This window comes from Thermobia domestica, chromosome 10, assembly GCF_964235325.1.
Source record: "Thermobia domestica chromosome 10, izTheDome1.hap1.1, whole genome shotgun sequence".
NCBI lineage: Eukaryota > Metazoa > Arthropoda > Insecta > Zygentoma > Lepismatidae > Thermobia > Thermobia domestica.
In genome coordinates, this window is record NC_137463.1 from 249,624,354 (window position 1) to 249,696,442 (window position 72,089).

A 72,089-nucleotide genomic window follows, 5' to 3' on the forward strand; every position below is an offset into this window, starting at 1 on the left:
TTGTAGTTTTTTAAAATACAAATAACAAAGAAATTGATATTGAACATGTTCTAAGTCGTCAATGTGAGTTTGAAAATAAAGGCTACAAATTTGACAAAAATATCCAAATTTACTCCGAAAAAATGTGTAGTACAAAGTTGTAATTGTAGAAATGTCAGTCATAGACTTTATCGTTCTTATGATAAATATTAGACGTTTATATGATTCAGAAACTAAACATTTCAAATGTAAATAAAATGACAGTTTAGTGTCAAATGTAATGCCCAAATCAACATCATCATTCTTATTCAACAGAGTTCCATTGATATTATAATTATATTTTCTGAACATCTTTCTCTTAGTAAAAGTAATGGCAGAGCACTCATTAATTAAGTGGTAAATTGTTAGTTACACTCCACTGATAACAGGAAATAATATCTTGTTGCAGATTGTCAGAATCTCTAATTGAGTTAATCTGCTTGTAAATTTTTAGATCATCAGCGTAAAGTAACGACCCTTTATAACATATGATAAGTCATTAATGAAAAGTAAAAATAATAAAGGACTTAGATTAGATCCTTGAGGAACGCCGGATGAAGCTGTATAAGGGGAAGATTGTGTACGATTGAAAATAAATGTATATTTACAATTGAGTAAAAATGAAGATAATTTTAATAAGTTGTTAGATAACCCAAAGGAATCCAACTTAGCCAATAAAAGAGAGTGATCTAATTTACCAAACGCCTTGAAAAAATCAGTATATACTACATCAACCAGGTGATTGAAATTTAATTATTCTGATAGGAATTGAGTAAATGAAAGAAGATTGGTGTTTTCGTCTTCTATGGAATTCTTTAGACTTCAAAATTTGAATAATCTCAGAGGAAAACAGGGGGATAAATGTGTTTTACAACTTTTTTAATGGTACATATTTCGGAACTAAACTAGTTATAAAATTCATTGACAACAACATTAAGGTCAGTAGAAATGTTTAATATATCCCACCTTATAGTTTTGAGATCCCTATAAAAATTATAAAATCAGGTTTAGAAAAATATTGTATTATGTTTACATTATTTGTAATTTTATAACCAAGAGGTAACTCAAATGTTACTGGTGGATGATGCTCATCCACAGATAGAAGTGGGAAAACACATTCTTCAATGTCAAAACAAAGGGGAACATTAGTAAGCACAAGGTCAAGGGTTTTATCATTTGAATTAGGTATATTATTAAGACTACGTAACCCTAAGACAGACATAAAGTTATGTAAAGTTAAACATAGAGAGTTGACATTTAAGAGATCTGTGTAAGAATTACGAATCGAAGGTACAGTATATTATAATCAGCAACCATTAAAATATCACAATTATATATGTTCTGCAACTCCCCGACAAGTGCATACAAAGATTCATAAGCATATAAATCAGTGGCAGGGGGAATATATGTTGCTACAAGAATAAAAGGGTTTGGGTACAAAACCTCGCGGCCAGAACCTCGCGGCGACAACCTCGCGGACCAAAACCTCGCCTGGCCAAAACCTCGCCTCCCAAAACCTCGCGGCTCAAAATCTCGCCGGGCCGAAACCTCGCCTGGCCAAAACCTCGCCGCCCAAAACCTCGCGGGACAAAATCTCGCCGGGCCAAAACCCCGCCTTGCCAAAACCTCGCCGCCCAAAACCTCGCGGGCCAAAATCTCGCCGGGCCAAAACCTCGCCTTGCCAAAACCTCGCGCCCCAAAATATCGCCATACCCAAAATCTCGCCTGACCAAAATGAAAATGTTCCAACAGATGATAAGGATGACGGTATAAAAGACGCTGTTTCAGAAAATGTATCAAGGGTATTTGACCAAGTCTCACGATACCATAAGAAAATTCTATTTCTGTATTAGAGGATTTCAATGTGAAGATAGTGCGACAGGATGTTTTTAAACTGGTTATAGGGAAAGAAAGTCTGCATAAGGAAAGCAATGACAACTAACGGGGTTAGTTTCGTGAACTTTGGAGCATCCAAAAACTTAAAATTTCAACAAAAATCTAATAATATTTATGAAAGTATGAAATAATATATGAGTTTTTACGACGTCCCTTGATTATGTCCTGTAGTTTAAAGGAGACGTAGATGACCAGGATGAAGGAAATGATCGAATAAAGATAGTGGGAGGAAACGGGAATAACCCGAGAAGGCCCATGCACACGATGTTTTTTGTATCTTCTTCTTCTTCTTCTTCTTCTTCTTCTTCTTATTATTATTATTATTATTATTATTATTATTATTTGTAATGTGGAATTGCATATTAAGAAACTCATTGGGTAAATTTTAAAGAAAAGTTTCATTCGCGGCGAGGTTTTGGCCACGCGATGTTTTGGGTGGCGAGGTTTTGGCCCGGCGAGATTTTGGGCGGCGAGGTTTTGGCAACGCGAGGTTTTGGCCCGGCGAGATTTTGTCCCGCGAGGTTTTGGGCGGCGAGGTTTTGGCCACGCGAGGTTTTGGCCCGGCGAGATTTTGTCCCGCGAGGTTTTGGGCGGCGAGGTTTTGGCCACGCGAGGTTTTGGCCCGGCGAGATTTTGTCCCGCGAGGTTTTGGCCGGCGAGATTTTGGGCGGCGATGTTTCGGCCGCGAGATTTTGTCCGTATCCCGAATAAAAGAGCAGGAATTTGTAACAATACCCAGACGAACTTTTTCAATATGGTTAATGCTAATATAACATCAAATACTCTAATGGATCTCTTAACTGCAACCAAAACGCCGCCACCCCTGATATTAGGTCTATCCTGCCTATAAATAAAATGCCTATCATCAAGTAATTCAGGGTTACATATGTTACTTTCTAACCAGGATTCAGTAATAATAACAACATCAAAACTTGAAGAAAGTACACTCAGATAAAAACCTTCAAGTTTTGAGTTGAGACCTCTGACATTCTGATAATAGAATGCCAATACCGTTCTCAGATCATATACTTGGGTATCATTTGAGGTCTTTCTTAACTTTATAGCCCCTGACCAGTGAATCCACAAAAACGCACATTTATTTTCCCTTTGAACCTTCCTAGCTTCATTGAACACTTTTCTGCGATAAGGAGTTAAATTGTGGTTGACTTATATAATAGAACCTGAATATATTGCCTATGTCAGCACAACAGAGATTTCGTTTAACTTTTCGTCTCTGCAGAAAAGCGTTCTTGTCTGTACGCCTAACAAATCCTACAATCAGTGGCGTATTTACGATTTTGTTTCGGGGGGCTTTGCCTGAATATGTGAAAATTCTGCAAGATATTTCATATACTTTACTATAGTAAGTAAGATTTCGGGGGGCTTCAGCCCGGAAGCCCCCCTAAATACGCCACTGCTTACAATTATTCCGGGAGCACTCCCTGACACAGGCGGATTTAATCGATGACAACAATAATTCATATCTCTGTTGATCCTAAGATCGAGAGCAGAACCGATATCATTAACTACTTAGAAAACATCTTCATTGGGTTTCTGAGGGACTCCGTGAATTTCAAGTGTGTTGCAACAGACATATTGATCCAGATCATCGAGCTGAGACTCTAATGTTTTTGTAAATTTCTGTAATACATCATTTTCAGATATCAAATTGTCAATCATATTCATATACTTACAAGTATTAATGGATTCACTCTATGTTTTAAAGAGTTTAGAATTTTAATCTAATTTTTCGTGAATTACATCTAAAGATTTTCCCAGATCACTTTCAGTTTTCTTCACTTCATTTATTTCATCTTTAATAGATAGCAACAGTTGGTAAACTTGGAGCAACGTTGGGCTATCACCAGTTGAGATCGATGGAGAATTAGCCTGAGAACTAAGTCTTCTTGTTTTCAAGCATTGCTCACAGAGCCACTGTTGATCACAAGATTGCAAATATTTTAGTTCTTCTTCTTTTAAATTAACACACGGGCCGTGGTAAATGCCCTTGCAGGTAGTACATTGAATCTTTAAGTTTTCGTCGCGTCGTGTAACAATTTTCGAACACTTTACACAAACACTCATTGTAATTCACTGGGCGATGAAAATATAAAACAACAAAAATAGATTGAATGATAAGTGAAATGGTATTCGATTATGTGGCTATGAATCGGTCGTGCTCAGAGAGTAAATAGAAATTAGTAACTGGCAACAGTGAGGGATGGCTGGTAGACTGGTTACATTCCGTTCAGTGCAAAAAAATCACAATTAACCAGCAATCATGACGAAATAAGAGTTACCAACTAATAGGTACGAGAGAATAAGTACTTACGTTAAATAAAAATGCACTTAATTTTACTCGAACTTTATTACATACACTCAAAAAACACATATTACACGACCCGCTCGGGAGAGTAATACTCCTGGAAGTACGTTTTTTCGCGCGCTACTCTAGCCAGCTGTTTTACGCCCTATCCTAGTCAGTTGTTTTAAGTTGGTCACAAAATCTATATCATTTAGTACAAGGGGAACAAAACAAGCCTTATATCATGGAGTACAAGGGCAACAGAACGATCCCTGCGGGGCTTCTAACCCGTTCCTACTACTACTACTTATCTGCACAAAAGTAAGTAAATCACATTTTTGAGTATTATTTTCGTATTATTTTAATTTAAAAAGTGTTATAAAAATGTAAAAAAATGTTAAAAGAAACTTTCCTCGGGCCGGGGTTGAACTCACGCCGAAAGAGATTTTCGTTACTAGCATATAGCGCTAGCCCACTCGGGCACGAGGGCCGACAACAACAATCCTCTGAATTCTGCTATTTGAAGGCATCGTGGCAAGACATAGATAACGCCAACCAATCAGAACTGTGTTTTTCTTTTTTACTTCCGGGACATTACTCTCCTGAGCTAGTCCTCATATTACGGAGCACCACCGAGACACTGACTGATCAATCCATGGTTGCCAACTCGTATACTTCCCTTGTGATAAACGCTCATCCTCCTTTGTGATAAGGCTTACTGAATCATTAGGAAAGTTTCCACCGCAGTCTTGCCGAGTTTCGCACCATACTTGATCTGGTATCTTTGTTCCGGTGAGCGCTGCATCGCGACTTATACGAAAGACGAAACACAGGTTTTCGAAATGGCCCGTCCTTCACGTCCGAGAGCTCGCAGACAACTTAGCAAGCACTCTCTTGACAGTGAACGTACACCACCATCGATTTTGTCTGATAGAAGGTGCAGCAATGTACAGTCGCTTAAGAATAAAATACAATGACATTACCTTCCGGACAGACTTTGTATAATTGTCCCAAGTAGTTAACTCTAATTAACTTAAACTTTTTTCTGATGTTAGACTCATAGTAATTCTCTCTCTCTCTCTCTCTCTCTCTCTCTCTCTCTATATATATATATATATATATATATATATATATATATATATTGACAAATACACTTCGTTAACTGGTGGATCATTCTTTGTCCTTTTTGAAACGTAATACATTTGTACACATACGGTATTACTTATATATTCTACTATTTACTTGAAGAATTGTAAATAACATGCAAGTTGTGCTTATTTTTCTAAAACTAGAGGGAAGGATTTTACACGTTTAACTATTCAGCCTGTCCAAAATTATCAACATTTATCAGAAGGTAAATAATTTAGTCTGTGCATTAACAATGAATTTTACATTATGCTTACTGCTATTATAGTTTTTCAATTACCAGAGGTAAAAATATCGAAATTTATACACTAATTATCCCGGTAACAAGCCACAAATGGCCAACATTTATTACCCTCGATTACACTCAGAAATACCATAGAGAAGGCATAACCTTCTGCGGCCCGCCCATCCCCGGATGGGAATGAAAGACACTCAGAAATAACGCATTTTGAAAATTGAGAGTGGGGCAATAACTGCACCTTGCCCTCCGCTGCGGGTACTCCATGCGTGGCACCTAAAAGCTCCTTTTTCTGGGTGTGGAATGAAGTAATTTATCATAAAGTAAGAAAGATATCGCAACTGGTATTGTGATGTAATCTTGAGATAAAGACTTTCGTTTATGCAAAATGAATATACAGAGTGATTAAAAATAAGTGTATATTACAAATATTTAACAATTCCAATATATTGCACAGTAGATTGATAGATCCACACCACAATGGTAAAAGTAGGCATTGTCAAGTATTTTTGCAGTCGTGTGGGAACATTCTCCACTAACCTCAACAGGAACTAAGTAATATGTAGGCTGTGGATTATGTGGCTTCTAAGATACTTGTTTAACTGTTTTAAACAATTCATATTATAAGTGACTACTTTCAAGTATGACCTGGCGTATTTTGACTTTTGTGAACTTTGAACATTTCATGCACGAAGTATAGTCTCCTTCATGTTTAAATGTTGAAGACGAATGTTTTCGCGAGTATCTCTATTACATCCAGTAGTCATGAATTTAGATTAACAGTTGATGGCATAATTGTGTCATCAAAAGTAAAGTGCGAGGCCCCTGAACAGTGTGTCATTGGGTTTGTACCTATAGAACACACTATCACCGCTTGCGATCTTCACACCATTATACAGTGTCATGAGTTGCGTTACTCTGAGCTGCTGTTACCACTCTGAAATCAAAACATAACTTAACAATAAAATCTTGCCACAACCTTTAGTTTTCAAGGATGGCCAGATCCCCGTCAACTTTGGTCACGGTGTAAAAAGTCAAAAAGTATTAGAAATCAACCACTGTCAGTTTTAACGTTCATCACTAGAGAGCAAAAAGGGTAATTCATAACGAGAAACAATCGGTTAAGCGCCCCAACCAAAACACTTTATTTCCATTCTCAACTTACTACTAAAACCGGAAATGATATAAAATTCATTGCAACTTCCTGTTTCAATATTGATCTAAGAGCAAAATCGTAACAGATAGCAAATATTTCTTTTAAAATAAAAATGACATAGAACAACTTCAATCTTAAGTCTCTATTCAAACCGGAAGTTGCATATATCAGTCACTTCCGCATTTAACTTTAATCACCATAGAGTAAAAGCATGAAGCGGTAGAGTAGAGTAAAATATAGCATGAAGCGGTTTTCTGGAAGCAATTAAGCATCCAAAGAATATATTCCATCTCCAATCTCATCAGGGGCATTGCGGCTCAATGGTAGAGCGCTTACATCTGATGCGTGCGATCCCTGTTTCGAACCTCGTTCAAATAAGTTTGTGGTGTACAACATTATGTCCATGAGTTTTCTCGGGATACTCCCGTTTCTTCCTGCCTAATCGTTACACCAATTCTTCCATCATTATTCACTTGCCTTAATCACCCGTCTCCCTTAACCTAAAGAGCATAATCATGGGACGTTAAGCTGAGAGATTACATTTCAATTCATTAATATTGTAGAAAATTTCCAGAGCTATAATGAACAGTGGCGGATCTAGGCCGCGGTCGGGTGGCCTAGCCCCCCCTCAGTTTTTTTGGTGACAAGGAATATTGACCGTATTATTTTTACATTTTTGACAGTTTATAGTAAACTCATGATATACCTATCATAGTCTGGCTTCTGGCAGCCCCCCAGTTTTTATCTTCTACATCCGCCACTGATAATAAGAAAATATAAGAATAAGATATTGTAATTTATCGAGTTGTTTGAATTAGATTACCAAAGATAATCCATTTAACAATACTGTGCATGCTGTAATCTATATATAGAAGTCTTGTGTAAGTAAGGTAGATATATTTAACAAAAATTGTTGCAGAAAAAAATCGTTGAAAAGATGTGATGGCTCGTTAGCGAAAGCGAGTTTAAGATTTTCCGCTACGAACAAATGGAAATAAGAAGAACCAATAATGCATGAAAGTAATTAAAATAGCAAGCATATTTTATATGTTATAAGCGCTTTAATCCACTGTTTTGTTTCATACAATATATTTTTAGTGCACCTCTTGCTCACATCACTGACATAAACAAGCAACTACAATTTTTGTGCTTTATGTATTTGTGTGTTCATATGGAAATCTGCAGTGGTTCCTGAGTGACAAAACCTGGAGTCATTTGCATCACCGGAACAAGGAGAATTTAAAATAGAATTGAGAAGCGAAAGCGACGGATGCGTAGGAGATTTTTTAAGTAGTTGACGAGGAATTCAATAGATGAACCAAAGATTAAGGAAAGCAGAAAAAAAAAAACACTTGGCATCAGACGCTATTTCATATTAGAAATTTACAGAATTTGTCCCAGCTACGGACATTTTTATGTCTTACTTGCCTTCATAACATCAAAAAATAACTTACACGCAGACTCTGTGTACGGTATGTAATAGTTCAGTAGTAAAGATCTTATGTCTAGTATGTACAGTCTTGTGAAAAAAGTCGTCCACCCAGTGTCTTTAAAATTATATATATATATATATAGAGAGAGAGAGAGATCGATATATAGATAGATAAATAGATACGAGTATAGATATATTTATCTTTGCATTTATACGCAGGAAACTTTAATAGTAGCTTGAAATCAAAATCTGAATTGGCAAAAGATTTCATATCTGTTTACTAGAATCACACACGAGGAACATACAAGATTGTAATGTTTGAACGCATATTATTCAATGAAGCTAAGTTTTCTCTTAGATCACCTTAGCCCGATATGAAACCATTTTGGGAGTTGAATTGATTTTGATTTTATTGTCACCATCAGGAGCGAGGGTATATGGCACGGGACCTACTGATTAACGTGGAATCAGAACCACATGTGCTCCCGCCAGGAATCGATCACGGGTCTCCCACGCCAAAGGCGTGTACATTAATCGCTTAGTCACTAAGGAAGAGCTCGAAACCATTTTAGGAGATGTGTCCAAAGAAAATCAGTTCAAACTATTCTACTAGCTTTGTAGCGTTTATATTACAAACTAGGTTGTAAACTCACTACATTCCACCCGGTGGCGCGTATTGCTTTGGGATTCGTCTAGTTATAACATATCAAATGCAAACACAATTGTCTCGTTCGGATCTCAGCGGATCCACTACTTGACCCTTCCTTGTCAGTATTTCATTTCACATATAATTGCCTAATATCATACATGGTACAATACAATAAAACTATTATATATATATATATATATATATATATATATATATATATATATATATATATATATATATATATATATATATATATATATATGTCACCAATATACTTAGTAAAACATGTGAAAACCATGTTCACTTACGTATTTACTCTTGGTATTGCCATTGGGCATTTTCCGAAATCAGTTTACCTTTTTCTTTCACTATAGTGTATGTATTGCTCAGTTATGAACAGCGTCATAACCTAAAGCATTTCCTAGGGTGTAAATGATATTTGGGTCTGTAGACAAATATGTTGTTGGCTCCTAAAGCAAAATATGAAATATCAAGACCAGGAACCTAGAATTTAAAACCTTAATACACTCTTTACTTACTTCTAAAAGTCTTACAAGTAAAGTTACGTTTGGGTGAATCGAGTTGCTGCCCGAGACACACGTGACAGAGTAGTGCTAAATGCATTTACATATCAGGGAAGTTTTAGGTGCAAAGCTCAATGGGTTATGAGGTACAGCCACTAGAAGTCACATGGAGGTATATGTTATAGTCGTAATACGTAGTACAAAACACAAGAGAGATGTCTTGTACCTCTTATTTCCTCTTAGCTAGATCATGTTCGTGTTTCCAGCATATTTAACTGATGAAACACGAGAGAGAGTTGTTTGTTTTTTAAATCCGAAGTGATTTTGTTATTGCATAGAAAAGTTACCAATTACTACGATCAATATGCAGTTCAGAAAGGAGTGCATACCTCGCACAAACACTCTACTAACAGTGAGCACATCTGACAAGCGCAATGAAGACGCACTTGAAACATTTGCTGTTCACAATTCCGTTAAAGTAAGGAGCGCTCCAACTTCTAGGCTCCTTATTCAAGTATCCAGCCTTATGGAAAACGAATCGAATCATGTTGCAACAACGAGGAGCACAGAACTAGTAAATTGTGAAAAACTTAAGTTGTATGAATTTGTCATGATGCCAAATATTCACGTTACTTTCTGTTATTGTTGTATTAGTGATGAAACCAACGAAGGCTTTGTTTGGACGACGGAACAAGTGAACATGCAGAGGCTGAATTATGACAGTACATCCAACACGTATCATCCATTTGATCAATTCAAATCCTTCTGACTCACCTTCTGATGAAAGTTTGTCGTATTTGTTTGCAGAGCAGGAATCAAGTAACAGGAGGATTTTATCTTCTTATCGCTTGGAATGATATTCCACATGATGTCCGAAAAGATACATTTGATGTCACATCTCCTAGTAGTTATATGTCCTAAACCTTTTGAGCTTTACACCTAAAACTTCCCTGACATATTGAGCACACTTAGTACTACTCTAACACCTGTATCTCGGGCAGCAACTCGATTTACCCAAACGAAACTTTTACTTGTCATTTGACGTTTCACTAAAGCATTGTAGTCTACACGTTACCTTCATGCTTCATCTCAGGATAGATGGTGAGGCAGCAACCCCAGCTTAAATATTTTTTCAGTTCTTTTAGAATGGTGCGGTAGGCTAATTCCATGGTTCACTAGTTAAATTGAGGAAACAATGTTTGATACAACTTATATCCTTAAGAAATAAATATTATTTTTACAGTAGTAGACATGTTAGTGAAAATGATTCAGATCATATTTCCGTTTCATTTAGAGTTTTCTTTAAATTATAGTGAACACAGTAACCATACTTCATTTATACATTCATGTTATTGTTTCATACGATGTAAGAAAGTTTGATCTTGTTGAAATCCCTTGAATTGCGGAGAGATTAAATGGGAGAGCAGTTGTCCCCCTCCTGAATGTGTTCGTGAAGGATGAAGCTTTCGACTGATATGTATTTTGTGTATGTGGAGAGTATCACGGTGGTAACTACGTGATGCAAAAGACAAAAAAACAGGTATTTTCCCTCCCCCGTCTTCCGTGGTACCCCCAACATAAATGTAATACATAATAGTCGAAAGCTTCATCTTTTAGAAACACATCGATACTAAAATTAACTTCTATGCTTAATTAAAGGGTGAACTATTGAGGTATAAATTGAGTCACATTAAGGGGTGACCAGAATGTGACTATTTCACAGTATCAAACGTTTCAATAACCGTAGCTTTATAACGATGCATTATATATAGGATATCGATATAAAGTGGGTTTTATAAATAAATAAATTTTGTCTGAGAGTTCACGATTAGTCTGCCCACCAGAGAAACAGTGAAAAGAACTGAAATTCTTTCACCATCGCTCTCCGTCTTTTTAAAGAAGCTCTTTTATATTAATATTACAGTATTATAAATCAACTATTTATATCAGTTATACAGGGTTTGTCCGGAAAGTAATAGAACTGAGTCGATTTAAAATAAAAAAAAAATATATTGAGCCAATCATTACAATTCTTTAAAAACTTTCAAAATAGGCTCCTTCTGCATCGCTGCAGCGCTGGCAGCGCGATTTCCAACCATTGAAGGCGTCACGGAAGTCATTCTCCGGAATAGCCTTGAGAGCCGCGGTGCAAGCTGCTTGGATCCCCTCTGTCGTCTCAAAATGCTTGCCTTTCATCGGGCGTTTCAGGCGAGGAAACAAAAAGAAGACCGGGGGGCCCACATCTGGGCTGTAGGGCGGCTGCGGAAGCGTTGGGATGCCGGCCTTGGTCAGGTAGCTGTTCACAAGAAAGGTGGTGTGAGCCGGGGCGTTGTCGTGGTGCAGCTTCCAGTCGGCTCCAATGTCTGGTCGGACCCGATTGACCCTTCGTTTGAGTCTCTTGAGCACTTCCACGTAAAACTTGGCGTTGACGGTTTGTCCAGGAGGAACAAATTCATGGTGGACGATGCCTTTGATGTCAAAAAAGACAATGAGCATCGTTTTCACTTTGGATTTGCTCATTCTTCCCTTTTTTGGGCGAGGAGACGAAGGCGTGTGCCACTCGGAAGATTGCCTCTTTGTCTCGGGATCATACTCAAAGATTCATGATTCGTCACCTGTGATTACGTTATTCAAAAATTGGGGGTCACTTTCACACATGTTCTTGGCACAATTCCACTCGCCGCAATTTCTGGTCGTCAGTGAGCACTTTTGGGACAATCTTCGCGCACACCTTGCGCATGTTCAAATGCTCCATTAAAATTTCATGAACCACAGATTTTGTTAAATTTAACATCTGGACAATTAAACGAATACTTAGTCGACGGTCTGAGTTCAAAACCTCGCGCACACGAGTCACATTGTCGGTGTTTGTCGAAGTCGAAGGTCTTCCAGCACGGTCTTCATCGACGACCTCTTCCCGGCCCTCCGAAAAGGCCTTGTGCCACCGAAACACACCACTTCTTGCTAAAGCCTGCTTGATCATATCAAACGTCTCTGTCGCAGATTTGCCGAGTTTAACACAGAATTTAATCGCGTACCTCTGCTCTAACGAACGCTGCATTTTCGGCTTGCACCACTCACAGAAACACGTCGCGCGAAAAAGCCTGGCCTGACCCTTCCTGTGCTCGAAGACAACTGACCAGCCACTCGTTCGTTAGCTAGGAACGCCCTCTAGCGGATCCAGTCGGTGCGCGCACGCTCCAAAGTACAGCCATGGCGGAATAAAATCAGTCCTATTACTTCCCGGACAAACCCTGTATACGTGACTGAAACCTTACTTAGGACTTTATGAGAAGATATAAAACCTCAATTGAGATTAAGAAAGATAAAAGAAAGGGAGAGAATAACATATGATTCATATTCAAAAATAATCACCAAACGATGGACATTGCTCGAGCAGACGGTTCTGCTAAATTTATACACATCTCTTACAATTTGGTTAGGTTACAACTTTGTATTTCCTTCAGTAGTTCATACACTAAATGATGAGTTCCATTACTACTTGCACATAAACTCCAGGAGGGCTTGGTGTAATTACATGAATGAAATGGTGAAATGAAGAAAGTAGCAGGGAACGAAAGAATCCCGAAAAAAACACGCACACGATGTTTGTCCATCATAATGTTCACTTGGCGGGAGCAGGGTTTGAATCCGAGACCCCATCCAAAAGAGGTGAAAATCTACCATGAGCCATCGCATACCCTGCTATCTAACCGAGTCTGGGCAGGAGCACAGCCGGGGAAATGAGCCTTAGCCTGGGAGTATGTCCGTAGGGAGCAGGCGCGTAAACGACAGGGGTATATGCATAAACAATTATAGTCGAAGAGCACACTTTCACATACAATACTTTCGCTATCAGTCAAAATTCATTTCAATGTGCGTGCACTCTCAGTAATTACTTATAATTCACACACTCATTTCTTCACAAAAATGTATCACATTGTATTTCGCTATACATTTTCTATTTGGTAGAACCGTCTGCTCGAGTGAACACAAAAGATGTTTCATTTCAAATGCCTATGAGAGTTGTTTGGACAGTGCTAATTCCGTGTCATATCACAATCATAACGTCATTATGTTTTACGTTTTAAAAGAATTAAATAATATTTATTTAGAAATATGTATTGTTGTAGTAGAGTTTTCAATTTTATAAAGGGCTTACAAACTTCATCTGGACGATGTAATACATACTCTTCAGTCCATATTTTCATTAATAGGTTGTAAAGATAGACAGGTCGATCAAAGAACTATTGACTTGTTTACTTACAACGTTTACCTTGCTCTAATATAAACCATATTAGAGCTCAAGGATACATACATGCCTTTATATAATATACAGTTCCTTCATCAGGAATTGGTAGTTTATGAATTATTTATTGTCGTTGAATTCCATTTCTGGGTACCCTGGCTATAGATTTAGTTTAGAAAGACTTAAATGTTAAGGGTATAATTATAGTGTCCGGACAAATGTCATAAAAACTACGACGAGAAAACACAAACTAACTTCTGCTAGTTTGACCTAAAAAGCCCGAAAGTTGTCTAAAAGATCTGGGCAGGGCGAAGCTGGTAAGTCCATACATAGTCACTGATATCCATGCCTGTAGTCAAAACTGTGTCGTCACCATCTTTAGGGTTTTCGTGTCGCAAGAAGCATTACAAAGCTTCTTTATTTTCAAAACTGCTCCAACGATTTCCATGAAATTTTGTGATGATAATTTCCTGGATGCGAGAATTTAACTTAAGTTGGACTCAACTTTTGAGAAACTTGTTTAGCAGCGTTTCTAGGAGCTTCACTTGTTGGCGTCAAAATTTTAACTTAAATACAGCTCTTACAATAGCATTGAAATTTAACAAATACATCTTGAAAAGCAAGAGGTAATTTACCTTAGTCTCAAGCACTTCATTATGGAAATGCTGAAATTTTAACCTGGAAACAGATCAAATGAACTTCATGAATTTAAGAAGTCTTTTAATGACACTACAGCTGGCAGATTACAGCATGGCTTTAATAAAGGAATGCTTTGCAGTGTTTCATTTGAGTGTTTCTCCTTAAAAAAGGCTTCATTGCAGGTGTAAGGACGCATCATGTTCAATTCAAGTGTATGTACACGTTTACAATAGTGTGTCAAAACAAATACACACAAAGTACTCTCCTGCACTTTACTTGCTTTAAATGATTACCTTGACATTCGGGAATGTTATTTTCCTAGTGCATGTGGGAATGATTCCGTGCAGATTGACAATATGAGTGGAAATTGATGTGAAATAAAAACCATAATTAAAAAAAATCACAATTCAGTGACGACGCTTATGGGGACAAGGGGCTGGTGGCACTGTTTGCTCTCCCGACTACCTCCCAGACAAGTTATATTGTAATGTAGGTTATGCAATATAAAAGTATTGTTTTCAGTATACTTATGAAAACTGCCCACCCCAAAAGCTCTTTGCCTCTATTAGAGTATGAGGGTTCGATTACCGTGTGTCCCTGTTCTGGATAAACCATATATTAGAGGGTATTTGGGTTCGTTTCCTGTGGGCTACCGTTTGTATAAACAGATTTAACGGTATCGGGTTTAATCCCTGAATGTCCTTGTACTGATTCATGCAAGAAAACAGACTCTTGGACTAAGTGATACCAACCCACAAGTAAACATTAACCAACTCCGAACAAAACTGATGAAACTCAGGATTCAAATCATGGACTTTTGGTATATACCGTGTTTGTGATTATTTTTTGTTTCCACCTCAGCTGAATCAGCTGATTGTTCCGTTCATGTTTACCTAGCGTACGGTCACTGTTCGGTGAACGTTGAGTTGGGTATGCATTTCTTTTCCATGTATTCCCGAAAAAACAATACTAACCTGTTGCACTACTGAAACTATAAATATAATGAATAAAATACATGCACAATCCTTATCCTCTAACACAAAATATTATTATATAGCATGTACACTTTTACGTCACTTGGATATCAACTAACACACACACAAAGCATATATTTGATACGTATATTTCAAAATATTTAATTATTGTGGCACTTCACATTTTACAAGCACTAAAATATTTTCAAATTGTAATAATGTGGCCCCGCATAGTGCTGACGACCGAATACCAATATTTTCTTGCACGTATTTACGGTAACGAAAGCCGAATCATTGAAGATGTTGGCGTGGTCACTGTTCACTGGAGTTGAGAATTTAATGCATCATTAGTTAGTATGTTCAATCCTTCTGCATACTGATTACGTACTAGCTAGCACAAGCTACTCCACTACATCATTTTGTAGATTTTATAGATAATTAAAACTTAGATGCATTTTCATATTGGAATCTGGTTTTCAATTACTTTTCTAGTTGAAACATTACTAATGAAATTAACACAAAGAGTTGCATTGAAACTTTTGAGATTGCATTTATCATTGTATAAAACATTGGAGTGGATGGTGATATGCTCTGATCTCTTTCGTTGCCAAAGTTCCACTCTCAGCCTCCAGTCATTCCTAAAGTTTTCTCTCGCATTGAAGGCGCATGGATACATTATGGGAATAAAAAATAGTTCCCACAAAACATTTCGTTTTAATGTAACTACTTCACTAATAAGAGATGATTGAGTACTTATTGGATTATTGAAAGTACATTAACTACATTTAAACAGATGATAATATTAATAATTTGTCATTAACACAAAATATGCACATTTTTGCATATAGTCCTCTTCCTGCAATTCAGGTTCCGAAGGTGTTGAGAAGAAAATTAAGCTGAGTTGAATTCTTCGTCCATATTTGGCCATACGAAGAGAGAATTACGTGATCAACCACACACATACATAGAAATTTGTGAGCGAGAAACTTCGCAGCATTCCAATTTTAAGAATTTTGTCTTGGTGTGCATTAATTCTAAGAGATCCTCTTCCATATACGAGGGTTGGTTAAAGGGTACATATAACGATAGCGTTTTACCTCTATGCTCTTTCGTCTCAAATATTAAAGCTACTATCGTCACTAACAATAATTTATGCAATGGTGGAGTATAATATAGTATAGTATTGTGGGGTACAATAACTAGAGAAAACTCGAAATTATGCTCGAGAGTCCCGAGTTCGATCACACTGATATGCAAGGTTTTCTTGTTTTCTAGTGAAGAGGTGTATCGATTTTTTCTGCAGATTACGAAAATGATCTTCAAAATTTGTATCACGTCAGGTTTTTTCACAAATCACGAAAATGTCAAAATTTGATAAAAACGTATTTTTTAACCTGCCAGGGAATTCATATCTGGACGTTGTCATTTCTGATGCCTCTTTTAATCGTTACAAAGACATGAACAACCCCTTGTTGAAAAGCTAATAGAACAAGTAATGCAACGAGCTGTGTTTGGTGCATCTGAGCTCCCATTAGTAGAAGAACAAAAAGAAGAAGATATCGAAATATTTGTAAAAAATGTCATTTTTTGAAATTCCAGCCATGCTGGCAACACTGTTAGTTATTCTACGTTGGTAAAAAATAATATTATTTCCTTATATAAAAATATCAACCATATAAAAAAATGAAAGCAGTAGCTACAATAGGAAGCGAGGGAAAAATGCAACCAACGTTTATAAAAATTTGTAGTTCGTAAACATTCACGTTGTTACCCCTGGCGCCTCCTAATTGTTACAGGGATATGATCGGCACCTTGTTGGAAAGGTAATAGAACAGAAAATTCAGCGAGATATGTTTGGTACCCCTGAGCTCCCATTTGTAGAAGAAGAAGAAATTTGAAATATTTGTAAAAAAAATAAATTTCAGGTCCGCTGACAACATTGTTTGTAATCCCATGCTGATAAAAAAATAATACAGGTGCATTACATAGTAATACCAAGCATATAGAAAATGAAATCCGTAGCTACAGTAGAAAGGAAGATACAAAAGGAAGTTCAATCACCTGTAGAAAATTTATAATTTGTTTTGTATGCATTCACATTGGCAACCCTTGCGTCTCCCTCACTCCTAATTGTCACAGAGATATGAATGATATCTTGATAGAAAAGCTCATGAAACAGGGAATGCAATGAGGTATGCTTCGGACCCATAGTCTAATAGTCAAGAAGAATGGTAAGAAGAAAGAGAAAAAAGAAGATAAACATAAATGCATAATTTAAAACATACGTACCTAACATTCGTCACCTGACGTGCCTTGAAACTTCTTCTATTTGGATTTTCGTTGGTGCTCTTCCGTACAGTCTCTTTTAAACATCCAGCAATAGTCGGACATCATATGGACATTCCACCTTCCTTGGTATCTCTTTTTCATCACTTTAATGTCCTGATGGAAAGCTTTTCATGTTCTTCCGTAAAATGAAGAAGATTGTCAGGAAAGTAATTGAGATGCGCACGAAGAATGCGAATTTTGACGCTCATGTTGCAGCCAAGTAGTTTAAAAGATTCCAACATCTCGTCGAATAAAAGGCTGTAATTTGCAGCCTTTTGTTCCCTAAAAAGTTTTGTACCACATTTCTGAACGTAGTCCATGCTTGTAATTCTATCTCACTCATACTTTCCTCAAATGTTTTGTCCGGTGTAACGGGCAATTTTTACCCTAGCAAATTATTACCCTAGAGGGTAAAATTTGCCCGGGAAAATTTGACGTCAACAATAGGGGTACAAATATTATCGTGAAAATATTACCCTACATGTCAATCAAATATATTGTTGAAACGAGGGTAAAAATTGACCGGGAAAAAATGACTTCTCACGTAAGAGGGTAATAATATCCCGGGCAAATTGTACCCTATAGCTAAACTCGCTTAAACTACAAAGTAAATTTCTCCTAAAGAGGGTAATAATTGACCAGGAAAAAATGACTTCTCACGAAAGAGGGTAATAATTTCCCGGGCAAATAGTACCCTCTTGCTAAACTTTATAGAATTACAGTATACATTTATCCTAAAAAGGGTAATAATTGACTAGGAAAAAATGACTTCTCACGAAAGAGGGTAATAATTTCCCGGGCAAATTGTACCCTATAGCTAAACTCGCTTGAACTACACAGTAAATTTCTCCTAAAGAGGGTAATAATTGACCAGGAAAAAATGACTTCTCACAAAAGAGGGTAATAATTTCCCGGGCAAATTGTACCCTATAGCTAAACTCGCTTGAACTACACAGTAAATTTCTCCTAAAGAGGGTAATAATTGACCAGGAAAAAATGACTTCTCACGAAAGAGGGTAATAATATCCCGGGCAAATAGTACCCTCTTGCTAAACTCTACAGAATTACAGTATACATTTCTCCTAAAAAGGGTAATAATTGACCAGGAAAAAATGACTTCTCACGAAAGAGGGTAATAATATCCCGGGCAAAAAGTACCCTCTTGCTAAACTCAGCAGAATTACAGTATACATTTCTCCTAAAAAGGGTAATAATTGACCAGGAAAAAATGACTTCTCACGAAAGAGGGTAATAATTTCCCGGGCAAATTATACCCTATAGCTAAACTCGCTTGAACTACTCAGTAAATTTCTCCTAAAGAGGGTAATAATTGACCAGGAAAAAAAGACTTCTCACGAAAGAGGGTAATAATTTCCCGGGCAAATAGTACCCTCTTGCTAAACTCTACAGAATTATAGTATACATTTCTCCTAAAAAGGGTAATAATTGACCAGGAAAAAATGACTTCTCACGAAAGAGGGTAATAATATCCCGGGCAAATTGTACCCTATAGCTAAACTCGCTTGAAATACACAGTAAATTTCTCCTAAAGAGGGTAATAATTGACCAGGAAAAAATGACTTCTCACGAAAGAGGGTAATAATTTCCCGGGCAAATAGTACCCTCTTGCTAAATTTATAGAATTACAGTATACATTTCTCTTAAGAAGGGTAATAATTGACCAGGAAAAAATGACTTCTCACGAAAGAGGGTAATAATTTCCCGGGCAAATAGTACCCTATAACTAAACTCGCTTGAACTACACAGTAAATTTCTCCTAAAGAGGGTAATAATTGACCAGGAAAAAATGACTTCTCACGAAAGAGGGTAATAATATCCCGGGCAAATAGTACCCTCTTGCTAAACTCTACAGAATTACAGCATACATTTCTTCTAAAAAGGGTAATAATTGACCAGGAAAAAAAGACTTCTCACGAAAGAGGGTAATAATATCCCGGGCAAAAAGTACCCTCTTGCTAAACTCAGCAGAATTACAGTATACATTTCTCCTAAAAAGGGTAATAATTGACCAGGAAAAAATGACTTCTCACGAAAGAGGGTAATAATTTCCCGGGCAAATTATACCCTATAGCTAAACTCGCTTGAACTACTCAGTAAATTTCTCCTAAAGAGGGTAATAATTGACCAGGAAAAAAAGACTTCTCACGAAAGAGGGTAATAATTTCCCGGGCAAATAGTACCCTCTTGCTAAACTCTACAGAATTATAGTATACATTTCTCCTAAAAAGGGTAATAATTGACCAGGAAAAAATGACTTCTCACGAAAGAGGGTAATAATATCCCGGGCAAATTGTACCCTATAGCTAAACTCGCTTGAAATACACAGTAAATTTCTCCTAAAGAGGGTAATAATTGACCAGGAAAAAATGACTTCTCACGAAAGAGGGTAATAATTTCCCGGGCAAATAGTACCCTCTTGCTAAATTTATAGAATTACAGTATACATTTCTCTTAAGAAGGGTAATAATTGACCAGGAAAAAATGACTTCTCACGAAAGAGGGTAATAATTTCCCGGGCAAATAGTACCCTATAACTAAACTCGCTTGAACTACACAGTAAATTTCTCCTAAAGAGGGTAATAATTGACCAGGAAAAAATGACTTCTCACGAAAGAGGGTAATAATATCCCGGGCAAATAGTACCCTCTTGCTAAACTCTACAGAATTACAGCATACATTTCTTCTAAAAAGGGTAATAATTGACCAGGAAAAAAAGACTTCTCACGAAAGAGGGTAATAATATCCCGGGCAAATAGTACCCTCTTGCTAAACTCTGCAGAATTACAGTATACATTTCTCCTAAAAAGGGTAATAATTGACCAGGAAAAAATGACTTCTCACGAAAGAGGGTAATAATTTCCCGGGCAAATTGTACCCTATAGCTAAACTCGCTTGAACTACACAGTAAATTTGTCCTAAAGAGGGTAATAATTGACCAGGAAAAAATGACTTCTCACGAAAGAGGGTAATAATATCCCGGGCAAATCGTACCCTCTTGCTAAACTCTATAGAATTACAGTATACATTTCTCCTAAGAAGGGTAATAATTGACCAGGAAAAAATGACTTCTCACGAAAGAGGGTAATAATTTCCCGGGCAAATTGTACCCTATGGCTAAACTCGCTTGAACTACACAGTAAATTTCTCCTAAAGAGGGTAATAATTCACCAGGAAAAAATGACTTCTCACGAAAGAGGGTAATAATATCCCGGGCAAATAGTACCCTCTTGCTAAACTCGCTTGAACTACACAGTAAATTTCTCCTAAAGAGGGTAATAATTGACCAGGAAAAAATGTCTTCTCACGAAAGAGGGTAATAATATCCCGGGCAAATAGTACCCTCTTGCTAAACTCTACAGAATTGCAGTATACATTTCTCCTAAAAAGGGTAATAATTGACCAGGAAAAAATGACTTCTCACGAAAGAGGGTAATAATTTCCCGGGCAAATTGTACCCTATAGCTAAACTCGCTTGAACTACACAATAAATTTGTCCTAAAGAGCGTAATAATTGACCAGGAGAAAATGACTTCTCACGAAAGAGGGTAATAATTTCCCGGGCAAATAGTACCCTCTTGCTAAATTTATAGAATTACAGTATACATTTCTCTTAAGAAGGGTAATAATTGACCAGGAAAAAATGACTTCTCACGAAAGAGGGTAATAATTTCCCGGGCAAATAGTACCCTATAACTAAACTCGCTTGAACTACACAGTAAATTTCTCCTAATGAGGGTAATAATTGACCAGGAAAAAATGACTTCAAACGAAAGAGGGTAATAATATCCCGGGCAAATAGTACCCTCTTGCTAAACTCTACAGAATTACAGCATACATTTCTTCTAAAAAGGGTAATAATTGACCAGGAAAAAATGACTTCTCACGAAAGAGGGTAATAATTTCCCGGGCAAATTATACCCTATAGCTAAACTCGCTTGAACTACACAGTAAATTTCTCCTAAAGAGGGTAATAATTGACCAGGAAAAAATGACTTCTCACGAAAGAGGGTAATAATATCCCGGGCAAATCGTACCTCTTGCTAAACTCTATAGAATTACAGTATACATTTCTCCTAAGAAGGGTAATAATTGACCAGGAAAAAATGACTTCTCACGAAAGAGGGTAATAATTTCCCGGGCAAATAGTACCCTCTTGCTAAACTTTATAGAATTACACTATACATTTCTCTTAAGAAGGGTAATAATTGACCAGGAAAAAATGACTTCTCACGAAAGAGGGTAATAATTTCCCGGGCAAATTGTACCCTATAGCTAAACTCGCTTGAACTACACAGTAAATTTCTCCTAAAGAGGGTAATAATTGACCAGGAAAAAATGACTTCTCACGAAAGAGGGTAATAATATCCCGGGCAAATAGTACCCTCTTGCTAAACTCTACAGAATTGCAGTATACATTTCTCCTAAAAAGGGTAATAATTGACCAGGAAAAAATGACTTCTCACGAAAGAGGGTAATAATTTCCCGGGCAAATTGTACCCTATAGCTAAACTCGCTTGAACTACACAGTAAATTTGTCCTAAAGAGGGTAATAATTGACCAGGAAAAAATGACTTCTCACGAAAGAGGGTAATAATATCCCGGGCAAATAGTACCCTCTTGCTAAACTCTATAGAATTACAGTATACATTTCTCCTAAGAAGGGTAATAATTGACCAGGAAAAAATGACTTCTCACGAAAGAGGGTAATAATTTCCCGGGCAAATTGTACCCTATAGCTAAACTCGCTTGAAATACACAGTAAATTTCTCGTAATGAGGGTAATAATTGACCAGGAAAAAATGACTTCTCACGAAAGAGGGTAATAATTTCCCGGGCAAACTGTACCCTATAGCAAAACTCGCTTGAACTACACAGTAAATTTCTCCTAAAGGGGGTAATAATTGACCAGGAAAAAATGACTTCTCACGAAAGAGGGTAATAATATCCCGGGCAAATAGTACCCTCTTGCTAAACTCTACAGAATTACAGTATACATTTCTCCTAAAAAGGGTAATAATTGACCAGGAAAAAATGACTTCTCACGAAAGAGGGTAATAATTTCCCGGGCAAATAGTACCCTCTTGCTAAACTTTATAGAAATACACTATACATTTCTCTTACGAAGGGTAATAATTGACCAGGAAAAAATGGCTTCTCACGAAAGAGGGTAATAATTTCCCGGGCAAATTGTACCCTATAGCTAAACTCGCTTGAACTACACAGTAAATTTCTCCTAGAGAGGGTAATAATTGACCAGGAAAAAATGACTACTCACGAAAGAGGGTAATAATATCCCGGGCAAATAGTACCCTCTTGCTAAACTCTACAGAATTACAGTATACATTTCTCCTAAAAAGGGTAATAATTGACCAGGAAAAAATGACTTCTCACGAAAGAGGGTAATAATTTCCCGGGCAAATAGTACCCTCTTGCTAAACTTTATAGAATTACACTATACATTTCTCTTAAGAAGGGTAATAATTGACCAGGAAAAAATGACTTCTCACGAAAGAGGGTAATAATTTCCCGGGCAAATTGTACCCTATAGCTAAACTCGCTTGAACTACACAGTAAATTTCTCCTAAAGAGGGTAATAATTGACCAGGAAAAAATGACTTCTCACGAAAGAGGGTAATAATATCCCGGGCAAATAGTACCCTCTTGCTAAACTCTACAGAATTACAGTATACATTTCTCCTAAAAAGGGTAACAATTGACCAGGAAAAAATGACTTCTCACGAAAGAGGGTAATAATATCCCGGGCAAATAGTACCCTCTTGCTAAACTCTGCAGAATTACAGTATACATTTCTCCTAAAAATGGTAATAATTGAGCAGGAAAAAATGACTTCTCACGAAAGAGGGTAATAATTTCCCGGGCAAATTGTACCCTATAGCTAAACTCGCTTGAACTACACAGTAAATTTCTCTTAAAGAGGGTAATAATTGACCAGGAAAAAATGACTTCTCACGAAAGAGGGTAATAATATCCCGGGCAAATAGTACCCTCTTGCTAAACTCTACAGAATTACAGCATACATTTCTTCTAAAAAGGGTAATAATTGACCAGGAAAAAAGACTTCTCACGAAAGAGGGTAATAATATCCCGGGCAAATAGTACCCTCTTGCTAAACTCTGCAGAATTACAGTATACATTTCTCCTAAAAAGGGTAATAATTGACCAGGAAAAAATGACTTCTCACGAAAGAGGGTAATAATTTCCAGGGCAAATTGTACCCTATAGCTAAACTCGCTTGAACTACACAGTAAATTTTTCCTAAAGAGGGTAATAATTGACCACGAAAAAATGACTTCTCACGAAAGAAGGTAATAATATCGCGGGCAAATCGTACCCTCTTGCTAAACTCTATAGAATTACAGTATACATTTCTCCTAAGAAGGGTAATAATTGACCAGGAAAAAATGACTTCTCACGAAAGAGGGTAATAATTTCCCGGGCAAATTGTGCCCTATAGCTAAACTCGCTTGAACTACACACTAAATTTCTCCTAAAGAGGGTAATAATTGACCAGGAAAAAATGACTTCTCACGAAAGAGGGTAATAATGTCCCGGGCAAATTGTACCCTATAGCTAAACTCGCTTGAACTACACAGTAAATTTCTCCTAAAGAGGGTAATAATTGACCAGGAAAAAATGACTTCTCACGAAAGAGGGTAATAATATCCCGGGCAAATAGTACCCTCTTGCTAAACTCTACAGAATTGCAGTATACATTTCTCCTAAAAAGGGTAATAATTGACCAGGAAAAAATGACTTCTCACGAAGGAGGGTAATAATTTCCCGGGCAAATAGTACCCTCTTGCTAAACTTTATAGAATTACACTATACATTTGTCTTAAGAAGGGTAATAATTGACCAGGAAAAAATGACTTCTCACGAAAGAGGGTAATAATTTCCCGGGCAAATTGTACCCTATAGCTAAACTCGCTTGAACTACACAGTAAATTTCTCCTAAAGAGGGTAATAATTGACCAGGAAAAAATGACTTCTCACGAAAGAGGGTAATAATATCCCGGGCAAATAGTACCCTCTTGCTAAACTCGCTTGAACTACACAGTAAATTTCTCCTAAAGAGGGTAATAATTGACCAGGAAAAAATGTCTTCTCACGAAAGAGGGTAATAATATCCCGGGCAAATAGTACCCTCTTGCTAAACTCTAAAGAATTGCAGTATACATTTCTCCTTAAAAGGGTAATAATTGACCAGGAAAAAATGACTTCTCACGAAAGAGGGTAATAATTTCCCGGGCAAATTGTACCCTATAGCTAAACTCGCTTGAACTACACAGTAAATTTGTCCTAAAGAGGGTAATAATTGACCAGGAGAAAATGACTTCTCACGAAAGAGGGTAATAATATCCCGGGCAAATAGTACCCTCTTGCTAAACTCTATAGAATTACAGTATACATTTCTCCTAAGAAGGGTAATAATTGACAAAGAAAAATGACTTCTCACGAAAGAGGGTAATAATTTCCCGGGCAAATTGTACCCTATAGCTAAACTCGCTTGAAATACACAGTAAATTTCTCCTAAAGAGGGTAATAATTGACCAGGAAAAAATGACTTCTCACGAAAGAGGGTAATAATTTCCCGGGCAAATTGTACCCTATAGCAAAACTCGCTTGAACTACACAGTAAATTTCTCCTAAAGGGGGTAATAATTGACCAGGAAAAAATGACTTCTCACGAAAGAGGGTAATAATATCCCGGGCAAATAGTACCCTCTTGCTAAACTCTACAGAATTACAGTATACATCTCTCCTAAAAAGGGTAATAATTGACCAGGAAAAAATGACTTCTCACGAAAGAGGGTAATAATTTCCCGGGCAAATAGTACCCTCTTGCTAAACTTTATAGAAATACACTATACATTTCTCTTACGAAGGGTAATAATTGACCAGGAAAAAATGACTTCTCACGAAAGAGGGTAATAATTTCCCGGGCAAATTGTACCCTATAGCTAAACTCGCTTGAACTACACAGTAAATTTCTCCTAGAGAGGGTAATAATTGACCAGGAAAAAATGACTTCTCACGAAAGAGGGTAATAATATCCCGGGCAAATAGTACCCTCTTGCTAAACTCTACAGAATTACAGTATACATTTCTCCTAAAAAGGGTAATAATTGACCAGGAAAAAATGACTTCTCACGAAAGTGGGTAATAATTTCCCGGGCAAATAGTACCCTCTTGCTAAACTTTATAGAATTACACTATACATTACTCTTAAGAAGGGTAATAATTGACCAGGAAAAAATGACTTCTCACGAAAGAGGGTAATAATTTCCCGGGCAAATTGTACCCTATAACTAAACTCGCTTGAACTACACAGTAAATTTCTCCTAAAGAGGGTAATAATTGACCAGGAATAAATGACTTCTCACGAAAGAGGGTAATAATATCCCGGGCAAATCGTACCCTCTTGCTAAACTCTACAGAATTAAGTATACATTTCTCCTAAAAAGGGTAATAATTGACCAGGAAAAAATGACTTCTCACGAAAGAGGGTAATAATATCCCGGGCAAATAGTACCCTCTTGCTAAACTCTGCAGAATTACAGTATACATTTCTCCTAAAAATGGTAATAATTGAGCAGGAAAAAATGACTTCTCACGAAAGAGGGTAATAATTTCCCGGGCAAATTGTACCCTATAGCTAAACTCGCTTGAACTACACAGTAAATTTCTCCTAAAGAGGGTAATAATTGACCAGGAAAAAATGACTTCTCACGAAAGAGGGTAATAATATCCCGGGCAAATAGTACCCTCTTGCTAAACTCTACAGAATTACAGCATACATTTCTTCTAAAAAGGGTAATAATTGACCAGGAAAAAAAGACTTCTCACGAAAAAGGGTAATAATATCCCGGGCAAATAGTACCCTCTTGCTAAACTCTGAAGAATTACAGTATACATTTCTCCTAAAAAGGGTAATAATTGACCAGGAAAAAATGACTTCTCACGAAAGAGGGTAATAATTTCCCGGGCAAATTTTACCCTATAGCTAAACTCGCTTGAACTACACAGTAAATTTCTCCTAAAGAGGGTAATAATTGACCAGGAAAAAATGACTTCTCACGAAAGAGGGTAATAATATCCCGGGCAAATCGTACCCTCTTGCTAAACTCTATAGAATTACAGTATACATTTCTCCTAAGAAGGGTAATAATTGACCAGGAAAAAATGACTTCTCACGAAAGAGGGTAATAATTTCCCGGGCAAATTGTACCCTATAGCTAAACTCGCTTGAACTACACAGTAAATTTCTCCTAAAGAGGGTAATAATTGACCAGGAAAAAATGACTTCTCACGAAAGAGGGTAATAATTTCCCGGGCAAATTGTACCCTATAGCTAAACTCGCTTGAACTACACAGTAAATTTCTCCTAAAGAGGGTAATAATTGACCAGGAAAAAATGACTTCTCACGAAAGAGGGTAATAATATCCCGGGCAAATGGTACCCTCTTGCTAAACTCTACATAATTAAGTATACATTTCTCCTAAAAAGGGTAATAATTGACCAGGAAAAAATGACTTCTCACGAAAGAGGGTAATAATATCCCGGGCAAATAGTACCCTCTTGCTAAACTCTGCAGAATTACAGTATACATTTCTCCTAAAAATGGTAATAATTGACCAGGAAAAAATGACTTCTCACGAAAGAGAGTAATAATTTCCCGGGCAAATTGTACCCTATAGCTAAACTCGCTTGAAATACACAGTAAATTTCTCCTAAAGAGGGTAATAATTGACCAGGAAAAAATGACTTCTCACGAAAGAGGGTAATAATTTCCCGGGCAAATAGTACCCTCTTGCAAAATTTATAGAATTACAGTATACATTTCTCTTAAGAAGGGTAATAATTGACCAGGAAAAAATGACTTCTCACGAAAGAGGGTAATAATTTTCCGGGCAAATAGTACCCTATAACTAAACTCGCTTGAACTACACAGTAAATTTCTCCTAAAGAGGGTAATAATTGACCAGGAAAAAATGACTTCTCACGAAAGAGGGTAATAATATCCCGGGCAAATAGTACCCTCTTGCTAAACTCTACAGAATTACAGCATACATTTCTTCTAAAAAGGGTAATAATTGACCAGGAAAAAAAGACTTCTCACGAAAGAGGGTAATAATATCCCGGGCAAATAGTACCCTCTTGCTAAACTCTGCAGAATTACAGTATACATTTCTCCTAAAAAGGGTAATAATTGACCAGGAAAAAATGACTTCTCACGAAAGAGGGTAATAATTTCCCGGGCAAATTGTACCCTATAGCTAAACTCGCTTGAACTACACAGTAAATTTGTCCTAAAGAGGGTAATAATTGACCAGGAAAAAATGACTTCTCACGAAAGAGGGTAATAATTTCCCGGGCAAATTGTACCCTATAGCTAAACTCGCTTGAACTACACAGTAAATTTGTCCTAAAGAGCGTAATAATTGACCAGGAGAAAATGACTTCTCACGAAAGAGGGTAATAATTTCCCGGGCAAATAGTACCCTCTTGCTAAATTTATAGAATTACAGTATACATTTCTCTTAAGAAGGGTAATAATTGACCAGGAAAAAATGACTTCTCACGAAAGAGGGTAATAATTTCCCGGGCAAATAGTACCCTATAACTAAACTCGCTTGAACTACACAGTAAATTTCTCCTAAAGAGGGTAATAATTGACCAGGAAAAAATGACTTCTCACGAAAGAGGGTAATAATATCCCGGGCAAATAGTACCCTCTTGCTAAACTCTACAGAATTACAGCATACATTTCTTCTAAAAAGGGTAATAATTGACCAGGAAAAAATGACTTCTCACGAAAGAGGGTAATAATTTCCCGGGCAAATTATACCCTATAGCTAAACTCGCTTGAACTACACAGTAAATTTCTCCTAAAGAGGGTAATAATTGACCAGGAAAAAATGACTTCTCACGAAAGAGGGTAATAATATCCCGGGCAAATCGTACCTCTTGCTAAACTCTATAGAATTACAGTATACATTTCTCCTAAGAAGGGTAATAATTGACCAGGAAAAAATGACTTCTCACGAAAGAGGGTAATAATTTCCCGGGCAAATTGTACCCTATAGCTAAACTCGCTTGAACTACACAGTAAATTTCTCCTAAAGAGGGTAATAATTGACCAGGAAAAAATGACTTCTCACGAAAGAGGGTAATAATATCCCGGGCAAATCGTACCCTCTTGCTAAACTCTGCAGAATTACAGTATACATTTCTCCTAAAAAGGGTAATAATTGACCAGGAAAAAATGACTTCTCACGAAAGAGGGTAATAATATCCCGGGCAAATAGTACCCTCTTGCTAAACTCTACAGAATTACAGCATACATTTCTTCTAAAAAGGGTAATAATTGACCAGGAAAAAAAGACTTCTCACGAAAGAGGGTAATAATATCCCGGGCAAATAGTACCCTCTTGCTAAACTCTGCAGAATTACAGTATACATTTCTCCTAAAAAGGGTAATAATTGACCAGGAAAAAATGACTTCTCACGAAAGAGGGTAATAATTTCCCGGGCAAATTGTACACTATAGCTAAACTCGCTTGAACTACACAGTAAATTTGTCCTAAAGAGGGTAATAATTGACCAGGAAAAAATGACTTCTCACGATAGAGGGTAATAATATCCCGGGCAAATGGTACCCTCTTGCTAAACTCTACATAATTAAGTATACATTTCTCCTAAAAAGGGTAATAATTGACCAGGAAAAAATGACTTCTCACGAAAGAGGGTAATAATATCCCGGGCAAATAGTACCCTCTTGCTAAACTCTGCAGAATTACAGTATACATTTCTCCTAAAAATGGTAATAATTGACCAGGAAAAAATGACTTCTCACGAAAGAGAGTAATAATTTCCCGGGCAAATTGTACCCTATAGCTAAACTCGCTTGAACTACACAGTAAATTTCTCCAAAAGAGGGTAATAATTGACCAGGAAAAAATGACTTCTCACGAAAGAGGGTAATAATATCCCGGGCAAATAGTACCCTCTTGCTAAACTCTACAGAATTACAGCATACATTTCTTCTAAAAAGGGTAATAATTGACCAGGAAAAAATGACTTCTCACGAAAGAGGGTAATAATTTCCCGGGCAAATTATACCCTATAGCTAAACTCGCTTGAACTACACAGTAAATTTCTCCTAAAGAGGGTAATAATTGACCAGGAAAAAATGACTTCTCACGAAAGAGGGTAATAATATCCCGGGCAAATCGTACCTCTTGCTAAACTCTATAGAATTACAGTATACATTTCTCCTAAGAAGGGTAATAATTGACCAGGAAAAAATGACTTCTCACGAAAGAGGGTAATAATTTCCCGGGCAAATAGTACCCTCTTGCTAAACTTTATAGAATTACACTATACATTTCTCTTAAGAAGGGTAATAATTGACCAGGAAAAAATGACTTCTCACGAAAGAGGGTAATAATTTCCCGGGCAAATTGTACCCTATAGCTAAACTCGCTTGAACTACACAGTAAATTTCTCCTAAAGAGGGTAATAATTGACCAGGAAAAAATGACTTCTCACGAAAGAGGGTAATAATATCCCGGGCAAATAGTACCCTCTTGCTAAACTCTACAGAATTGCAGTATACATTTCTCCTAAAAAGGGTAATAATTGACCAGGAAAAAATGACTTCTCACGAAAGAGGGTAATAATTTCCCGGGCAAATTGTACCCTATAGCTAAACTCGCTTGAACTACACAGTAAATTTCTCCTAAAGAGGGTAATAATTGACCAGGAAAAAATGACTTCTCACGAAAGAGGGTAATAATATCCCGGGCAAATCGTACCCTCTTGCTAAACTCTATAGAATTACAGTATACATTTCTCCTAAGAAGGGTAATAATTGACCAGGAAAAAATGACTTCTCACGAAAGAGGGTAATAATTTCCCGGGCAAATTGTACCCTATAGCTAAACTCGCTTGAACTACACAGTAAATTTCTCCTAAAGAGGGTAATAATTGACCAGGAAAAAATGACTTCTCACGAAAGAGGGTAATAATTTCCCGGGCAAATTGTACCCTATAGCTAAACTCGCTTGAACTACACAGTAAATTTCTCCTAAAGAGGGTAATAATTGACCAGGAAAAAATGACTTCTCACGAAAGAGGGTAATAATATCCCGGGCAAATGGTACCCTCTTGCTAAACTCTACATAATTAAGTATACATTTCTCCTAAAAAGGGTAATAATTGACCAGGAAAAAATGACTTCTCACGAAAGAGGGTAATAATATCCCGGGCAAATAGTACCCTCTTGCTAAACTCTGCAGAATTACAGTATACATTTCTCCTAAAAATGGTAATAATTGACCAGGAAAAAATGACTTCTCACGAAAGAGAGTAATAATTTCCCGGGCAAATTGTACCCTATAGCTAAACTCGCTTGAAATACACAGTAAATTTCTCCTAAAGAGGGTAATAATTGACCAGGAAAAAATGACTTCTCACGAAAGAGGGTAATAATTTCCCGGGCAAATAGTACCCTCTTGCTAAATTTATAGAATTACAGTATACATTTCTCTTAAGAAGGGTAATAATTGACCAGGAAAAAATGACTTCTCACGAAAGAGGGTAATAATTTCCCGGGCAAATAGTACCCTATAACTAAACTCGCTTGAACTACACAGTAAATTTCTCCTAAAGAGGGTAATAATTGACCAAGGAAAAAATGACTTCTCACGAAAGAGGGTAATAATATCCCGGGCAAATAGTACCCTCTTGCTAAACTCTACAGAATTACAGCATACATTTCTTCTAAAAAGGGTAATAATTGACCAGGAAAAAAAGACTTCTCACGAAAGAGGGTAACAATATCCCGGGCAAATAGTACCCTCTTGCTAAACTCTGCAGAAATACAGTATACATTTCTCCTAAAAAGGGTAATAATTGACCAGGAAAAAATGACTTCTCACGAAAGAGGGTAATAATTTCCCGGGCAAATTGTACCCTATAGCCAAACTCGCTTGAACTACACAGTAAATTTGTCCTAAAGAGGGTAATAATTGACCAGGAAAAAATGACTTCTCACGAAAGAGGGTAATAATTTCCCGGGCAAATTGTACCCTATAGCTAAACTCGCTTGAACTACACAGTAAATTTGTCCTAAAGAGCGTAATAATTGACCAGGAGAAAATGACTTCTCACGAAAGAGGGTAATAATTTCCCGGGCAAATAGTACCCTCTTGCTAAATTTATAGAATTACAGTATACATTTCTCTTAAGAAGGGTAATAATTGACCAGGAAAAAATGACTTCTCACGAAAGAGGGTAATAATTTCCCGGGCAAATAGTACCCTATAACTAAACTCGCTTGAACTACACAGTAAATTTCTCCTAAAGAGGGTAATAATTGACCAGGAAAAAATGACTTCTCACGAAAGAGGGTAATAATATCCCGGGCAAATAGTACCCTCTTGCTAAACTCTACAGAATTACAGCATACATTTCTTCTAAAAAGGGTAATAATTGACCAGGAAAAAATGACTTCTCACGAAAGAGGGTAATAATTTCCCGGGCAAATTATACCCTATAGCTAAACTCGCTTGAACTACACAGTAAATTTCTCCTAAAGAGGGTAATAATTGACCAGGAAAAAATGACTTCTCACGAAAGAGGGTAATAATATCCCGGGCAAATCGTACCTCTTGCTAAACTCTATAGAATTACAGTATACATTTCTCCTAAGAAGGGTAATAATTGACCAGGAAAAAATGACTTCTCACGAAAGAGGGTAATAATTTCCCGGGCAAATAGTACCCTCTTGCTAAACTTTATAGAATTACACTATACATTTCTCTTAAGAAGGGTAATAATTGACCAGGAAAAAATGACTTCTCACGAAAGAGGGTAATAATTTCCCGGGCAAATTGTACCCTATAGCTAAACTCGCTTGAACTACACAGTAAATTTCTCCTAAAGAGGGTAATAATTGACCAGGAAAAAATGACTTCTCACGAAAGAGGGTAATAATATCCCGGGCAAATAGTACCCTCTTGCTAAACTCTACAGAATTGCAGTATACATTTCTCCTAAAAAGGGTAATAATTGACCAGGAAAAAATGACTTCTCACGAAAGAGGGTAATAATTTCCCGGGCAAATTGTACCCTATAGCTAAACTCGCTTGAACTACACAGTAAATTTGTCCTAAAGAGGGTAATAATTGACCAGGAAAAAATGACTTCTCACGAAAGAGGGTAATAATATCCCGGGCAAATAGTACCCTCTTGCTAAACTCTATAGAATTACAGTATACATTTCTCCTAAGAAGGGTAATAATTGACCAGGAAAAAATGACTTCTCACGAAAGAGGGTAATAATTTCCCGGGCAAATTGTACCCTATAGCTAAACTCGCTTGAAATACACAGTAAATTTCTCGTAATGAGGGTAATAATTGACCAGGAAAAAATGACTTCTCACGAAAGAGGGTAATAATTTCCCGGGCAAACTGTACCCTATAGCAAAACTCGCTTGAACTACACAGTAAATTTCTCCTAAAGGGGGTAATAATTGACCAGGAAAAAATGACTTCTCACGAAAGAGGGTAATAATATCCCGGGCAAATAGTACCCTCTTGCTAAACTCTACAGAATTACAGTATACATTTCTCCTAAAAAGGGTAATAATTGACCAGGAAAAAATGACTTCTCACGAAAGAGGGTAATAATTTCCCGGGCAAATAGTACCCTCTTGCTAAACTTTATAGAAATACACTATACATTTCTCTTACGAAGGGTAATAATTGACCAGGAAAAAATGGCTTCTCACGAAAGAGGGTAATAATTTCCCGGGCAAATTGTACCCTATAGCTAAACTCGCTTGAACTACACAGTAAATTTCTCCTAGAGAGGGTAATAATTGACCAGGAAAAAATGACTACTCACGAAAGAGGGTAATAATATCCCGGGCAAATAGTACCCTCTTGCTAAACTCTACAGAATTACAGTATACATTTCTCCTAAAAAGGGTAATAATTGACCAGGAAAAAATGACTTCTCACGAAAGAGGGTAATAATTTCCCGGGCAAATAGTACCCTCTTGCTAAACTTTATAGAATTACACTATACATTTCTCTTAAGAAGGGTAATAATTGACCAGGAAAAAATGACTTCTCACGAAAGAGGGTAATAATTTCCCGGGCAAATTGTACCCTATAGCTAAACTCGCTTGAACTACACAGTAAATTTCTCCTAAAGAGGGTAATAATTGACCAGGAAAAAATGACTTCTCACGAAAGAGGGTAATAATATCCCGGGCAAATAGTACCCTCTTGCTAAACTCTACAGAATTGCAGTATACATTTCTCCTAAAAAGGGTAATAATTGACCAGGAAAAAATGACTTCTCACGAAAGAGGGTAATAATTTCCCGGGCAAATTGTACCCTATAGCTAAACTCGCTTGAACTACACAGTAAATTTCTCCTAAAGAGGGTAATAATTGACCAGGAAAAAATGACTTCTCACGAAAGAGGGTAATAATATCCCGGGCAAATCGTACCCTCTTGCTAAACTCTATAGAATTACAGTATACATTTCTCCTAAGAAGGGTAATAATTGACCAGGAAAAAATGACTTCTCACGAAAGAGGGTAATAATTTCCCGGGCAAATTGTACCCTATAGCTAAACTCGCTTGAACTACACAGTAAATTTCTCCTAAAGAGGGTAATAATTGACCAGGAAAAAATGACTTCTCACGAAAGAGGGTAATAATTTCCCGGGCAAATTGTACCCTATAGCTAAACTCGCTTGAACTACACAGTAAATTTCTCCTAAAGAGGGTAATAATTGACCAGGAAAAAATGACTTCTCACGAAAGAGGGTAATAATATCCCGGGCAAATGGTACCCTCTTGCTAAACTCTACATAATTAAGTATACATTTCTCCTAAAAAGGGTAATAATTGACCAGGAAAAAATGACTTCTCACGAAAGAGGGTAATAATATCCCGGGCAAATAGTACCCTCTTGCTAAACTCTGCAGAATTACAGTATACATTTCTCCTAAAAATGGTAATAATTGACCAGGAAAAAATGACTTCTCACGAAAGAGAGTAATAATTTCCCGGGCAAATTGTACCCTATAGCTAAACTCGCTTGAAATACACAGTAAATTTCTCCTAAAGAGGGTAATAATTGACCAGGAAAAAATGACTTCTCACGAAAGAGGGTAATAATTTCCCGGGCAAATAGTACCCTCTTGCTAAATTTATAGAATTACAGTATACATTTCTCTTAAGAAGGGTAATAATTGACCAGGAAAAAATGACTTCTCACGAAAGAGGGTAATAATTTCCCGGGCAAATAGTACCCTATAACTAAACTCGCTTGAACTACACAGTAAATTTCTCCTAAAGAGGGTAATAATTGACCAGGAAAAAATGACTTCTCACGAAAGAGGGTAATAATATCCCGGGCAAATAGTACCCTCTTGCTAAACTCTACAGAATTACAGCATACATTTCTTCTAAAAAGGGTAATAATTGACCAGGAAAAAAAGACTTCTCACGAAAGAGGGTAATAATATCCCGGGCAAATAGTACCCTCTTGCTAAACTCTGCAGAATTACAGTATACATTTCTCCTAAAAAGGGTAATAATTGACCAGGAAAAAATGACTTCTCACGAAAGAGGGTAATAATTTCCCGGGCAAATTGTACCCTATAGCTAAACTCGCTTGAACTACACAGTAAATTTGTCCTAAAGAGGGTAATAATTGACCAGGAAAAAATGACTTCTCACGATAGAGGGTAATAATATCCCGGGCAAATGGTACCCTCTTGCTAAACTCTACATAATTAAGTATACATTTCTCCTAAAAAGGGTAATAATTGACCAGGAAAAAATGACTTCTCACGAAAGAGGGTAATAATATCCCGGGCAAATAGTACCCTCTTGCTAAACTCTGCAGAATTACAGTATACATTTCTCCTAAAAATGGTAATAATTGACCAGGAAAAAATGACTTCTCACGAAAGAGAGTAATAATTTCCCGGGCAAATTGTACCCTATAGCTAAACTCGCTTGAACTACACAGTAAATTTCTCCTAAAGAGGGTAATAATTGACCAGGAAAAAATGACTTCTCACGAAAGAGGGTAATAATATCCCGGGCAAATAGTACCCTCTTGCTAAACTCTACAGAATTACAGCATACATTTCTTCTAAAAAGGGTAATAATTGACCAGGAAAAAATGACTTCTCACGAAAGAGGGTAATAATTTCCCGGGCAAATTATACCCTATAGCTAAACTCGCTTGAACTACACAGTAAATTTCTCCTAAAGAGGGTAATAATTGACCAGGAAAAAATGACTTCTCACGAAAGAGGGTAATAATATCCCGGGCAAATCGTACCTCTTGCTAAACTCTATAGAATTACAGTATACATTTCTCCTAAGAAGGGTAATAATTGACCAGGAAAAAATGACTTCTCACGAAAGAGGGTAATAATTTCCCGGGCAAATAGTACCCTCTTGCTAAACTTTATAGAATTACACTATACATTTCTCTTAAGAAGGGTAATAATTGACCAGGAAAAAATGACTTCTCACGAAAGAGGGTAATAATTTCCCGGGCAAATTGTACCCTATAGCTAAACTCGCTTGAACTACACAGTAAATTTCTCCTAAAGAGGGTAATAATTGACCAGGAAAAAATGACTTCTCACGAAAGAGGGTAATAATATCCCGGGCAAATAGTACCCTCTTGCTAAACTCTACAGAATTGCAGTATACATTTCTCCTAAAAAGGGTAATAATTGACCAGGAAAAAATGACTTCTCACGAAAGAGGGTAATAATTTCCCGGGCAAATTGTACCCTATAGCTAAACTCGCTTGAACTACACAGTAAATTTCTCCTAAAGAGGGTAATAATTGACCAGGAAAAAATGACTTCTCACGAAAGAGGGTAATAATATCCCGGGCAAATCGTACCCTCTTGCTAAACTCTATAGAATTACAGTATACATTTCTCCTAAGAAGGGTAATAATTGACCAGGAAAAAATGACTTCTCACGAAAGAGGGTAATAATTTCCCGGGCAAATTGTACCCTATAGCTAAACTCGCTTGAACTACACAGTAAATTTCTCCTAAAGAGGGTAATAATTGACCAGGAAAAAATGACTTCTCACGAAAGAGGGTAATAATTTCCCGGGCAAATTGTACCCTATAGCTAAACTCGCTTGAACTACACAGTAAATTTCTCCTAAAGAGGGTAATAATTGACCAGGAAAAAATGACTTCTCACGAAAGAGGGTAATAATATCCCGGGCAAATGGTACCCTCTTGCTAAACTCTACATAATTAAGTATACATTTCTCCTAAAAAGGGTAATAATTGACCAGGAAAAAATGACTTCTCACGAAAGAGGGTAATAATATCCCGGGCAAATAGTACCCTCTTGCTAAACTCTGCAGAATTACAGTATACATTTCTCCTAAAAATGGTAATAATTGACCAGGAAAAAATGACTTCTCACGAAAGAGAGTAATAATTTCCCGGGCAAATTGTACCCTATAGCTAAACTCGCTTGAAATACACAGTAAATTTCTCCTAAAGAGGGTAATAATTGACCAGGAAAAAATGACTTCTCACGAAAGAGGGTAATAATTTCCCGGGCAAATAGTACCCTCTTGCTAAATTTATAGAATTACAGTATACATTTCTCTTAAGAAGGGTAATAATTGACCAGGAAAAAATGACTTCTCACGAAAGAGGGTAATAATTTCCCGGGCAAATAGTACCCTATAACTAAACTCGCTTGAACTACACAGTAAATTTCTCCTAAAGAGGGTAATAATTGACCAGGAAAAAATGACTTCTCACGAAAGAGGGTAATAATATCCCGGGCAAATAGTACCCTCTTGCTAAACTCTACAGAATTACAGCATACATTTCTTCTAAAAAGGGTAATAATTGACCAGGAAAAAAAGACTTCTCACGAAAGAGGGTAACAATATCCCGGGCAAATAGTACCCTCTTGCTAAACTCTGCAGAATTACAGTATACATTTCTCCTAAAAAGGGTAATAATTGACCAGGAAAAAATGACTTCTCACGAAAGAGGGTAATAATTTCCCGGGCAAATTGTACCCTATAGCTAAACTCGCTTGAACTACACAGTAAATTTGTCCTAAAGAGGGTAATAATTGACCAGGAAAAAATGACTTCTCACGAAAGAGGGTAATAATTTCCCGGGCAAATTGTACCCTATAGCTAAACTCGCTTGAACTACACAGTAAATTTGTCCTAAAGAGCGTAATAATTGACCAGGAGAAAATGACTTCTCACGAAAGAGGGTAATAATTTCCCGGGCAAATAGTACCCTCTTGCTAAATTTATAGAATTACAGTATACATTTCTCTTAAGAAGGGTAATAATTGACCAGGAAAAAATGACTTCTCACGAAAGAGGGTAATAATTTCCCGGGCAAATAGTACCCTATAACTAAACTCGCTTGAACTACACAGTAAATTTCTCCTAAAGAGGGTAATAATTGACCAGGAAAAAATGACTTCTCACGAAAGAGGGTAATAATATCCCGGGCAAATAGTACCCTCTTGCTAAACTCTACAGAATTACAGCATACATTTCTTCTAAAAAGGGTAATAATTGACCAGGAAAAAATGACTTCTCACGAAAGAGGGTAATAATTTCCCGGGCAAATTATACCCTATAGCTAAACTCGCTTGAACTACACAGTAAATTTCTCCTAAAGAGGGTAATAATTGACCAGGAAAAAATGACTTCTCACGAAAGAGGGTAATAATATCCCGGGCAAATCGTACCTCTTGCTAAACTCTATAGAATTACAGTATACATTTCTCCTAAGAAGGGTAATAATTGACCAGGAAAAAATGACTTCTCACGAAAGAGGGTAATAATTTCCCGGGCAAATAGTACCCTCTTGCTAAACTTTATAGAATTACACTATACATTTCTCTTAAGAAGGGTAATAATTGACCAGGAAAAAATGACTTCTCACGAAAGAGGGTAATAATTTCCCGGGCAAATTGTACCCTATAGCTAAACTCGCTTGAACTACACAGTAAATTTCTCCTAAAGAGGGTAATAATTGACCAGGAAAAAATGACTTCTCACGAAAGAGGGTAATAATATCCCGGGCAAATAGTACCCTCTTGCTAAACTCTACAGAATTGCAGTATACATTTCTCCTAAAAAGGGTAATAATTGACCAGGAAAAAATGACTTCTCACGAAAGAGGGTAATAATTTCCCGGGCAAATTGTACCCTATAGCTAAACTCGCTTGAACTACACAGTAAATTTGTCCTAAAGAGGGTAATAATTGACCAGGAAAAAATGACTTCTCACGAAAGAGGGTAATAATATCCCGGGCAAATAGTACCCTCTTGCTGAACTCTATAGAATTACAGTATACATTTCTCCTAAGAAGGGTAATAATTGACCAGGAAAAAATGACTTCTCACGAAAGAGGGTAATAATTTCCCGGGCAAATTGTACCCTATAGCTAAACTCGCTTGAAATACACAGTAAATTTCTCGTAATGAGGGTAATAATTGACCAGGAAAAAATGACTTCTCACGAAAGAGGGTAATAATTTCCCGGGCAAACTGTACCCTATAGCAAAACTCGCTTGAACTACACAGTAAATTTCTCCTAAAGGGGGTAATAATTGACCAGGAAAAAATGACTTCTCACGAAAGAGGGTAATAATATCCCGGGCAAATAGTACCCTCTTGCTAAACTCTACAGAATTACAGTATACATTTCTCCTAAAAAGGGTAATAATTGACCAGGAAAAAATGACTTCTCACGAAAGAGGGTAATAATTTCCCGGGCAAATAGTACCCTCTTGCTAAACTTTATAGAAATACACTATACATTTCTCTTACGAAGGGTAATAATTGACCAGGAAAAAATGGCTTCTCACGAAAGAGGGTAATAATTTCCCGGGCAAATTGTACCCTATAGCTAAACTCGCTTGAACTACACAGTAAATTTCTCCTAGAGAGGGTAATAATTGACCAGGAAAAAATGACTACTCACGAAAGAGGGTAATAATATCCCGGGCAAATAGTACCCTCTTGCTAAACTCTACAGAATTACAGTATACATTTCTCCTAAAAAGGGTAATAATTGACCAGGAAAAAATGACTTCTCACGAAAGAGGGTAATAATTTCCCGGGCAAATAGTACCCTCTTGCTAAACTTTATAGAATTACACTATACATTTCTCTTAAGAAGGGTAATAATTGACCAGGAAAAAATGACTTCTCACGAAAGAGGGTAATAATTTCCCGGGCAAATTGTACCCTATAGCTAAACTCGCTTGAACTACACAGTAAATTTCTCCTAAAGAGGGTAATAATTGACCAGGAAAAAATGACTTCTCACGAAAGAGGGTAATAATATCCCGGGCAAATAGTACCCTCTTGCTAAACTCTACAGAATTACAGTATACATTTCTCCTAAAAAGGGTAACAATTGACCAGGAAAAAATGACTTCTCACGAAAGAGGGTAATAATATCCCGGGCAAATAGTACCCTCTTGCTAAACTCTGCAGAATTACAGTATACATTTCTCCTAAAAATGGTAATAATTGAGCAGGAAAAAATGACTTCTCACGAAAGAGGGTAATAATTTCCCGGGCAAATTGTACCCTATAGCTAAACTCGCTTGAACTACACAGTAAATTTCTCTTAAAGAGGGTAATAATTGACCAGGAAAAAATGACTTCTCACGAAAGAGGGTAATAATATCCCGGGCAAATAGTACCCTCTTGCTAAACTCTACAGAATTACAGCATACATTTCTTCTAAAAAGGGTAATAATTGACCAGGAAAAAAGACTTCTCACGAAAGAGGGTAATAATATCCCGGGCAAATAGTACCCTCTTGCTAAACTCTGCAGAATTACAGTATACATTTCTCCTAAAAAGGGTAATAATTGACCAGGAAAAAATGACTTCTCACGAAAGAGGGTAATAATTTCCAGGGCAAATTGTACCCTATAGCTAAACTCGCTTGAACTACACAGTAAATTTTTCCTAAAGAGGGTAATAATTGACCAGGAAAAAATGACTTCTCACGAAAGAAGGTAATAATATCGCGGGCAAATCGTACCCTCTTGCTAAACTCTATAGAATTACAGTATACATTTCTCCTAAGAAGGGTAATAATTGACCAGGAAAAAATGACTTCTCACGAAAGAGGGTAATAATTTCCCGGGCAAATTGTGCCCTATAGCTAAACTCGCTTGAACTACACACTAAATTTCTCCTAAAGAGGGTAATAATTGACCAGGAAAAAATGACTTCTCACGAAAGAGGGTAATAATGTCCCGGGCAAATTGTACCCTATAGCTAAACTCGCTTGAACTACACAGTAAATTTCTCCTAAAGAGGGTAATAATTGACCAGGAAAAAATGACTTCTCACGAAAGAGGGTAATAATATCCCGGGCAAATAGTACCCTCTTGCTAAACTCTACAGAATTGCAGTATACATTTCTCCTAAAAAGGGTAATAATTGACCAGGAAAAAATGACTTCTCACGAAGGAGGGTAATAATTTCCCGGGCAAATAGTACCCTCTTGCTAAACTTTATAGAATTACACTATACATTTGTCTTAAGAAGGGTAATAATTGACCAGGAAAAAATGACTTCTCACGAAAGAGGGTAATAATTTCCCGGGCAAATTGTACCCTATAGCTAAACTCGCTTGAACTACACAGTAAATTTCTCCTAAAGAGGGTAATAATTGACCAGGAAAAAATGACTTCTCACGAAAGAGGGTAATAATATCCCGGGCAAATAGTACCCTCTTGCTAAACTCGCTTGAACTACGCAGTAAATTTCTCCTAAAGAGGGTAATAATTGACCAGGAAAAAATGTCTTCTCACGAAAGAGGGTAATAATATCCCGGGCAAATAGTACCCTCTTGCTAAACTCTAAAGAATTGCAGTATACATTTCTCCTTAAAAGGGTAATAATTGACCAGGAAAAAATGACTTCTCACGAAAGAGGGTAATAATTTCCCGGGCAAATTGTACCCTATAGCTAAACTCGCTTGAACTACACAGTAAATTTGTCCTAAAGAGGGTAATAATTGACCAGGAGAAAATGACTTCTCACGAAAGAGGGTAATAATATCCCGGGCAAATAGTACCCTCTTGCTAAACTCTATAGAATTACAGTATACATTTCTCCTAAGAAGGGTAATAATTGACAAAGAAAAATGACTTCTCACGAAAGAGGGTAATAATTTCCCGGGCAAATTGTACCCTATAGCTAAACTCGCTTGAAATACACAGTAAATTTCTCCTAAAGAGGGTAATAATTGACCAGGAAAAAATGACTTCTCACGAAAGAGGGTAATAATTTCCCGGGCAAATTGTACCCTATAGCAAAACTCGCTTGAACTACACAGTAAATTTCTCCTAAAGGGGGTAATAATTGACCAGAAAAAATTACTTCTCACGAAAGAGGGTAATAATATCCCGGGCAAATAGTACCCTCTTGCTAAACTCTACAGAATTACAGTATACATCTCTCCTAAAAAGGGTAATAATTGACCAGGAAAAAATGACTTCTCACGAAAGAGGGTAATAATTTCCCGGGCAAATAGTACCCTCTTGCTAAACTTTATAGAAATACACTATACATTTCTCTTACGAAGGGTAATAATTGACCAGGAAAAAATGACTTCTCACGAAAGAGGGTAATAATTTCCCGGGCAAATTGTACCCTATAGCTAAACTCGCTTGAACTACACAGTAAATTTCTCCTAGAGAGGGTAATAATTGACCAGGAAAAAATGACTTCTCACGAAAGAGGGTAATAATATCCCGGGCAAATAGTACCCTCTTGCTAAACTCTACAGAATTACAGTATACATTTCTCCTAGAAAGGGTAATAATTGACCAGGAAAAAATGACTTCTCACGAAAGTGGGTAATAATTTCCCGGGCAAATAGTACCCTCTTGCTAAACTTTATAGAATTACACTATACATTACTCTTAAGAAGGGTAATAATTGACCAGGAAAAATGACTTCTCACGAAAGAGGGTAATAATTTCCCGGGCAAATTGTACCCTATAGCTAAACTCGCTTGAACTACACAGTAAATTTCTCCTAAAGAGGGTAATAATTGACCAGGAATAAATGACTTCTCACGAAAGAGGGTAATAATATCCCGGGCAAATCGTACCCTCTTGCTAAACTCTACAGAATTAAGTATACATTTCTCCTAAAAAGGGTAATAATTGACCAGGAAAAAATGACTTCTCACGAAAGAGGGTAATAATATCCCGGGCAAATAGTACCCTCTTGCTAAACTCTGCAGAATTACAGTATACATTTCTCCTAAAAATGGTAATAATTGAGCAGGAAAAAATGACTTCTCACGAAAGAGGGTAATAATTTCCCGGGCAAATTGTACCCTATAGCTAAACTCGCTTGAACTACACAGTAAATTTCTCCTAAAGAGGGTAATAATTGACCAGGAAAAAATGACTTCTCACGAAAGAGGGTAATAATATCCCGGGCAAATAGTACCCTCTTGCTAAACTCTACAGAATTACAGCATACATTTCTTCTAAAAAGGGTAATAATTGACCAGGAAAAAAAGACTTCTCACGAAAAAGGGTAATAATATCCCGGGCAAATAGTACCCTCTTGCTAAACTCTGAAGAATTACAGTATACATTTCTCCTAAAAAGGGTAATAATTGACCAGGAAAAAATGACTTCTCACGAAAGAGGGTAATAATTTCCCGGGCAAATTGTACCCTATAGCTAAACTCGCTTGAACTACACAGTAAATTTCTCCTAAAGAGGGTAATAATTGACCAGGAAAAAATGACTTCTCACGAAAGAGGGTAATAATATCCCGGGCAAATCGTACCCTCTTGCTAAACTCTATAGAATTACAGTATACATTTCTCCTAAGAAGGGTAATAATTGACCAGGAAAAAATGACTTCTCACGAAAGAGGGTAATAATTTCCCGGGCAAATTGTACCCTATAGCTAAACTCGCTTGAACTACACAGTAAATTTCTCCTAAAGAGGGTAATAATTGACCAGGAAAAAATGACTTCTCACGAAAGAGGGTAATAATTTCCCGGGCAAATTGTACCCTATAGCTAAACTCGCTTGAACTACACAGTAAATTTCTCCAAAAGAGGGTAATAATTGACCAGGAAAAAATGACTTCTCACGAAAGAGGGTAATAATATCCCGGGCAAATGGTACCCTCTTGCTAAACTCTACATAATTAAGTATACATTTCTCCTAAAAAGGGTAATAATTGACCAGGAAAAAATGACTTCTCACGAAAGAGGGTAATAATATCCCGGGCAAATAGTACCCTCTTGCTAAACTCTGCAGAATTACAGTATACATTTCTCCTAAAAATGGTAATAATTGACCAGGAAAAAATGACTTCTCACGAAAGAGAGTAATAATTTCCCGGGCAAATTGTACCCTATAGCTAAACTCGCTTGAACTACACAGTAAATTTCTTCTAAAGAGGGTAATAATTGACCAGGAAAAAATGACTTCTCACGAAAGAGGGTAATAATATCCCGGGCAAATAGTACCCTCTTGCTAAACTCTACAGAATTACAGTATACATTTCTCCTAAAAAGGGTAATAATTGACCAGGAAAAAATGACTTCTCACGAAAGTGGGTAATAATTTCCCGGGCAAATAGTACCCTCTTGCTAAACTTTATAGAATTACACTATACATTACTCTTAAGAAGGGTAATAATTGACCAGGAAAAAATGACTTCTCACGAAAGAGGGTAATAATTTCCCGGGCAAATTGTACCCTATAGCTAAACTCGCTTGAACTACACAGTAAATTTCTCCTAAAGAGGGTAATAATTGACCAGGAATAAATGACTTCTCACGAAAGAGGGTAATAATATCCCGGGCAAATCGTACCCTCTTGCTAAACTCTACAGAATTAAGTATACATTTCTCCTAAAAAGGGTAATAATTGACCAGGAAAAAATGACTTCTCACGAAAGAGGGTAATAATATCAAGGGCAAATAGTACCCTCTTGCTAAACTCTGCAGAATTACAGTATACATTTCTCCTAAAAATGGTAATAATTGAGCAGGAAAAAATGACTTCTCACGAAAGAGGGTAATAATTTCCCGGGCAAATTGTACCCTATAGCTAAACTCGCTTGAACTACACAGTAAATTTCTCCTAAAGAGGGTAATAATTGAACAGGAAAAAATGACTTCTCACGAAAGAGGGTAATAATATCCCGGGCAAATAGTACCCTCTTTCTAAACTCTACAGAATTACAGCATACATTTCTTCTAAAAAGGTAATAATTGACCAGGAAAAAAAGACTTCTCACGAAAAAGGGTAATAATATCCCGGGCAAATAGTACCCTCTTGCTAAACTCTGCAGAATTACAGTATACATTTCTCCTAAAAAGGGTAATAATTGACCAGGAAAAAATGACTTCTCACGAAAGAGGGTAATAATTTCCAGGGCAAATTGTACCCTATAGCTAAACTCGCTTGAACTACACAGTAAATTTCTCCTAAAGAGGGTAATAATTGACCAGGAAAAAATGACTTCTCACGAAAGAGGGTAATAATATCCCGGGCAAATCGTACCCTCTTGCTAAACTCTATAGAATTACAGTATACATTTCTCCTAAGAAGGGTAATAATTGACCAGGAAAAAATGACTTCTCACGAAAGAGGGTAATAATTTCCCGGGCAAATTGTACCCTATAGCTAAACTCGCTTGAACTACACAGTAAATTTCTCCTAAAGAGGGTAATAATTGACCAGGAAAAAATGACTTCTCACGAAAGAGGGTAATAATTTCCCGGGCAAATTGTACCCTATAGCTAAACTCGCTTGAACTACACAGTAAATTTCTCCTAAAGAGGGTAATAATTGACCAGGAAAAAATGACTTCTCACGAAAGAGGGTAATAATATCCCGGGCAAATAGTACCCTCTTGCTAAACTCTACAGAATTAAGTATACATTTCTCCTAAAAAGGGTAATAATTGACCAGGAAAAAATGACTTCTCACGAAAGAGGGTAATAATATCCCGGGCAAATAGTACCCTCTTGCTAAACTCTGCAGAATTACAGTATACATTTCTCCTAAAAATGGTAATAATTGACCAGGAAAAAATGACTTCTCACGAAAGAGGGTAATAATTTCCCGGGCAAATTGTACCCTATAGCTAAACTCGCTTGAACTACACAGTAAATTTCTTCTAAAGAGGGTAATAATTGACCAGGAAAAAATGACTTCTCACGAAAGAGGGTAATAATATCCCGGGCAAATAGTACGCTCTTGCTAAACTCTACAGAATTACAGCATACATTTCTTATAAAAAGGGTAATAATTGACCAGGAAAAAAAGACTTCTCACGAAAGAGGGTAATAATATCCCGGGCAAATAGTACCCTCTTGCTAAACTCTGCAGAATTACAGTATACATTTCTCCTAAAAAGGGTAATAATTGACCAGGAAAAAATGACTTCTCACGAAAGAGGGTAATAATTTCCCGGGCAAATTGTACCCTATAGCTAAACTCGCTTGAACTACACAGTAAATTTCTCCTAAAGAGGGTAATAATTGACCAGGAAAAAATGACTTCTCACGAAAGAGGGTAATAATATCCCGGGCAAATCGTACCCTCTTGCTAAACTCTATAGAATTACAGTATACATTTCTCCTAAGAAGGGTAATAATTGACCAGGAAAAAATGACTTCTCACGAAAGAGGGTAATAATTTCCCGGGCAAATTGTACCCTATAGCTAAACTCGCTTGAAGTACACAGTAAATTTCTCCTAAAGAGGGTAATAATTGACCAGGAAAAAATGACTTCTCACGAAAGAGGGTAATAATTTCCCGGGCAAATTGTACCCCATAGCTAAACTCGCTTGAACTACACAGTAAATTTCTCCTAAAGAGGGTAATAATTGACCAGGAAAAAATGACTTCTCACGAAAGAGGGTAATAATATCCCGGGCAAATAGTACCCTCTTGCTAAACTCTACAGAATTGCAGTATACATTTCTCCTAAAAAGGGTAATAATTGACAAGAAAAAAATGACTTCTCACGAAAGAGGGTAATAATTTCCCGGGCAAATAGTACTCTCTTGCTAAACTTTATAGAATTACACTATACATTTCTCTTAAGAAGGGTAATAATTGACCAGGAAAAAATGACTTCTCACGAAAGAGGGTAATAATTTCCCGGGCAAATTGTACTCTATAGCTAAACTCGCTTGAACGACACAGTAAATTTCTCCTAAACAGGGTAATAATTGACCAGGAAAAAATGACTTCTCACGAAAGAGGGTAATAATATCCCGGGCAAATAGTACCCTCTTGCTAAACTCTACAGAATTACAGTATACATTTCTTCTAAAAAGGGTAATAATTGACCAGGAAAAAATGACTTCTGACGAAAGATGGTAATAATATCCCGAGCAAATAGTACCCTCTTGCTAAACTCTGCAGAATTACAGTATACATTTCTCCTAAAGAGGGTAATAATTGACCAGGAAAAAATGACTTCTCACGAAAGAGGGTAATAATTTCCCGGGCAAATTGTACCCTATAGCTAAACTCGCTTGAACTACACAGTAAATTTCTCCTAAAGAGGGTAATAATTGACCAGGAAAAAATGACTTCTCACGAAAGAGGGTAATAATTTCCCGGGCAAATAGTACCCTCTTGCTAAAGTTTATAGAATTACAGTATACATTTCTCCTAAAAAGGGTAATAATTGACCAGGAAAAAATGACTTCTCACGAAAGATAGTAATAATTTCCCGGGCAAATTATACCCTATAGCTAAACTCGCTTGAACTACACAGTAAATTTCTCCTAAAGAGGGTAATAATTGACCAGGAAAAAATGACTTCTCACGAAAGAGGGTAATAATTTCCCGGGCAAATAGTACCCTCTTGCTAAACTTTATAGAATTACAGTATACATTTCTCTTAAGAAGGGTAATAATTGACCAGGAAAAATGACTTCTCACGAAAGAGGGTAATAATTTCCCGGGCAAATTGTACCCTATAGCTAAACTCGCTTGAACTACACAGTAAATTTCTCCTAAACAGGGTAATAATTGACCAGCAAAAAATGACTTCTCACGAAAGAGGGTAATAATATTCCGGGCAAATAGTACCCTCTTGCTAAACTCTACAGAATTACAGTATACATTTCTCCTAAAAAGGGTAATAATTGACCAGGAAAAAATGACTTCTCACGAAAGAGGGTAATAATATCCCGGGCAAATAGTACCCTCTTGCTAAACTCAGCAGAATTACAGTATACATTTCTCCTAAAAAGGGTAATAATTGACCAGGAAAAAATGACTTCTCACGAAAGAGGGTAATAATTTCCCGGGCAAATTATACCCTATAGCTAAACTCGCTTGAACTACTCAGTAAATTTCTCCTAAAGAGGGTAATAATTGACCAGGAAAATAAGACTTCTCACGAAAGAGGGTAATAATTTCCCGGGCAAATAGTACCCTCTTGCTAAACTCTACAGAATTATAGTATACATTTCTCCTAAAAAGGGTAATAATTGACCAAGAAAAAATGACTTCTCACGAAAGAGGGTAATAATATCCCGGGCAAATTGTACCCTATAGCTAAACTCGCTTGAAATACACAGTAAATTTCTCCTAAAGAGGGTAATAATTGACCAGGAAAAAATGACTTCTTACGAAAGAGGGTAATAATTTCCCGGGCAAATAGTACCCTATAACTAAACTCGCTTGAACTACACAGTAAATTTCTCCTAAAGAGGGTAATAATTGACCAGGAAAAAATGACTTCTCACGAAAGAGGGTAATAATATCCCGGGCAAATAGTACCCTCTTGCTAAACTCTACAGAAATACAGCATACATTTCTTCTAAAAAGTGTAATAATTGACCAGGAAAAAAAGACTTCTCACGAAAGAGGGTAATAATATCCCGGGCAAATAGTACCCTCTTGCTAAACTCTGCAGAATTACAGTATACATTTCTCCTAAAAAGGGTAATAATTGACCAGGAAAAAATGACTTCTCACGAAAGAGGGTAATAATTTCCCGGGCAAATTGTACCCTATAGCTAAACTCGCTTGAACTACACAGTAAATTTCTCCTAAAGAGGGTAATAATTGACCAGGAAAAAATGACTTCTCACGAAAGAGGGTAATAATATCCCGGGCAAATCGTACCCTCTTGCTAAACTCTATAGAATTACAGTATACATTTCTCCTAAGAAGGGTAATAATTGACCAGGAAAAAATGACTTCTCACGAAAGAGGGTAATAATTTCCCGGGCAAATTGTACCCTATAGCTAAACTCGCTTGAACTACACAGTAAATTTCTCCTAAAGAGGGTAATAATTGACCAGGAAAAAATGACTTCTCACGAAAGAGGGTAATAATTTCCCGGGCAAATTGTACCCTATAGCTAAACTCGCTTGAACTACACAGTAAATTTCTCCTAAAGAGGGTAATAATTGACCAGGAAAAAATGACTTCTCACGAAAGAGGGTAATAATATCCCGGGCAAATAGTACCCTCTTGCTAAACTCTACAGAATTGCAGTATACATTTCTCCTAAAAAGGGTAATAATTGACCAGGAAAAAATGACTTCTCACGAAAGAGGGTAATAATTTCCCGGGCAAATTGTACCCTATAGCTAAACTCGCTTGAACTACACAGTAAATTTCTCCTAAACAGGGTAATAATTGACCAGGAAAAAATGACTTCTCACGAAAGAGGGTAATAATATCCCGGGCAAATAGTACCCTCTTGCTAAACTCTACAGAATTACAGTATACATTTCTCCTAAAAAGGGTAATAATTGACCAGGAAAAAATGACTTCTCACGAAAGAGGGTAATAATATCCCGGGCAAATAGTACCCTCTTGCTAAACTCTGCAGAATTACAGTATACATTTCTCCTAAAAATGGTAATAATTGACCAGGAAAAAATGACTTCTCACGAAAGAGGGTAATAATTTCCCGGGCAAATTGTACCCTATAGCTAAACTCGCTTGAACTACACAGTAAATTTCTTCTAAAGAGGGTAATAATTGACCAGGAAAAAATGACTTCTCACGAAAGAGGGTAATAATATCCCGGGCAAATAGTACGCTCTTGCTAAACTCTACAGAATTACAGCATACATTTCTTATAAAAAGGGTAATAATTGACCAGGAAAAAAAGACTTCTCACGAAAGAGGGTAATAATATCCCGGGCAAATAGTACCCTCTTGCTAAACTCTGCAGAATTACAGTATACATTTCTCCTAAAAAGGGTAATAATTGACCAGGAAAAAATGACTTCTCACGAAAGAGGGTAATAATTTCCCGGGCAAATTGTACCCTATAGCTAAACTCGCTTGAACTACACAGTATATTTCTCCTAAAGAGGGTAATAATTGACCAGGAAAAAATGACTTCTCACGAAAGAGGGTAATAATATCCCGGGCAAATCGTACCCTCTTGCTAAACTCTATAGAATTACAGTATACATTTCTCCTAAGAAGGGTAATAATTGACCAGGAAAAAATGACTTCTCACGAAAGATGGTAATAATTTCCCGGGCAAATTGTACCCTATAGCTAAACTCTGCAGAATTACAGTATACATTTCTCCTAAAAATGGTAATAATTGACCAGGAAAAAATGACTTCTCACGAAAGAGGGTAATAATTTCCCGGGCAAATTGTACCCTATAGCTAAACTCGCTTGAACTACACAGTAAATTTCTCCTAAACAGGGTAATAATTGACCAGCAAAAAATGACTTCTCACGAAAGAGGGTAATAATATCCCGGGCAAATAGTACCCTCTTGCTAAACTCTACAGAATTACAGTATACATTTCTCCTAAAAAGGGTAATAATTGACCAGGAAAAAATGACTTCTCACGAAAGAGGGTAATAATATCCCGGGCAAATAGTACCCTCTTGCTAAACTCAGCAGAATTACAGTATACATTTCTCCTAAAAAGGGTAATAATTGACCAGGAAAAAATGACTTCTCACGAAAGAGGGTAATAATTTCCCGGGCAAATTATACCCTATAGCTAAACTCGCTTGAACTACTCAGTAAATTTCTCCTAAAGAGGGTAATAATTGACCAGGAAAATAAGACTTCTCACGAAAGAGGGTAATAATTTCCCGGGCAAATAGTACCCTCTTGCTAAACTCTACAGAATTATAGTATACATTTCTCCTAAAAAGGGTAATAATTGACCAAGAAAAAATGACTTCTCACGAAAGAGGGTAATAATATCCCGGGCAAATTGTACCCTATAGCTAAACTCGCTTGAAATACACAGTAAATTTCTCCTAAAGAGGGTAATAATTGACCAGGAAAAAATGACTTCTTACGAAAGAGGGTAATAATTTCCCGGGCAAATAATACCCTATAACTAAACTCGCTTGAACTACACAGTAAATTTCTCCTAAAGAGGGTAATAATTGACCAGGAAAAAATGACTTCTCACGAAAGAGGGTAATAATATCCCGGGCAAATAGTACCCTCTTGCTAAACTCGCTTGAACTACACAGTAAATTTCTCCTAAAGAGGGTAATAATTGACCAGGAAAAAATGACTTCTCACGAAAGAGGGTAATAATATCCCGGGCAAATAGTACCCTCTTGCTAAACTCTACAGAATTGCAGTATACATTTCTCCTAAAAAGGGTAATAATTGACCAGGAAAAAATGACTTCTCACGAAAGAGGGTAATAATTTCCCGGGCAAATTGTACCCTATAGCTAAACTCGCTTGAACTACACAGTAAATTTCTCCTAAAGAGGGTAATAATTGACCAGGAAAAAATGACTTCTCACGAAAGAGGGTAATAATATCCCGGGCAAATAGTACCCTCTTGCTAAACTCTACAGAAATACAGCATACATTTCTTCTAAAAAGTGTAATAATTGACCAGGAAAAAAAGACTTCTCACGAAAGAGGGTAATAATATCCCGGGCAAATAGTACCCTCTTGCTAAACTCTGCAGAATTACAGTATACATTTCTCCTAAAAAGGGTAATAATTGACCAGGAAAAAATGACTTCTCACGAAAGAGGGTAATAATTTCCCGGGCAAATTGTACCCTATAGCTAAACTCGCTTGAACTACACAGTAAATTTCTCCTAAAGAGGGTAATAATTGACCAGGAAAAAATGACTTCTCACGAAAGAGGGTAATAATATCCCGGGCAAATCGTACCCTCTTGCTAAACTCTATAGAATTACAGTATGCATTTCTCCTAAGAAGGGTAATAATTGACCAGGAAAAAATGACTTCTCACGAAAGAGGGTAATAATTTCCCGGGCAAATTGTACCCTATAGCTAAACTCGCTTGAACTACACAGTAAATTTCTCCTAAAGAGGGTAATAATTGACCAGGAAAAAATGACTTCTCACGAAAGAGGGTAATAATTTCCCGGGCAAATTGTACCCTATAGCTAAACTCGCTTGAACTACACAGTAAATTTCTCCTAAAGAGGGTAATAATTGACCAGGAAAAAATGACTTCTCACGAAAGAGGGTAATAATATCCCGGGCAAATAGTACCCTCTTGCTAAACTCTACAGAATTGCAGTATACATTTCTCCTAAAAAGGGTAATAATTGACCAGGAAAAAATGACTTCTCACGAAAGAGGGTAATAATTTCCCGGGCAAATTGTACCCTATAGCTAAACTCGCTTGAACTACACAGTAAATTTGTCCTAAAGAGGGTAATAATTGACCAGGAAAAAAAGACTTCTCACGAAAGAGGGTAATAATATCCCGGGCAAATAGTACCCTCTTGCTAAACTCTATAGAATTACAGTAAACATTTCTCCTAAGAAGGGTAATAATTGACAAAGAAAAATGACTTCTCACGAAAGAGGGTAATAATTTCCCGAGCAAATTGTACCCTATAGCTAAACTCGCTTGAAATACACAGTAAATTTCTCGTAAAGAGGGTATCAATTGACCAGGAAAAAATGACTTCTCACGAAAGAGGGTAATAATTTCCCGGGCAAACTGTACCCTATAGCAAAACTCGCTTGAACTACACAGTAAATTTCTCCTAAAGGGGGTAATAATTGACCAGGAAAAAATGACTTCTCACGAAAGAGGGTAATAATTTCCCGGGCAAATTGTACCCTATAGCTAAACTCGCTTGAACTACACAGTAAATTTCTCCTAAAGAGGGTAATAATTGACCAGGAAAAAATGACTTCTCACGAAAGAGGGTAATAATATCCCGGGCAAATAGTACCCTCTTGCTAAACTCTACAGAATTACAGCATACATTTCTTCTAAAAAGGGTAATAATTGACCAGGAAAAAAAGACTTCTCACGAAAGAGGGTAATAATATCCCGGGCAAATAGTACCCTCTTGCTAAACTCTGCAGAATTACAGTATACATTTCTCCTAAGAAGGGTAATAATTGACCAGGAAAAAATGACTTCTCACGAAAGAGGGTAATAATTTCCCGGGCAAATTGTACCCTATAGCTAAACTCGCTTGAAGTACACAGTAAATTTCTCCTAAAGAGGGTAATAATTGACCAGGAAAAAATGACTTCTCACGAAAGAGGGTAATAATTTCCCGGGCAAATTGTACCCCATAGCTAAACTCGCTTGAACTACACAGTAAATTTCTCCTAAAGAGGGTAATAATTGACCAGGAAAAAATGACTTCTCACGAAAGAGGGTAATAATATCCCGGGCAAATAGTACCCTCTTGCTAAACTCTACAGAATTGCAGTATACATTTCTCCTAAAAAGGGTAATAATTGACAAGAAAAAAATGACTTCTCACGAAAGAGGGTAATAATTTCCCGGGCAAATAGTACTCTCTTGCTAAACTTTATAGAATTACACTATACATTTCTCTTAAGAAGGGTAATAATTGACCAGGAAAAAATGACTTCTCACGAAAGAGGGTAATAATTTCCCGGGCAAATTGTACTCTATAGCTAAACTCGCTTGAACGACACAGTAAATTTCTCCTAAACAGGGTAATAATTGACCAGGAAAAAATGACTTCTCACGAAAGAGGGTAATAATATCCCGGGCAAATAGTACCCTCTTGCTAAACTCTACAGAATTACAGTATACATTTCTTCTAAAAAGGGTAATAATTGACCAGGAAAAAATGACTTCTGACGAAAGATGGTAATAATATCCCGAGCAAATAGTACCCTCTTGCTAAACTCTGCAGAATTACAGTATACATTTCTCCTAAAGAGGGTAATAATTGACCAGGAAAAAATGACTTCTCACGAAAGAGGGTAATAATTTCCCGGGCAAATTGTACCCTATAGCTAAACTCGCTTGAACTACACAGTAAATTTCTCCTAAAGAGGGTAATAATTGACCAGGAAAAAATGACTTCTCACGAAAGAGGGTAATAATTTCCCGGGCAAATAGTACCCTCTTGCTAAAGTTTATAGAATTACAGTATACATTTCTCCTAAAAAGGGTAATAATTGACCAGGAAAAAATGACTTCTCACGAAAGATAGTAATAATTTCCCGGGCAAATTATACCCTATAGCTAAACTCGCTTGAACTACACAGTAAATTTCTCCTAAAGAGGGTAATAATTGACCAGGAAAAAATGACTTCTCACGAAAGAGGGTAATAATTTCCCGGGCAAATAGTACCCTCTTGCTAAACTTTATAGAATTACAGTATACATTTCTCTTAAGAAGGGTAATAATTGACCAGGAAAAATGACTTCTCACGAAAGAGGGTAATAATTTCCCGGGCAAATTGTACCCTATAGCTAAACTCGCTTGAACTACACAGTAAATTTCTCCTAAACAGGGTAATAATTGACCAGCAAAAAATGACTTCTCACGAAAGAGGGTAATAATATTCCGGGCAAATAGTACCCTCTTGCTAAACTCTACAGAATTACAGTATACATTTCTCCTAAAAAGGGTAATAATTGACCAGGAAAAAATGACTTCTCACGAAAGAGGGTAATAATATCCCGGGCAAATAGTACCCTCTTGCTAAACTCAGCAGAATTACAGTATACATTTCTCCTAAAAAGGGTAATAATTGACCAGGAAAAAATGACTTCTCACGAAAGAGGGTAATAATTTCCCGGGCAAATTATACCCTATAGCTAAACTCGCTTGAACTACTCAGTAAATTTCTCCTAAAGAGGGTAATAATTGACCAGGAAAATAAGACTTCTCACGAAAGAGGGTAATAATTTCCCGGGCAAATAGTACCCTCTTGCTAAACTCTACAGAATTATAGTATACATTTCTCCTAAAAAGGGTAATAATTGACCAAGAAAAAATGACTTCTCACGAAAGAGGGTAATAATATCCCGGGCAAATTGTACCCTATAGCTAAACTCGCTTGAAATACACAGTAAATTTCTCCTAAAGAGGGTAATAATTGACCAGGAAAAAATGACTTCTTACGAAAGAGGGTAATAATTTCCCGGGCAAATAGTACCCTATAACTAAACTCGCTTGAACTACACAGTAAATTTCTCCTAAAGAGGGTAATAATTGACCAGGAAAAAATGACTTCTCACGAAAGAGGGTAATAATATCCCGGGCAAATAGTACCCTCTTGCTAAACTCTACAGAAATACAGCATACATTTCTTCTAAAAAGTGTAATAATTGACCAGGAAAAAAAGACTTCTCACGAAAGAGGGTAATAATATCCCGGGCAAATAGTACCCTCTTGCTAAACTCTGCAGAATTACAGTATACATTTCTCCTAAAAAGGGTAATAATTGACCAGGAAAAAATGACTTCTCACGAAAGAGGGTAATAATTTCCCGGGCAAATTGTACCCTATAGCTAAACTCGCTTGAACTACACAGTAAATTTCTCCTAAAGAGGGTAATAATTGACCAGGAAAAAATGACTTCTCACGAAAGAGGGTAATAATATCCCGGGCAAATCGTACCCTCTTGCTAAACTCTATAGAATTACAGTATACATTTCTCCTAAGAAGGGTAATAATTGACCAGGAAAAAATGACTTCTCACGAAAGAGGGTAATAATTTCCCGGGCAAATTGTACCCTATAGCTAAACTCGCTTGAACTACACAGTAAATTTCTCCTAAAGAGGGTAATAATTGACCAGGAAAAAATGACTTCTCACGAAAGAGGGTAATAATTTCCCGGGCAAATTGTACCCTATAGCTAAACTCGCTTGAACTACACAGTAAATTTCTCCTAAAGAGGGTAATAATTGACCAGGAAAAAATGACTTCTCACGAAAGAGGGTAATAATATCCCGGGCAAATAGTACCCTCTTGCTAAACTCTACAGAATTGCAGTATACATTTCTCCTAAAAAGGGTAATAATTGACCAGGAAAAAATGACTTCTCACGAAAGAGGGTAATAATTTCCCGGGCAAATTGTACCCTATAGCTAAACTCGCTTGAACTACACAGTAAATTTCTCCTAAACAGGGTAATAATTGACCAGGAAAAAATGACTTCTCACGAAAGAGGGTAATAATATCCCGGGCAAATAGTACCCTCTTGCTAAACTCTACAGAATTACAGTATACATTTCTCCTAAAAAGGGTAATAATTGACCAGGAAAAAATGACTTCTCACGAAAGAGGGTAATAATATCCCGGGCAAATAGTACCCTCTTGCTAAACTCTGCAGAATTACAGTATACATTTCTCCTAAAAATGGTAATAATTGACCAGGAAAAAATGACTTCTCACGAAAGAGGGTAATAATTTCCCGGGCAAATTGTACCCTATAGCTAAACTCGCTTGAACTACACAGTAAATTTCTTCTAAAGAGGGTAATAATTGACCAGGAAAAAATGACTTCTCACGAAAGAGGGTAATAATATCCCGGGCAAATAGTACGCTCTTGCTAAACTCTACAGAATTACAGCATACATTTCTTATAAAAAGGGTAATAATTGACCAGGAAAAAAAGACTTCTCACGAAAGAGGGTAATAATATCCCGGGCAAATAGTACCCTCTTGCTAAACTCTGCAGAATTACAGTATACATTTCTCCTAAAAAGGGTAATAATTGACCAGGAAAAAATGACTTCTCACGAAAGAGGGTAATAATTTCCCGGGCAAATTGTACCCTATAGCTAAACTCGCTTGAACTACACAGTATATTTCTCCTAAAGAGGGTAATAATTGACCAGGAAAAAATGACTTCTCACGAAAGAGGGTAATAATATCCCGGGCAAATCGTACCCTCTTGCTAAACTCTATAGAATTACAGTATACATTTCTCCTAAGAAGGGTAATAATTGACCAGGAAAAAATGACTTCTCACGAAAGATGGTAATAATTTCCCGGGCAAATTGTACCCTATAGCTAAACTCTGCAGAATTACAGTATACATTTCTCCTAAAAATGGTAATAATTGACCAGGAAAAAATGACTTCTCACGAAAGAGGGTAATAATTTCCCGGGCAAATTGTACCCTATAGCTAAACTCGCTTGAACTACACAGTAAATTTCTCCTAAACAGGGTAATAATTGACCAGCAAAAAATGACTTCTCACGAAAGAGGGTAATAATATCCCGGGCAAATAGTACCCTCTTGCTAAACTCTACAGAATTACAGTATACATTTCTCCTAAAAAGGGTAATAATTGACCAGGAAAAAATGACTTCTCACGAAAGAGGGTAATAATATCCCGGGCAAATAGTACCCTCTTGCTAAACTCAGCAGAATTACAGTATACATTTCTCCTAAAAAGGGTAATAATTGACCAGGAAAAAATGACTTCTCACGAAAGAGGGTAATAATTTCCCGGGCAAATTATACCCTATAGCTAAACTCGCTTGAACTACTCAGTAAATTTCTCCTAAAGAGGGTAATAATTGACCAGGAAAATAAGACTTCTCACGAAAGAGGGTAATAATTTCCCGGGCAAATAGTACCCTCTTGCTAAACTCTACAGAATTATAGTATACATTTCTCCTAAAAAGGGTAATAATTGACCAAGAAAAAATGACTTCTCACGAAAGAGGGTAATAATATCCCGGGCAAATTGTACCCTATAGCTAAACTCGCTTGAAATACACAGTAAATTTCTCCTAAAGAGGGTAATAATTGACCAGGAAAAAATGACTTCTTACGAAAGAGGGTAATAATTTCCCGGGCAAATAATACCCTATAACTAAACTCGCTTGAACTACACAGTAAATTTCTCCTAAAGAGGGTAATAATTGACCAGGAAAAAATGACTTCTCACGAAAGAGGGTAATAATATCCCGGGCAAATAGTACCCTCTTGCTAAACTCGCTTGAACTACACAGTAAATTTCTCCTAAAGAGGGTAATAATTGACCAGGAAAAAATGACTTCTCACGAAAGAGGGTAATAATATCCCGGGCAAATAGTACCCTCTTGCTAAACTCTACAGAATTGCAGTATACATTTCTCCTAAAAAGGGTAATAATTGACCAGGAAAAAATGACTTCTCACGAAAGAGGGTAATAATTTCCCGGGCAAATTGTACCCTATAGCTAAACTCGCTTGAACTACACAGTAAATTTCTCCTAAAGAGGGTAATAATTGACCAGGAAAAAATGACTTCTCACGAAAGAGGGTAATAATATCCCGGGCAAATAGTACCCTCTTGCTAAACTCTACAGAAATACAGCATACATTTCTTCTAAAAAGTGTAATAATTGACCAGGAAAAAAAGACTTCTCACGAAAGAGGGTAATAATATCCCGGGCAAATAGTACCCTCTTGCTAAACTCTGCAGAATTACAGTATACATTTCTCCTAAAAAGGGTAATAATTGACCAGGAAAAAATGACTTCTCACGAAAGAGGGTAATAATTTCCCGGGCAAATTGTACCCTATAGCTAAACTCGCTTGAACTACACAGTAAATTTCTCCTAAAGAGGGTAATAATTGACCAGGAAAAAATGACTTCTCACGAAAGAGGGTAATAATATCCCGGGCAAATCGTACCCTCTTGCTAAACTCTATAGAATTACAGTATGCATTTCTCCTAAGAAGGGTAATAATTGACCAGGAAAAAATGACTTCTCACGAAAGAGGGTAATAATTTCCCGGGCAAATTGTACCCTATAGCTAAACTCGCTTGAACTACACAGTAAATTTCTCCTAAAGAGGGTAATAATTGACCAGGAAAAAATGACTTCTCACGAAAGAGGGTAATAATTTCCCGGGCAAATTGTACCCTATAGCTAAACTCGCTTGAACTACACAGTAAATTTCTCCTAAAGAGGGTAATAATTGACCAGGAAAAAATGACTTCTCACGAAAGAGGGTAATAATATCCCGGGCAAATAGTACCCTCTTGCTAAACTCTACAGAATTGCAGTATACATTTCTCCTAAAAAGGGTAATAATTGACCAGGAAAAAATGACTTCTCACGAAAGAGGGTAATAATTTCCCGGGCAAATTGTACCCTATAGCTAAACTCGCTTGAACTACACAGTAAATTTGTCCTAAAGAGGGTAATAATTGACCAGGAAAAAAAGACTTCTCACGAAAGAGGGTAATAATATCCCGGGCAAATAGTACCCTCTTGCTAAACTCTATAGAATTACAGTAAACATTTCTCCTAAGAAGGGTAATAATTGACAAAGAAAAATGACTTCTCACGAAAGAGGGTAATAATTTCCCGAGCAAATTGTACCCTATAGCTAAACTCGCTTGAAATACACAGTAAATTTCTCGTAAAGAGGGTATCAATTGACCAGGAAAAAATGACTTCTCACGAAAGAGGGTAATAATTTCCCGGGCAAACTGTACCCTATAGCAAAACTCGCTTGAACTACACAGTAAATTTCTCCTAAAGGGGGTAATAATTGACCAGGAAAAAATGACTTCTCACGAAAGAGGGTAATAATTTCCCGGGCAAATTGTACCCTATAGCTAAACTCGCTTGAACTACACAGTAAATTTCTCCTAAAGAGGGTAATAATTGACCAGGAAAAAATGACTTCTCACGAAAGAGGGTAATAATATCCCGGGCAAATAGTACCCTCTTGCTAAACTCTACAGAATTACAGCATACATTTCTTCTAAAAAGGGTAATAATTGACCAGGAAAAAAAGACTTCTCACGAAAGAGGGTAATAATATCCCGGGCAAATAGTACCCTCTTGCTAAACTCTGCAGAATTACAGTATACATTTCTCCTAAAAAGGGTAATAATTGACCAGGAAAAAATGACTTCTCACGAAAGAGGGTAATAATATCCCGGGCAAATTGTACCCTCTTGCTAAACTCTGCAGAATTACAGTATACATTTCTCCTAAAAATGGTAATAATTGAGCAGGAAAAAATGACTTCTCACGAAAGAGGGTAATAATTTCCCGGGCAAATTGTACCCTATAGCTAAACTCGCTTGAACTACACAGTAAATTTCTCCTAAAGAGGGTAATAATTGACCAGGAAAAAATGACTTCTCACGAAAGAGGGTAATAATATCCCGGGCAAATAGTACCCTCTTGCTAAACTCTACAGAATTACAGTACCGGTATACATTTCTTCTAAAAAGGGTACTAATTAACCAGGAAAAAAAGACTTCTCACGAAAGAGGGTAATAATATCCCGGGCAAATAGTACCCTCTTGCTAAACTCTGCAGAATTACAGTATACATTTCTCCTAAAAAGGGTAATAATTGACCAGGAAAAAATGACTTCTCACGAAAGAGGGTAACAATTTCCCGGGCAAATTGTACCCTATAGCTAAACTAGCTTGAACTACACAGTAAATTTCTCCTAAAGAGGGTAATAATTGACCAGGAAAAAATGACTTCTCACTTTAGAGGGCAATAATATCCCGGGCAAATCGTACCCTCTTGCTAAACTCTATAGAATTACAGTATACATTTCTCCTAAGAAGGGTAATAATTGACCAGGAAAAAATGACTTCTCACGAAAGAGGGTAATAATTTCCCGGGCAAATTGTACCCTATAGCTAAACTCGCTTGAACTACACAGTAAATTTCTCCTAAAGAGGGTAAAAATTGACCAGGAAAAAATGACTTCTCACGAAAGAAGGTAATAATTTCCCGGGCAAATTGTACTCTATAGCTAAACTCGCTTGAACTACACAGTAAATTTCTCCTAAAGAGGGTAATAATTGACCAGGAAAAAATGACTTCTCACGAAAGAGGGTAATAATATCCCGGGCAAATAGTACCCTCTTGCTAAACTCTACATAATTAAGTATACATTTCTCCTAAAAAGGGTAATAATTGACCAGGAAAAAATGACTTCTCACGAAAGAGGGTAATAATATCCCGGGCAAATAGTACCCTCTTGCTAAACTCTGCAGAATTACAGTATACATTTCTCCTAAAAATGGTAATAATTGACCAGTAAAAAATGACTTCTCACGAAAGAGGGTAATAATTTCCCGGGCAAATTGTACCCTATAGCTAAACTCGCTTGAACTACACAGTAAATTTCTTCTAAAGAGAGTAATAATTGACCAGGAGAAAATGACTTCTCACGAAAGAGGGTAATAATATCCCGGGCAAATAGTACCCTCTTGCTAAACTCTACAGAATTACAGCATACATTTCTTCTAAAAAGGGTAATAATTGACCAGGAAAAAAAGACTTCTCACGAAAGAGGGTAATAATATCCCGGGCAAATAGTACCCTCTTGCTAAACTCTGCAGAATTACAGTATACATTTCTCCGAAAAAGGGTAATAATTGACCAGGAAAAAATGACTTCTCACGAAAGAGGGTAATAATTTCCCGGGCAAATTGTACCCTATAGCTAAACTCGCTTGAACTACACAGTAAATTTCTCCTAAAGAGGGTAATAATTGACCAGGAAAAAATGACTTCTCACGAAAGAGGGTAATAATATCCCGGGCAAATCGTACCCTCTTGCTAAACTCTATAGAATTACAGTATACATTTCTCCTAAGAAGGGTAATAATTGACCAGGAAAAAATGACTTCTCACGAAAGAGGGTAATAATTTCCCGGGCAAATTGTACCCTATGGCTAAACTCGCTTCAACTACACAGTAAATTTCTCCTAAAGAGGGTAATAATTGACCAGGAAAAAATGACTTCTCACGAAAGAGGGTAATAATATCCCGGGCAAATAGTACCCTCTTGCTAAACTCGCTTGAACTACACAGTAAATTTCTCCTAAAGAGGGTAATAATTGACCAGGAAAAAATGTCTTCTCACGAAAGAGGGTAATAATATCCCTGGCAAATAGTACCCTCTTGCTAAACTCTACAGAATTGCAGTATACATTTCTCCTAAAAAGGGTAATAATTGACCAGGAAAAAATGACTTCTCACGAAAGAGGGTAATAATTTCCCGGGCAAATTGTACCCTATAGCTAAACTCGCTTGAACTACACAGTAAATTTGTCCTAAAGAGCGTAATAATTGACCAGGAGAAAATGACTTCTCACGAAAGAGGGTAATAATTTCCCGGGCAAATAGTACCCTCTTGCTAAATTTATAGAATTACAGTATACATTTCTCTTAAGAAGGGTAATAATTGACCAGGAAAAAATGACTTCTCACGAAAGAGGGTAATAATTTCCCGGGCAAATAGTACCCTATAACTAAACTCGCTTGAACTACACAGTAAATTTCTCCTAAAGAGGGTAATAATTGACCAGGAAAAAATGACTTCTCACGAAAGAGGGTAATAATATCCCGGGCAAATAGTACCCTCTTGCTAAACTCTACAGAATTACAGCATACATTTCTTCTAAAAAGGGTAATAATTGACCAGGAAAAAATGACTTCTCACGAAAGAGGGTAATAATTTCCCGGGCAAATTATACCCTATAGCTAAACTCGCTTGAACTACACAGTAAATTTCTCCTAAAGAGGGTAATAATTGACCAGGAAAAAATGACTTCTCACGAAAGAGGGTAATAATATCCCGGGCAAATCGTACCTCTTGCTAAACTCTATAGAATTACAGTATACATTTCTCCTAAGAAGGGTAATAATTGACCAGGAAAAAATGACTTCTCACGAAAGAGGGTAATAATTTCCCGGGCAAATAGTACCCTCTTGCTAAACTTTATAGAATTACACTATACATTTCTCTTAAGAAGGGTAATAATTGACCAGGAAAAAATGACTTCTCACGAAAGAGGGTAATAATTTCCCGGGCAAATTGTACCCTATAGCTAAACTCGCTTGAACTACACAGTAAATTTCTCCTAAAGAGGGTAATAATTGACCAGGAAAAAATGACTTCTCACGAAAGAGGGTAATAATATCCCGGGCAAATAGTACCCTCTTGCTAAACTCTACAGAATTGCAGTATACATTTCTCCTAAAAAGGATAATAATTGACCAGGAAAAAATGACTTCTCACGAAAGAGGGTAATAATTTCCCGGGCAAATTGTACCCTATAGCTAAACTCGCTTGAACTACACAGTAAATTTGTCCTAAAGAGGGTAATAATTGACCAGGAAAAAATGACTTCTCACGAAAGAGGGTAATAATATCCCGGGCAAATAGTACCCTCTTGCTAAACTCTATAGAATTACAGTATACATTTCTCCTAAGAAGGGTAATAATTGACCAGGAAAAAATGACTTCTCACGAAAGAGGGTAATAATTTCCCGGGCAAATTGTACCCTATAGCTAAACTCGCTTGAAATACACAGTAAGTTTCTCGTAATGAGGGTAATAATTGACCAGGAAAAAATGACTTCTCACGAAAGAGGGTAATAATTTCCCGGGCAAACTGTACCCTATAGCAAAACTCGCTTGAACTACACAGTAAATTTCTCCTAAAGGGGGTAATAATTGACCAGGAAAAAATGACTTCTCACGAAAGAGGGTAATAATATCCCGGGCAAATAGTACCCTCTTGCTAAACTCTACAGAATTACAGTATACATTTCTCCTAAAAAGGGTAATAATTGACCAGGAAAAAATGACTTCTCACGAAAGAGGGTAATAATTTCCCGGGCAAACTGTACCCTATAGCTAAACTCGCTTGAACTACACAGTAAATTTCTCCTAAAGAGGGTAATAATTGACCAGGAAAAAATGACTTCTCACGAAAGAGGGTAATAATTTCCCGGGCAAATTGTACCCTATAGCTAAACTCGCTTGAACTACACAGTAAATTTCTCCTAAAGAGGGTAATAATTGACCAGGAAAAAATGACTTCTCACGAAAGAGGGTAATAATATCCCGGGCAAATAGTACCCTCTTGCTAAACTCTACATAATTAAGTATACATTTCTCCTAAAAAGGGTAATAATTGACCAGGAAAAAATGACTTCTCACGAAAGAGGGTAATAATATCCCGGGCAAATAGTACCCTCTTGCTAAACTCTGCAGAATTACAGTATACATTTCTCCTAAAAATGGTAATAATTGACCAGTAAAAAATGACTTCTCACGAAAGAGGGTAATAATTTCCCGGGCAAATTGTACCCTATAGCTAAACTCGCTTGAACTACACAGTAAATTTCTTCTAAAGAGAGTAATAATTGACCAGGAGAAAATGACTTCTCACGAAAGAGGGTAATAATATCCCGGGCAAATAGTACCCTCTTGCTAAACTCTACAGAATTACAGCATACATTTCTTCTAAAAAGGGTAATAATTGACCAGGAAAAAAAGACTTCTCACGAAAGAGGGTAATAATATCCCGGGCAAATAGTACCCTCTTGCTAAACTCTGCAGAGTTACAGTATACATTTCTCCTAAAAAGGGTAATAATTGACCAGGAAAAAATGACTTCTCACGAAAGAGGGTAATAATTTCCCGGGCAAATTGTACCCTATAGCTAAACTCGCTTGAACTACACAGTAAATTTCTCCTAAAGAGGGTAATAATTGACCAGGAAAAAATGACTTCTCACGAAAGAGGGTAATAATATCCCGGGCAAATCGTACCCTCTTGCTAAACTCTATAGAATTACAGTATACATTTCTCCTAAGAAGGGTAATAATTGACCAGGAAAAAATGACTTCTCACGAAAGAGGGTAATAATTTCCCGGGCAAATTGTACCCTATGGCTAAACTCGCTTGAACTACACAGTAAATTTCTCCTAAAGAGGGTAATAATTCACCAGGAAAAAATGACTTCTCACGAAAGAGGGTAATAATATCCCGGGCAAATAGTACCCTCTTGCTAAACTCGCTTGAACTACACAGTAAATTTGTCCTAAAGAGGGTAATAATTGACCAGGAAAAAATGTCTTCTCACGAAAGAGGGTAATAATATCCCGGGCAAATAGTACCCTCTTGCTAAACTCTACAGAATTACAGCATACATTTCTTCTAAAAAGGGTAATAATTGACCAGGAAAAAAAGACTTCTCACGAAAGAGGGTAATAATATCCCGGGCAAATAGTACCCTCTTGCTAAACTCTGCAGAATTACAGTATACATTTCTCCTAAAAAGGGTAATAATTGACCAGGAAAAAATGACTTCTCACGAAAGAGGGTAATAATTTCCCGGGCAAATTGTACCCTATAGCTAAACTCGCTTGAACTACACAGTAAATTTGTCCTAAAGAGGGTAATAATTGACCAGGAAAAAATGACTTCTCACGAAAGAGGGTAATAATATCCCGGGCAAATCGTACCCTCTTGCTAAACTCTATAGAATTACAGTATACATTTCTCCTAAGAAGGGTAATAATTGACCAGGAAAAAATGACTTCTCACGAAAGAGGGTAATAATTTCCCGGGCAAATTGTACCCTATGGCTAAACTCGCTTGAACTACACAGTAAATTTCTCCTAAAGAGGGTAATAATTCACCAGGAAAAAATGACTTCTCACGAAAGAGGGTAATAATATCCCGGGCAAATAGTACCCTCTTGCTAAACTCGCTTGAACTACACAGTAAATTTCTCCTAAAGAGGGTAATAATTGACCAGGAAAAAATGTCTTCTCACGAAAGAGGGTAATAATATCCCGGGCAAATAGTACCCTCTTGCTAAACTCTACAGAATTGCAGTATACATTTCTCCTAAAAAGGGTAATAATTGACCAGGAAAAAATGACTTCTCACGAAAGAGGGTAATAATTTCCCGGGCAAATTGTACCCTATAGCTAAACTCGCTTGAACTACACAGTAAATTTGTCCTAAAGAGCGTAATAATTGACCAGGAGAAAATGACTTCTCACGAAAGAGGGTAATAATTTCCCGGGCAAATACTACCCTCTTGCTAAATTTATAGAATTACAGTATACATTTCTCTTAAGAAGGGTAATAATTGACCAGGAAAAAATGACTTCTCACGAAAGAGGGTAATAATTTCCCGGGCAAATAGTACCCTATAACTAAACTCGCTTGAACTACACAGTAAATTTCTCCTAAAGAGGGTAATAATTGACCAGGAAAAAATGACTTCTCACGAAAGAGGGTAATAATATCCCGGGCAAATAGTACCCTCGTGCTAAACTCTACAGAATTACAGCATACATTTCTTCTAAAAAGGGTAATAATTGACCAGGAAAAAATGACTTCTCACGAAAGAGGGTAATAATTTCCCGGGCAAATTATACCCTATAGCTAAACTCGCTTGAACTACACAGTAAATTTCTCCTAAAGAGGGTAATAATTGACCAGGAAAAAATGACTTCTCACGAAAGAGGGTAATAATATCCCGGGCAAATCGTACCTCTTGCTAAACTCTATAGAATTACAGTATACATTTCTCCTAAGAAGGGTAATAATTGACCAGGAAAAAATGACTTCTCACGAAAGAGGGTAATAATTTCCCGGGCAAATAGTACCCTCTTGCTAAACTTTATAGAATTACACTATACATTTCTCTTAAGAAGGGTAATAATTGACCAGGAAAAAATGACTTCTCACGAAAGAGGGTAATAATTTCCCGGGCAAATTGTACCCTATAGCTAAACTCGCTTGAACTACACAGTAAATTTCTCCTAAAGAGGGTAATAATTGACCAGGAAAAAATGACTTCTCACGAAAGAGGGTAATAATATCCCGGGCAAATAGTACCCTCTTGCTAAACTCTACAGAATTGCAGTATACATTTCTCCTAAAAAGGGTAATAATTGACCAGGAAAAAATGACTTCTCACGAAAGAGGGTAATAATTTCCCGGGCAAATTGTACCCTATAGCTAAACTCGCTTGAACTACACAGTAAATTTGTCCTAAAGAGGGTAATAATTGACCAGGAAAAAATGACTTCTCACGAAAGAGGGTAATAATATCCCGGGCAAATAGTACCCTCTTGCTAAACTCTATAGAATTACAGTATACATTTCTCCTAAGAAGGGTAATAATTGACCAGGAAAAAATGACTTCTCACGAAAGAGGGTAATAATTTCCCGGGCAAATTGTACCCTATAGCTAAACTCGCTTGAAATACACAGTAAATTTCTCGTAATGAGGGTAATAATTGACCAGGAAAAAATGACTTCTCACGAAAGAGGGTAATAATTTCCCGGGCAAACTGTACCCTATAGCAAAACTCGCTTGAACTACACAGTAAATTTCTCCTAAAGGGGGTAATAATTGACCAGGAAAAAATGACTTCTCACGAAAGAGGGTAATAATATCCCGGGCAAATAGTACCCTCTTGCTAAACTCTACAGAATTACAGTATACATTTCTCTTACGAAGGGTAATAATTGACCAGGAAAAAATGGCTTCTCACGAAAGAGGGTAATAATTTCCCGGGCAAATTGTAGCCTATAGCTAAACTCGCTTGAACTACACAGTAAATTTCTCCTAGAGAGGGTAATAATTGACCAGGAAAAAATGACTACTCACGAAAGAGGGTAATAATATCCCGGGCAAATAGTACCCTCTTGCTAAACTCTACAGAATTACAGTATACATTTCTCCTAAAAAGGGTAATAATTGACCAGGAAAAAATGACTTCTCACGAAAGAGGGTAATAATTTCCCGGGCAAATAGTACCCTCTTGCTAAACTTTATAGAATTACACTATACATTTCTCTTAAGAAGGGTAATAATTGACCAGGAAAAAATGACTTCTCACGAAAGAGGGTAATAATTTCCCGGGCAAATTGTACCCTATAGCTAAACTCGCTTGAACTACACAGTAAATTTCTCCTAAAGAGGGTAATAATTGACCAGGAAAAAATGACTTCTCACGAAAGAGGGTAATAATATCCCGGGCAAATAGTACCCTCTTGCTAAACTCTACAGAATTACAGTATACATTTCTCCTAAAAAGGGTAACAATTGACCAGGAAAAAATGACTTCTCACGAAAGAGGGTAATAATATCCCGGGCAAATAGTACCCTCTTGCTAAACTCTGCAGAATTACAGTATACATTTCTCCTAAAAATGGTAATAATTGAGCAGGAAAAAATGACTTCTCACGAAAGAGGGTAATAATTTCCCGGGCAAATTGTACCCTATAGCTAAACTCGCTTGAACTACACAGTAAATTTCTCTTAAAGAGGGTAATAATTGACCAGGAAAAAATGACTTCTCACGAAAGAAGGTAATAATATCGCGGGCAAATCGTACCCTCTTGCTAAACTCTATAGAATTACAGTATACATTTCTCCTAAGAAGGGTAATAATTGACCAGAAAAAAATGACTTCTCACGAAAGAGGGTAATAATTTCCCGGGCAAATTGTGCCCTATAGCTAAACTCGCTTGAACTACACACTAAATTTCTCCTAAAGAGGGTAATAATTGACCAGGAAAAAATGACTTCTCACGAAAGAGGGTAATAATGTCCCGGGCAAATTGTACCCTATAGCTAAACTCGCTTGAACTACACAGTAAATTTCTCCTAAAGAGGGTAATAATTGACCAGGAAAAAATGACTTCTCACGAAAGAGGGTAATAATATCCCGGGCAAATAGTACCCTCTTGCTAAACTCTACAGAATTGCAGTATACATTTCTCCTAAAAAGGGTAATAATTGACCAGGAAAAAATGACTTCTCACGAAGGAGGGTAATAATTTCCCGGGCAAATAGTACCCTCTTGCTAAACTTTATAGAATTACACTATACATTTGTCTTAAGAAGGGTAATAATTGACCAGGAAAAAATGACTTCTCACGAAAGAGGGTAATAATTTCCCGGGCAAATTGTACCCTATAGCTAAACTCGCTTGAACTACACAGTAAATTTCTCCTAAAGAGGGTAATAATTGACCAGGAAAAAATGACTTCTCACGAAAGAGGGTAATAATATCCCGGGCAAATAGTACCCTCTTGCTAAACTCGCTTGAACTACACAGTAAATTTCTCCTAAAGAGGGTAATAATTGACCAGGAAAAAATGTCTTCTCACGAAAGAGGGTAATAATATCCCGGGCAAATAGTACCCTCTTGCTAAACTCTAAAGAATTGCAGTATACATTTCTCCTTAAAAGGGTAATAATTGACCAGGAAAAAATGACTTCTCACGAAAGAGGGTAATAATTTCCCGGGCAAATTGTACCCTATAGCTAAACTCGCTTGAACTACACAGTAAATTTGTCCTAAAGAGGGTAATAATTGACCAGGAGAAAATGACTTCTCACGAAAGAGGGTAATAATATCCCGGGCAAATAGTACCCTCTTGCTAAACTCTATAGAATTACAGTATACATTTCTCCTAAGAAGGGTAATAATTGACAAAGAAAAATGACTTCTCACGAAAGAGGGTAATAATTTCCCGGGCAAATTGTACCCTATAGCTAAACTCGCTTGAAATACACAGTAAATTTCCCCTAAAGAGGGTAATAATTGACCTGGAAAAAATGACTTCTCACGAAAGAGGGTAATAATTTCCCGGGCAAATTGTACCCTATAGCAAAACTCGCTTGAACTACACAGTAAATTTCTCCTAAAGGGGGTAATAATTGACCAGGAAAAAATGACTTCTCACGAAAGAGGGTAATAATATCCCGGGCAAATAGTACCCTCTTGCTAAACTCTACAGAATTACAGTATACATCTCTCCTAAAAAGGGTAATAATTGACCAGGAAAAAATGACTTCTCACGAAAGAGGGTAATAATTTCCCGGGCAAATAGTACCCTCTTGCTAAACTTTATAGAAATACACTATACATTTCTCTTACGAAGGGTAATAATTGACCAGGAAAAAATGACTTCTCACGAAAGAGAGTAATAATTTCCCGGGCAAATTGTACCCTATAGCTAAACTCGCTTGAACTACACAGTAAATTTCTCCTAGAGAGGGTAATAATTGACCAGGAAAAAATGACTTCTCACGAAAGAGGGTAATAATATCCCGGGCAAATAGTACCCTCTTGCTAAACTCTACAGAATTACAGTATACATTTCTCCTAAAAAGGGTAATAATTGACCAGGAAAAAATGACTTCTCACGAAAGTGGGTAATAATTTCCCGGGCAAATAGTACCCTCTTGCTAAACTTTATAGAATTACATTATACATTACTCTTAAGAAGGGTAATAATTGACCAGGAAAAAATGACTTCTCACGAAAGAGGGTAATAATTTCCCGGGCAAATTGTACCCTATAGCTAAACTCGCTTGAACTACACAGTAAATTTCTCCTAAAGAGGGTAATAATTGACCAGGAATAAATGACTTCTCACGAAAGAGGGTAATAATATCCCGGGCAAATCGTACCCTCTTGCTAAACTCTACAGAATTAAGTATACATTTCTCCTAAAAAGGGTAATAATTGACCAGGAAAAAATGACTTCTCACGAAAGAGGGTAATAATATCCCGGGCAAATAGTACTCTCTTGCTAAACTCTGCAGAATTACAGTATACATTTCTCCTAAAAATGGTAATAATTGAGCAGGAAAAAATGACTTCTCACGAAAGAGGGTAATAATTTCCCGGGCAAATTGTACCCTATAGCTAAACTCGCTTGAACTACACAGTAAATTTCTCCTAAAGAGGGTAATAATTGACCAGGAAAAAATGACTTCTCACGAAAGAGGGTAATAATATCCCGGGCAAATAGTACCCTCTTGCTAAACTCTACAGAATTACAGCATACATTTCTTCTAAAAAGGGTAATAATTGACCAGGAAAAAAAGACTTCTCACGAAAAAGGGTAATAATATCCCGGGCAAATAGTACCCTCTTGCTAAACTCTGAAGAATTACAGTATACATTTCTCCTAAAAAGGGTAATAATTGACCAGGAAAAAATGACTTCTCACGAAAGAGGGTAATAATTTCCCGGGCAAATTGTACCCTATAGCTAAACTCGCTTGAACTACACAGTAAATTTCTCCTAAAGAGGGTAATAATTGACCAGGAAAAAATGACTTCTCACGAAAGAGGGTAATAATATCCCGGGCAAATCGTACCCTCTTGCTAAACTCTATAGAATTACAGTATACATTTCTCCTAAGAAGGGTAATAATTGACCAGGAAAAAATGACTTCTCACGAAAGAGGGTAATAATTTCCCGGGCAAATTGTACCCTATAGCTAAACTCGCTTGAACTACACAGTAAATTTCTCCTAAAGAGGGTAATAATTGACCAGGAAAAAATGACTTCTCACGAAAGAGGGTAATAATTTCCCGGGCAAATTGTACCCTATAGCTAAACTCGCTTGAACTACACAGTAAATTTCTCCTAAAGAGGGTAATAATTGACCAGGAAAAAATGACTTCTCACGAAAGAGGGTAATAATATCCCGGGCAAATGGTACCCTCTTGCTAAACTCTACATAATTAAGTATACATTTCTCCTAAAAAGGGTAATAATTGACCAGGAAAAAATGACTTCTCACGAAAGAGGGTAATAATATCCCGGGCAAATAGTACCCTCTTGCTAAACTCTGCAGAATTACAGTATACATTTCTCCTAAAAATGGTAATAATTGACCAGGAAAAAATGACTTCTCACGAAAGAGAGTAATAATTTCCCGGGCAAATTGTACCCTATAGCTAAACTCGCTTGAACTACACAGTAAATTTCTTCTAAAGAGGGTAATAATTGACCAGGAAAAAATGACTTCTCACGAAAGAGGGTAATAATATCCCGGGCAAATAGTACCCTCTTGCTAAACTCTACAGAATTACAGTATACATTTCTCCTAAAAAGGGTAATAATTGACCAGGAAAAAATGACTTCTCACGAAAGTGGGTAATAATTTCCCGGGCAAATAGTACCCTCTTGCTAAACTTTATAGAATTACACTATACATTACTCTTAAGAAGGGTAATAATTGACCAGGAAAAAATGACTTCTCACGAAAGAGGGTAATAATTTCCCGGGCAAATTGTACCCTATAGCTAAACTCGCTTGAACTACACAGTAAATTTCTCCTAAAGAGGGTAATAATTGACCAGGAATAAATGACTTCTCACGAAAGAGGGTAATAATATCCCGGGCAAATCGTACCCTCTTGCTAAACTCTACAGAATTAAGTATACATTTCTCCTAAAAAGGGTAATAATTGACCAGGAAAAAATGACTTCTCACGAAAGAGGGTAATAATATCCCGGGCAAATAGTACCCTCTTGCTAAACTCTGCAGAATTACAGTATACATTTCTCCTAAAAATGGTAATAATT